Raw genomic sequence first — 72,089 nt, 5'->3', positions numbered from 1 at the left:
TACCTGCTAAGGGGCATGAATACACCCACCCTGCCCCTAACTCCCTGGTGGTCAAGTTGGTCAACCACTTTGTGCCTGCCAAGGGGCATGAATACACCCATCCTGCCCCTAACTCCCTGGTGATTGAGTTGGTCAACCACAGGGAGTAACAGGGCCAACCAGCCCCTACTGTGAAAAATAAAGCTTCAAGGAGGCTGGACTCATTTAGAAGGAAAATTTATTCGTCCTTGAGCTTCCAGTAACGGGTGGCAAACCATCAGGCTCTCCTCGGCCAGTAATGAGTTCAGCCTGTGAGGCTTTTTGTCCAGGTTTGCGGACTTCCTCCAGGAGCATGACAGGATTGAATTAAAAGTGCTGGTGGAGGAGGGTATAGCGGCTGCCAGGGCAACCCTGCAGGGAGCATCGGATGCAGTGGACATGACCGCGTGGTCCATGAGAAGGGCGTCGTGGCTCCTGCTTTCTGGGCTGTCCAATGAGGTGCAGACCTCCCTGCAGGAACTCCCATTTGATAGCAAAGCTCTGTTTATAATAATAGTTAATAATTGGAGCTATATCTATTTCCTAGAACTGGAAGGGACCTCGAAAGGTCATTGAGTCCAGCCCCCTGCCTTCACTAGCAGGACCAACTACTGATTTTTGCCCCAGATCCCTAAGTGGCCCCCTCAAGGATTGAACTGCACTCAGCTGCTCTCCAACTGGATCACATTGTGCATCCATACCTGTTACAGCCTGGTGGGAATCCCCCCGCTGTCAATTGTGAGGGTGCACTCGACTCGGGCGCAGGCCTTGTCGGCTGCCTTTTTGACCCACTTGCCCATCCAGGACATTTGTAGGGCTGCTACATGGTCTTCAGTTCATACTTTCACCTTCCATTATACAATTGTCTCCCAGACCAGGGATGACACCGAGTTTGGCAGGGCTGTACTCTGTCCCGAGAATTTTTGAACTCCTACCCACCTCCAACAGATATAGCTTGGAATCACCTATTGCACAATACACTCAAAGAAGAAGAGACAGTTACCTTTTCCGTAACTGGTGTTCTTTGAGATGTGTTGCTCAGGTGTATTCCACATCCCGCCCTCCTTCCCCTCTGTTGGAGTTGTCTGGTAAGAAGGAACTGAGGGTTGGGGAAGCAAGCAGCACCCCTTATACTGCGCCATGGCAGTACCACTCCAGGGATTGCTAGGGGTGCACCCCATGGGTACTGCTAGGGGAAAAACTTCTGACATCGATGCACGTGGCGAGCACTCACACCCTACTGTGGAATAGGCATTAGCAACACATCTTGAAGAACCCCAGTTATGGAAAAGGTAACTGTCTTTTCCCAGATCAGGTAGTTGTATACACATTAGCTCTGCTAACGCTAGTGCTCTAAAATAGCAGCATGGCTGTGATGGCACAGGCGCCAGCTCAGCCTAGCTGCCTTAGTATAAGTCCATCTGAGATCCTAGGTACATAGTCAGGTGGCTAGTCTGAAACTGCTGCCTGTGCGTCCATGGTCCTACTGCCATGTTAGCACACTAGCTCAAGCAGAGAAGTGCAGGTATGTTTACCCGAGTTGGGAATTACACCTTTCAGCTGCAGTATAGACATAGATCTCTTGTTGCAATTGATTCTTAAGACTGTCTTTTGTTTGTACAGTATTGTAACTGGGCGCAGACTCACCCAGCGGCACCTCCTACTGGTCATCTCAGGGAATTAGCTTCCAGGCTCTGGAGCAGCCCCTGTCAGCAGATGTTACACTACCGCTGGCCCTCATGTCCCTCCCAGACCCCAGGTGACCCTTACACTGGGTGCTGCCCCCTGGCAGTACCCCCACTGTTTCTCCGGGTCTCCCCACTCAGGGGAACCCCCACCCACTACCCCCACCTCACCTCAGTCGTAGGCTACTGCCAGTCACCAACTCACCCCCGCACACTGGGGCAGACTGCAGCGTTAGCCACTCATACTAGGCAAGGTTGGGTCTGGACCTGCTGCCTCTACCTATTGCTGGGCTGCCCTTTTGCAACCCCAGTACTTGTCTTAGGCCCTCAGCTAGGCCCGCAGCCTGGGGGTTTTCCAGGCTGGAGCTCCCCAGCTCCTCTACCCTTCCGCAGCCCTGCTCCGCTCCCAGTACCCTACTCTGCTCCCTAGCAGCCAAGCCCTTCTCTCTCTACAAGCAGAAAGAAACTGTTTGGGCTTCTGGCTCGCAGCCTCTTATAGGGACCAGCTGGGCCTGACTGGGGCGTGGTCCCAGCTGTTACTGCCTTCCCCAGTCAGCCCAGGCTTTCCTTCCCAGCCTCAGCCCTCTCCCAGGGCTGGCTTTAACCCTTCCAGGGCTGGAGCGGGTGACTACCCAGCTACAAGTACCTAGAACTACGGGGCCCTATTTGGAACTTTTAGGTGCTATCATAATCCAAATAACAAATAATGCTAATAGGAGAATTGGGAAAGGAATATAGACAAGCTATAAATTCTACAATGCTATCCCCAAATACACTCCATGCATACATAATAAAGACATGTTAATAACCTTGATGCCTACTGTAGAAGTGCAAAGTGTTGTTGGTATAAGCACAAGATATAAAGTGACAAGCAGGGCGATCAGCACAGTGGAATTTGATCCTGCATGAATGAAAGCACTGCTGAAGGACTGCCAGGTTATTCCTGCCCAAACATGGAGTAAGGCCTAATATAGAAATACATAGCTAAGTGTATGTCATTTGCATGATATGTATAACACGATCTAATTGATAGGCAGACTACTCCCTTACACACTAGACCCACAATTTGTAATGAGAAAGACAGTGTCAGAAACTGAGAAGTGGATGGTCAGGCCCAGTGCTTGGAGCAGCAGCAGTGAGGCGTAGTGGTCAGGCCAGGGACTGGAGCCAGGGGTCAGAGCAGGAACCAAGAACAGGGTTGAAAAAGGGCTGGGGCAGGAAGTCTGTCAGAACCACCAAATGGCAGAGGATACTTCCAGCCAGGTATCAATGTTGAGCAGGCAGGAGTGGCTGCTCTCTTTGGGAGCCTGTATCCCTGACCTTGAGGTGACCTGGTTAGACCCACCCCTGTGGATTGGCTAATCCTTGGTTGATAACCTGGGGGCTCCATGTCACTCAGGCTCAGGGTTGACTCTTCAGGCTCAGTGATGACATTACAGAGAGCTTCAGGGAACCTTACAAGATTATACATCTAGTTTACCATTCCCAAAAATACACTGCTGGCACTTGTTTCATCTCCAAAGAGGCAGCCAAGGTATTCACTCATGCTGAATGGCCATTCCTAATCCATGGAATAGAAAGATACAGATTTAAGGAAGACTTTACTGCTAAATGAGTTTGGATTGCTCTAAGTCAATCCATTTATAGGCGCTGTGGTCAGCTGGGCACCCTCAGTCACGGGCCAAGGCTGGAATGCCTGCTTTCACCTTTCCCTCCCAAGCTAGCTATAGCTGCAGCAAATTGCTCTATACAAGTGTCATGAAAGGTAAAGGGAATAATGGTGGTAGGAGAGGAACATTATATACCTGTGGCTTACTAGCCTTTCTGACTAACCCTACCACATCTCTACCAGCTCTTATGAAAATAAGTGGCCACTTCAAATCATGTTTCAGGCTAGCATAAGTTACACTGAGGGTACACTGGCACCACAGCTGGGAGGGCGCTTCCTCTTATTGCAGCTCGACAGTCACATGTTAAAGCAGTGTCACTGGGGGTAGCAAGCTGCCTGACTACATGCACCCAGGGGGTCCGGGCAGTTTTGTACTTAGGCAGCTAGCCCAAGCTGCTGCCCTTCCTATCCTCAGCTACATGGCTATTTTTAACAAGCTAGCATGAGCAGAACAAGTGCCCATCTGTCTGCTTGTGCTAGGTAGCACGCTCCCATCTGCAGTGTATGTACCCTCGAGCAGAAGTTATGGCCTGCGGTTTTGTTTTGCTGTGGGTCTCTCACTCCTTCCAAATGGCCCTTAGATCAGAACAAATAACCTGGTGTAATAGTCTCCTTAGACTTACCTAAGGATTTCAAATTGAATACTGTCCCAATTTGGACAGCTATAAAGGTGGACATGGAAAGATGGACTTATTTACCCTTCTCCCTTTTTGGCTATGTGCCATTTGTTAAAATAAATATCCCTCCCTCTCATTCTTTTATACCTATTTAGTCAAAAATCTAATTTTTTCAGTCCACTTATTGGAAAAAATCCATGAATTTATTAGTTTCCCTGAGGCCTTGTTTTTCACCTAAAAGGTTTCAGACATCTGGGTCAAAGGAAGGCATTAAATTTCAAAATTGTACATATTTTTGTTCAGCCCAGTTGGGTTTCATACCTGATTGCGTAGAGGAGACTGCATGTGGCACGTGGTGTCATTGACACTAACTGCTGGCTCGCTCTCCCTTAATATTCTTCTGTATAACAACTTCCGCGGTCCAGTACCTGGTGCCTATTTGGAGCCATCTTCCTTCTTAGGTAACCCTGAGTTCTCAGGCAGGTGACTAGATAGTTTAGAAACATTGGATTTATAGGGAGCTATGGCTATGTCCAGATTTTCATCTCTCAAAACCCATTTGCAGAGCTACCCAGTCATAATGCCAACAGTATACATAGGTCAGCTGCTATATGAAATGGTTCTTGTGGTGTGAAAGGACACTGCTCTCCTTCAGCCTGAAGAGCATATATTACATAGATTTCTTAGGGGAGAGTGATATTTCTATTATAATCAATTAGTGGTGTGTTTCCATCAGCTCCTGTGCCCTGATGGTGCTCTGCTGATTTGTTTCAACACAGTTTTCCTCACAATTTAAATGTCACCTCCTCTGTGTGGTAAATGCTTAGAAGAAGGGATATCAACCCATTTGGGTCTGATCATTCCCCTTCCCTTCCTTCCCCATTAAGTTTTTAATACATAATACGAATTTGCCATATGGCCTTTTGTTTACAATGAAATTAAATCTGTCCCGACTCCCCACCCTTCTGTAATAACAGTGGTTAAATGTCAAGCCTACATAAGCCCTATTCCACTAGATGGTGCTAGCTGATATATATCAGGGACCTGGGTTTCTTGATGGGGCTGGTATTTATAATAAGGTTGCAATACATAGGAGTGTTGGTAAGAGATTGAACTTTAATCCTGGGCTCCAGTCATTTGACCTGAGTCTGAATTACAAAGGTTAATACCCCGTCATATGACAGTAGTGGCTACTGTTACAGGATTGATCATATTGTGGGGTCAGTGGCAACAGGGTTTTGAGTAATCAACTAGTGGGGTTTGTTTGTTTGTTTTCACAGTGCCTCCAGCTGTCATCATCATCTGTGTGCAATGTGTATCACCCTGTTTCTAAGAATGATTTCACTGAAGAGAGTGTAGTTTATGCAGCACTGTAAATGTTTCGTAAATTAGGATACATATGAACACTTGTCCAAAAAAACATTAAAGGCAAAAAATAATTATGATCAATAAAGCAAACATAACATTAAAGAAATTAGCAAGCAAACAAGAGGAAGGCAGTCCCCACATATCCCACAACTCCCAGCAGGTTGGCCTAATTCCCTGTGTCCCAGAGCATAACCCAAGTGTTCTTGCTAATAAGTGCAAGCAAAGCTAACAGTTCTTACAGGTCTACATATTTCAGCACTAGTTTTCAGAGTAACATAACCAGATGTGTGGTCAATGCAAGAGCAATAATCTTAAATAAACAATAGCAGAATGTCAAAGCATAATGTGAGATGCTTATAAACCTGCAAATATTATGTAACAGAAAATGAGATTGATATTTGCATAATTAAGGCACAAGCCATCACAAGCAGTTGCTTTCACATTTTACAGTTATGCTGTAACAAAACCCATATATGTTGTATTATTTTAGATGGAATATGGAGGTGCCTGCAATTGTGGCAATCCTAGAGAGTTTGATAGATTTCATATACACACACACACAAAGAAAGAAAGAAACGAATGTAAACTTCCAGATCTTAAAATGCATTGTGGCAATATGCTTTTATTACTTCCAATGTTTAACTTAGTTAACCTACGAAGTGCTAGAGAGAGGCATAAGTATTTAATAAATATTTCTGTTCTGTATTCAGAAAGAAACAGGATGATGTAGTCATATCTTACAGTGGTAATGAGATACTTTCTATTCCATCAGTAACTAGGGAAGATGTTAAACAGCAACCATTAATATTAAAAAAACATATTTACTCAGCAGGACTGGATAACTTGCATCCAAGAGTATTAAAATAATTGGCTGAAGAGCTCTCTGAACCATTAATGTTGAAATCTTATTACACTGGGGGAGTTCCAGAAGAGTGGAAAATAACTAGTGTTGTGCCAATATGTAAAAAAGGTAAACTGGGTGACCTGGGAAAATATAGTCCAGTTAGCCTGGCGTTGATCCCAGGTAAATCATGGGACACAATCAATAAAGAATTAAAAGTTTGGTAGCATACTCAATATCAATCAGCATGGGTTTATGGAATAAAGGCCTTGTCAAACAAACTTTATATCATTTTCTGATGAGGTTTCAAGTTTGGTTGAGAAAGGTAATTGTGTTGACATAATATACTTAGGCTTCTGTAGAGGAATTTGACTTTGTCCTTCATGACATTCTGATTAAAAATAGAACTATACAAATTCAATGCAGCCTATAGAAAATGGATTAAAAACTGGTTAACTGATTGATAACAAAAAATAACCGTATATAGGGAATAATCCTCCGATGGCGGTGTTTCTAGTGGGGTCTCACAAAGATCTGTCATTGGTCCAGTGCTACTCGATATCTTTATCAATGAACTGGAATAAAATATAAAGTCATTGCTGGTAACATTTGCAGACGACACAAGAATTGATTGAGTGGTAAATAAGGATGATGAGACAGGTCAGTTATAGAGAGCAATCTGAAGTGCTGTATCATTTGAACAACATTCATTTTAATACAGCTAAGTGCAAGGTCCTTCATTTAGGAACAAAGGATGGATGTCACACAAGATGGGGACTGGATCTTGGAAAGTAGTGACTCTGAAAAGGACTTTAGGGTCACAGCAGAGAACCCAGTTCAATATGGGCTTCCAGGGCAATGCTGTAGCCAAGGGTATGTGTACACCACAGTTGGGAGTTGCACTTCCTAGCACAGGTAGACAGACATGCATTAACTCTGCTTGAGCTAGCACACTAAAAATAGCAGCATGGCCACGGAAGCTTAGGCAGAGGCTCAGGTAGCCACCTGAGTACATGCCCAGGAGGTCAGGTGGTTTTGTTTTCAGGTGGCTAACCCAAGCCGCTGCCTGTGCCACTGCAGCCACACTGCCATTTTTTGTGTGCTCAAGCACAGTTAGCGTGCATCTGTCTGCCCATGCCAGGAAGCATGCTCCCAGCTGCTGTGTAGCCATACCTTACGAGGGTGAACGTAATCCTTGGATGTCTAAGTTGGAGTAGGGAAGTGTACTTCCTCTATATATAGCATTAGTGACATCATTATTGGAATACTCTGCCCGCTTATGGCATCCCCCATTGCAAAAAGGGTGTTGACACATTAGAGGCAGTTCAGAAAAGAGCTAAAAAATTGGTTGGAGGTCTGGAAAACACGCCTTATGGTGAGAGACTAAACAAGCTCAGTCTATTTAATTTATCCAAGACTATGTTAGGAGGTGACCTGCGTGTGATCTACAAGTACCTACAAGAAGAGGAAATTTCTGATAATATGTGGCTATTTTAGTCTAACAGAAGGAGGTAGAATAAGATCCAATGTTAGGATGCTGAAATTAGTGGGCGAGGTTCTATGTAATACAGGTCAGACTAGATGATCAGGATGGTTCCTTCTGGCTTTAAAATCTATGAATAGGAAATGCAGAATGTCAAGCAATCCTCAACAGCATTGTACTTGTGTTCAAAGCCAAAATTGTAATAGTATCTTATCTGTACAATGGAAAAGGGAAGAATCCAAAAGATCCATTCTCTTTTTGTTTTGTTTTATTTTTTACAAAAGCTTTTCTCTCTGATCTCAGGGAATCTGAATAGTGAGGTGTAGGCCCAAGAAATTCTGATAGAATTTTTCAAACTTGAAAGGGATTCAATGAGAATTCTGAAAAATGTGGACATTTAATAAGAGGGGGATGGAGAGAATATTTGTTTAGATTTCTCTCTGTGTGATTGTCCAGTGAATCTAGATTTGGTTAAGCTAAATTATGAGAAAAGTGAAAGGAACAGATGATGACTTGGATGCACATTAGTGCCAGGGCTATTTCCTAGATCACTCTCTGATTTCAAATGAATTCCACACACACAAAACGCCTGAGCCTGGCATGAGAAAAACCAGTAGATTGCTTCAGTTTCCCTGAAGACATGTAAGAAAGCCCAAAGATCTGTTACCTACAAAAAAAATCAAGAGACTTAGCAGATTTACAGGTGGTTCTGTTGTATTATTTTAGATGGAATATAGGCTAAAGGGACATAACTCAATTACTGTCCAACATTAAAAAGTGTTAAACTAAGTTTGGAGTTTGGTGCACAGAGACCTTAGCCTGCTTAGTACCATGGCAAACACACTATTAAAGATCCTTTTAACCTTCTATTAAAGACAAAGAAAATAACTTTTGCATACTTTTTAGACTTGCACTCCCAATTAGAGAAAATTTGTAGGCCCAATTATTACAACATACTCCCTTTTATGAATTATTACAACAGTTCCCACAAAGTAATGCCAGTGTGCTTGCACACATCAGAGATTTGCATACACATTCACCCATCAAGCATTTTGCATGCAGAGCTTTTAAAAACGGGTACCTTGTTAGCTTCAGGGGGAGCAGTATCTTGCCTTTAGTCTAAATGGTTTTTCATCCTGTAGGTGTGATCAGGTGCAGATATGGTAGAACCAGAGGACTGTTACTGCAATGCATTTCTCTTTTTATTTTTCTGGAACAGAAGCCACATAAAAAGATTAAACTTTCCATAGTTTCACCATTATACTCATTGATTCCCATAAAAGCAGACTTGGACCTGCCCAGTCCCCATAGTCCTTTGTCCCAACTTAGGAAACAAATGCTCTCCTCAAACTCTTCTTCTTCACTGTGACCTCCTCGGCAAATCTGATTATTCACAATGATGTAATATCTATATTAATTACTTGAATGGATCCAAGGCCTCTCAGTACAGCCTTTTCAATAGGTCTTTGTCCTTTCCCAAACTAGGAAACTATGATTGCATGCAATGAAAGTGGTGAGAGGGAATACAGATCTGTCACAGGAAGGCCACAAGTTAAAGCTGAAACTGCTGTTCCTATCACAGAAATAGTTAGAAGATGATGTGTCACTTGTCTTGCTATAAGATTCATTTGGCCTCTCCAGAGAAAGCCCCTCTAGATAACAAATCTCCCCTTGTAGGCATACTCCCAGTTGAGAGTAAGAGGTTCCTGCACCTTTTGCTTTTATATGCTTGAACTTCTCTGCTGATGAAATCCTCTTCCATGTTTTCATCTCCTCTCACCTTGACACTGGAGCTCCATGGCCTCTTCTTGTCCCTCCTCAAGACACCAACATGCACAGAAGATTTCAGTACGTCATCCCCTCACACCTTCAAAGAAGCACGGTTGCACTGCCCCCGTTTCAAACAACGTCACTGACTCCCCATTCATTTTATGATCCAATTCAAAATTATCGTCTTGGTTTTAAAATTCTCCATGGACTTGCTCCAGCCCACCTCTAGCACCTTGTTTCTTTTGCCTCACTTCATACTTACTCTACTTCATCTTTGTTTCTTCATACGATCTCACCACTGCTGGTGTGAGAGGTTTCTCTGTGTATCCTGCCATCTGGAATATCTTTCCTCTAGTTCTCAACATGACTGACACTACGTTTTTTCAAATCTCTGCAGAAAATGTCTCCCCCTTTTCCTTGGCTACTATTTAGCATTTAAAGGAAAAACAGAATGGAATAGTAAATCATTTACAATCTCCTGATTCAATGTAAAACATGACTAAACCAAAACCATTTATTTTAAATGTTCTGAATATTAATAGTTTTAAATATGAAATAATGAAGTAGGAAGCAGCTAAATTGCTGGTTTAATTGCATGTATCAAGACAGGAAGATCAGAGTTGCAGTAAATGATATAGAAAGCTGTAGCATTAAATGCATGTAATAGTAGGTTTCCAAACCTCTTTTGAGATATGTTCTGTATTTTTTTTGTTTTTCCTACTTCAGTCTTCTAGGGCTCAAGCGGCCACACCACTGCAGCTTCCCAGCATTCTGGGTTTTCAGATATTTGCAAATACACCATTATAACTTCCTTGCTTACCTGGTATATTCAGGGCCAGCCACACTGGCCGCTACTCGGGAAGCTGGCCCAAGGGACTGCCCAAGCAGCGGCCGGTGCAGCTGGACCCAGGAACAGTCTGAGCAGCAGTCCTGGGGGCAGCAGGAGCAACTGCAGCTTGGCAGACCATGAGTGCCGCTAGCCTCAGGCTCCCCCCCCCCCAGAGCAACATCCCCCCAAAGGCACCCCAGAGCAGTTTCCCTCTGGGAGTCCTCCAGAGCAGCACCCTGCCCCCCAGCTAAGATTTAGTCAGGGGTATATTTAGTACAAGTCATGGACAGGTCACGGGCCGTGAATTTTTGTTTATTGCCCATGACTTGTCCATGACTTTTATTAAAAATACCCATGATTAAATCTTAGCCTTACTTATTACCAATGACAACTAATGGAAATTCCCATTAAATACAAGTGGTAGAAACCTGCACTTTAGGAACTGAAGTTCTTGGATTCTATCCTCGATGCTGCACATGTATGGTCTTCTAGCTGATGACTATAATGTCTGCATATATGCAGCACTTACACTGGTCACTTTGGTCAGAGACTTTGCAAGCAGAAATGACTAGTGATGCATAGAAGAGATCAGTAGCGCATCAGTGAGTATCTAATGGCACAGGAGAGTTAGAGAGCATTGGAGAAGGGCCAGAAGTGAATGTAATTTGCAAGAGGGACTTTGGGGAGCATAACACTCACTGAAGGATGGCACAGGGGAATATTGAAACAGGCCAATAGAAAGTCAGGAATGTTATAGGAGCATCAAGGAAGACTGGGGAGCTCTGGGTGACTGAGGAAATCATGGAAAAGAATCTTGAGGCAGCAGCAGGGAGAAATGTAGAGGCCTCAGATAAGGCTCAAAAGCCAGAACTGCAATAAAAAGCTTCCAGTTGACAGGAAACCTTCCTTTCCTGAGCTGTGAAGTTCTAGGACCCAGGGCTCAGAAATTCCTTCCTTCCCAGGGCTCAGAAATTCTCTTGGCAGCTCCAGCGATGGATTCTTCTGCACTTTCAGCTTTATGCTGCACTCAGAGAACTAAAGCTATAATGGCTGTTATTCACATTTTCCTTGGGGCATTGCTGTAATTTAGGCCATGCTTAATAGTGTACAGAAAAAGAAATACATTTTAAAAACAAAATTGTAGTGCAGTGTGTTGTAGAAATTATTGAACAAAACTAATGTTCCATAATACAATCTACAGAAGGGCTTGCTTAGATATTGGTAATAATCCACAGGTTGAACTCCATTTACGTACAGCATCCCACTATCAAATTAAGACCTTCAAATGTAGGTAGGCTTTTACAAACCAAGGGTAAACACATTAGAATTTCTCTTCTCTCTGCAGGATTCAGCAATGTTGTTTCTTTACGTAAGATTCACTTAGATTCCTGGCATACATAACATTATATTCTTATCAGGCTGGGTTGGCCAACATCCATCACTGCAGTGCCTTGGGAGGGGAGGCCTGAGCTGAAAAGCTGCTCAGATTCGGAACAGAATCATTTTTGCAACAAAAGAACAAGGCTCAGAGTGTTGTTTGTGCATTCCAGGGCTTTTGCTATAAGGATAAGGCTCAGATGGCAAGCTTGCAATCACACCACCTTGAGCAGCAAGCTCACCAGACCTCATAAGGTTGGATCTGGTCAAACATTGGATTGGAGGGCCTTAGGAAACCCAGTGTGGTGCAAGAAGAGTTGTGTTGGCAATACAGTAGGCAGTGCTCTTCCTTCTGAGCTTGGGCTCACTGTCCCTAGTTTTTTTTCTCTTATCAACAAAAAATTTGCATTTAGAATTCTCCTAATACATGCACATGATCATAAAGATCTTAAATTTATACCACACCTTTCATACAAATGGATCTCAAAGCATTTACAAACTTTACTGCTTGTTCAAGCTATCTATAGGAATTACTTCACTCTAAGTGGAGCCATCTCTAGGGTGAAATATGGCATCTGTTTAGTGGTGTACTGCACCATCCCTCCTCACTTTAGGATGATAAGTGAGGATAAATACCATATCTGACTGAAAATGCAACGGGAATGCACCTAAATTCAAATATGACCAGGACACTGGGGCTTACACCTCTAATATTGCAAAACAATGACAGGGGTTCCTTAATGGTCAGAAGCGTTAAGAATGTGAGGCCTTGTTACACTACCACTTATGTTAGCAACACTTATGTCACTCAGGAGTGTGAAAAAACACTCCAGGGCGACATAAAGTTTCACCAGCATAAGTGGTAATCTGCACAGAGCTAAGTCGGTAGCATAACTTCTCCTGCTGACATAGTTACCACCACTCATTAGGGGTGGTTTAATTATGTTGACAGGAGGGCTGCCTCCCATCAGTATAGAGTGGCTACACAAGAGATCTTACAGTGGTACAGGTCTGTCACTGTAAGGTCTCTAGTGCAGACATAGGGCTTGGCTACACTTGCGAGCTATAGCCCAATAAAGGAGCCCTGGGCACCCTAGCTCACTACCCGTCCTCACTGGCAAGGCAAATAGAGTGCTCTGACTCTGTGGCTACAGCGCTGCTGGTACTCCATCTCATTTGCTGTGCCCCTGCTGGAGCGCCACAGTGCCAGTGTGAACTAGGTGTTCCATTACTGCGCTCTGATCAGCCTCTGGAAACGTCCCATAAGCCCCTTAAATCAAGTGGCCACTCTTGTCATTGTTTTGAATCACTGTAGGAATGCAGATATGCCCTTTGAAAGCTCCGTTTCTGACAGCTGGGAATGCTGTGTGTGAGAGAGAGAGAGGCGGGGGGAAGGGGAGGTCTGCTGCTGTCTGAACTTACAAGACAGCATGCTGACATGCTCTCAGCCCCCCCAAAACCCACTCTCTCTCCCTCCACATACACACAACACACTCCCTGTCACACTGCACCCACCTCCTATTTGAAAAGCATGTTGCAGTCACTTGCATGCAGGGATAGCTGCCCATAATACACCACTCCCAATGCTGCTGCAAGTGCCGCAAATGTGGTCATGCCAGTGCGCAAACAGCTGTCAGTGTGGACAGACTGCAGTGCTTTCCCTACTGGGCTCTCCAAAGGTGCGTTTAACGCACAGTGCTCTACATCTGCAAGCGCAGCCATGCCCATAGTCTCGGTCTTATCTCTCTTCCAAGAGATGGCATCTCTAGCTGCACACTCTTTTCACACACTGCAGAGCAATTACCACAATCTCCTCTTCATGCTCAGTCTGGATAAAGTGCAAGATTCTACCCAGAATACAGAGTTGGTTAGACAAATTATAACTGCAGCCTGCAGATGGACTGTGTCAACAACAGGTCTTAGAGATTACAAGTATTTGTCAAACTTCATTTGTCAGCACTCCAGTTCTTCCTCTGTTTGACTGACTCTTTCTGCTGAAGCAAGCACTGATTTTAATTAAAAGTGCCAAAGAGAAAAACTGTAAGCTTAATCAACTGCCGCTGTGTTGGCCTATTGTTGCTCTGTTAGTCTTCTCAGCTAAGTACAGTGTTTAGCACTTTGCCATCATTTTTGAGAAAGAAAGAAAGAAATTGATCAAATATTGTAAAGCCAGTATTTGGGAGCATTTATTTGAATTCTGAACAGCTGTTTTGTTTGTCCATGCATCTCTTATTATTCTTGATCTACAAACATTTCTGTGAATAACATTTTGGTCACACAAATGTTTGTGGTATGGCTGTCACATAAATACCTATATTTGCCTGAAAACAATGACAATCACTGTTCATGGTTGATTATTCACCATTCCTGTGTTACTTGTTATTCTTCAGTTTCAACATTTTCAGTCATCCAACCAGGAAGCATTAAACAATGCTACACAACCTAATAACCAATCCCAAACACAAACAATGAATAGTCAAAGTGAACAATTTGCAAGCGCAACATAGGCTGAAGCTTGTTTGCTCTTTGGTCCACAGTCAAATTAATCTTGCACGTTATCAGAAACCACCCCTTGAAAAAATTATCTTGAAAAATAAAATTATTTTGTATTAAATGTGGTAACACTTTCCTGCTTCTCATTTCACCTTCATTCCCTCTCCTTCCCCAATTACAACCACACACAAGTAAAATGCAGACCAGGAATTTCAGAGAGGCTTCTCTGCATTTCTTTCCGTAAGCCTGTCTCTTGCCTTGATCACAAATTCCACCTCTTCTTTTTCCTTTTCCTTTTTGTGGAGAGAGGGGAAGGTAATCTGAGGCGCAGACCTTGATGAAAGATTCAGAAATAAATAATGGATGATTTACTAGACTGGTGACAGATCGTAGCGATTCATAAAGCACTTAATCAACGCTTCCATGCACACCCAAAACTTCCCTCAGAATCAATGAACTTTGAGTGCACCAAGAATGCAGGATTGAGAACACAGGCTATATGCTGCAGTCATAAAAATTTCCATTTTAAAAAACGTACATAAACGTGAGGCATCCTGACTAGCCTTAAAATTAGTCAGTAAATACACAATACACTCAGAAAAATCCATCTCCAGCCAGAAATCACAGCACCAAACCCATTCAAAATCTCATATCTGCTGCCCTCCTCAGAAGCCCTTTCAAATGCTTTTGCAGCATGTTCTGAAATTCAACGTCTATGCTATTTCTGACTATATTAATAATCATACAGTCTAGAAAGAGAGATACAATCATAGAAAAAAGGATGACTGAAGATACATCACTAATATTTCTTCAATATCTTTCAAATTATTTCAAGAGTTTTGCCCAGCAGCACACTTCCCAACTGCAAACAGTTCAAAACTTTATGACTCTTGGTTAAAAAGAAGTTAATTTGTTCAGGTAAATTGTGAGAGCAGAACATTAAGACACAATAAAAGGAGATCCCAAAATAACATTACCATGCATGTGATCCAGAGCTCCATATACATATCTCAGTAAGTGAGCAATGCAAATGTACACTTTTTGTCATATGCTGAAGGAGGAAAGACAGGCACACCCAGGGGCAACCAGACAAGCAGGAAGGCACACCCAGGCTGATACAAAGACAGATAGAAAAATTACTCACAAATGAAGGGACAGACTCAACAGCCAACATTAGACTGCACTGGGGCACTGTGGTGGCATTCAAGATAGGAACTAAACTTAATTGATGTGAATGGTGCTTTGTTTCCCAGCCCAGAGTATCAGCCCAACATCTTATTGATGCTTTTGACTTCTGTCAGGTTTTGAAATACACTGGATAAAATCACAGCTGTGGCCAGGGGCGACTCCAGGCACCAGCGCTCCAAGCGCATGCCTGGGGCAGCAAGCTGCGGGGGGCGCTCTGCCGGCGCCGCAAGGGCGGCAGGCAGGGTGCCTTCGGCGGCGTGCCTGCAGAGGGTCCACTGGTCCTGCGGCTTCAGCGGACCCTCCGTGCTTGGGGCGGCAAAATGTCTAGAGCCGCCCTTGGCTGTGGCAAGTCTTATAAGCTTGCGAGTAATTTAATTTTGATCATTGGAATTTCTGCTGGACCCTCATACAGCTGAAACACCTACATACCCGGATATCTAGTCAGCACCCATAAATACATCTTTCCTGATTTGAGAAGGTGACAGACTCTCACATTTTTCAATAGAAGCCATATATACTGTCTTTAACATGAATGTTTTGCCATAGTGTTTCTGCACCTAACATTTCCCAAGGCCCTTTGTTTTCAGGTTTTATTTTATTTCAAATTTCCTGGGAACTTTTCAGTGTTTATTGCAAAAATTTGAAAACAGGTGAAAACCAATGCAAAAAATTAACTTCAGAGTTTTCTGGGTAAATATCAAGGTTAATACTGGGGGTGGGAGGACAGAAAAAAGCAACAAATAGCGAAATGTAAGAATATTGAAAGTAAAAACAGTTTACTGCTGTGGTTTATCTAATGAACTGTACCTTAATGGTAAGTACGCATATGCAGGTGGATGCATGTGTGTGTATATTCCATACATTGCCTTACTTTAACAGACTCCCTCCTATTAACATTTAAACTAATTAATATAATGTATTAGATTTTCTTAACATAATCAGTATTTTCATGTATTTGACTAGCCCAAAATTCACTTGCAAATCAGTAAAAACCATAATAAAGCTTTTGTAAAATTCAGGAATTTCTCAGTAAAAATCCATAAAAACTGAAAACGAAGGGCCTCATAGATTTCACATGTTCTATCTTCCCTAAATATTTTGCTAAAAATCAACAGAATATTTAGCTGTGTGTAGGACAATTTAGCAAAGGAATATTGTCCTTTGCTAAATTGTCCAACACATATCTAATAGCAGATTTAGTGTCTCTATCCCAGAGGCATATTAGCAAGCTTTCACATTGAGGCATACGGTATTGTACCATTCCCAGCTTAAGGTGCCCATAGAATGGAAAATCATTCAGGCACTTCTCTTGCTAGATATAGTGGGCTCCATATTGTACTGATCAGCAATGTATAGTATTAGGAGAATATGGACCAATCTAGCAGAACTCAAAAATGTAAATCTCTATTGCATGCTGAGGCAATACTCTGAGATAACTCATATTTTCTTGTAAGGGTCATGGCTGTGGAAGAGAAATCCTTTGGATCTTTTACAGATCTTAGTATATCAATAATTTGCAGAAACCCTGGTTTTGGCACTATCTGTGGCCATGCACTAGCTTCTTTTGGACCAGCCTTGACAGCAGCCACCTCTCTATTAACATTTCTAAAGGAAATGGGTCCTTTATGAGACAAACCTCAGATATCTATACCTTTCTTCAGTCCTCCATGAGGCCAAGTTAGGATTATTAAAGGCCATTCATAGGGCACAGGTTTCAAAGTTAAAATATTCTCTGGTCAGTGGTACAGAATCTGCCTTAAAAGATCCGCATTAGTACAGCTGGTCAAAAATCTGGAAACTAAATCAATTTAAAAAATTGACACTTGGAAGTGGTTTCTTTTTAAGGGTTTCAGATGTTCCATTTTTCATGAAATTTTCCATGATATTTTCCACTAAAGTTTTTATCAAAATGTTTTTCACAATCACTATTGAAATTGTACTGGTTTTCAACAAATGATTATTTAAATTTAAAATATTGATTTAAATGTTGCATTTTTTTCTTCCAAAAATTGGAGAAATGTCAAAATAATTGTTGACAGTTTTTCATGAAAAGTTTTGTTTTCAAACAAAGGTAATTTTTGACAATAACATTTTTCGTGCCAGAAATTTCTACCAGTTCTACTCATTAGAACTTTGCCACTGACTCATCTTATTATTTAGTACTTACATTAACACCCAAAGGCCCCAGTAGAAACTGGGACACCATTGTGCTAGATGCTGCACAACCATACAGAAAGACAATGTCTCTGCCTCTGCACAAGGTTGGGATTAAAAATATTGATCCTTGTTGAAGATTTCAGACCCTGTGTTCTTTGGTATGTGTTCTGGGGATGCATCTGGTTACTAATGGGTTCTGGAAGGATACACATGCTAGCATTACTTTTCAAGTGACATTTACAACTATTTCTCTTTTATCAGGAGAAATACCTAAATCATTCAGATTCACAGGATCAGCAAAGAGCTGATGCCTACAGGCTACTTTAATGTCAAGAAACATGGTATCACAATTCTGGAAAGCATTAATAGCTCCATGGATGGAGCTGTAGTCTATCCATACTCATGCCTCTGGGGAGAGTGGCTTATAAAAGACCCAACAAACTGGCGGGGGGGGGGGGGGGTAGAGGACTTACGGTCGTTATTTTGGTGATTATACAGAATAACTGTTGAGCATAGTTGATCTACCCTACTGGGATACAAACGTTGATAACATTACGAATGCTGACATGCTAGTGTCTTGAATTTATATATTTTAAATGTGTCTAGGGTCTTCCCTTCCACTTTATCCTCCTTTCCTGGCAAACTGGTTGAAACTATAGTAAAGAACAAAATTGTCAGACATGTAGATGAGCATAATTTGTTGAGGAAGAGTCAACCTGTTTTTTCTAAAGGGAAATCATGCCTCATCAATCTACTAGAATTCTTTGAGGGGGTCAACAAGCATTTGGACAAGGGGGATGTAATGGATATAGTGTACTTAGATTTTCAGAAAGCCTTTAGCAAGGTCCCTCACCAAAGGCTCTTAAGCAAAGTAAGCTGTTATTGGATAAGAGAGAAGGCACTCTCATGGACTGGTAACTGGTTAAAAGATAGGAAACAAAGGGAAGGAATAAATGGTCAGTTTTCAGAATGGAGAGAGGTAAATAGTGGTGTCCCCCAGGGGTCTATACTGGGAACAGTTCTATTCAACATATTCATAAATGATCTGGAAAAAGGGGTAAACAGTGAGGTGGCAAAATTTGAAGATGATACAAAACTTCTCAAGATAGTTAAGTCCCAGGCAGACTGCAAAGAGTTGCAAAAGGATCTCTCAAAACTGGGTGATGGGGCAACAAAATGATAGATGAACATGATAGATGAAATGATAGATGCACATTGGAAAACATAATCCCAACTATACATATAAAATGATGGGGTCTAAATTAGCTGTTACCACTCAAGAAAGAGATCTTGGAGTCATTGTAGATAGTTCTCTGAAAGCATCCACTCAATGTGCTGCAGCAGTCAAAAAAGCGAACAGAATGTTGGGAATCATTAAGAAAGGGATAGATAATAAGACAGAAAATATCGTATTGCCCCTCTATAAATCCACATCTTAAATACTGCATGCAGATCTGGTTGCACCATCTCAAAAAAGATATATTGGAATTGGAAAATGTTCAGAAAAGGGCAACAAAAATGATAAGTGGTATGGCATGACTTCCATATAAGAAGTGATTAATAAGACTGGGACTTTTCAGCTTGGAAAAGAGACAACTAAGGGGAGATATGAGTGAGGTCTATATAATCACGACTGGTGTGGAGAAAGTAAGGAAGGAAGTGTTATTTACTCCTTCTTATAACACAAGAACTAGGGGTCACTAAATGAAATTAATATGTAGCAGGTTTAAAACAAACAAAAGGAAGTATTTTTTCACACAACGCACAGTCAGTCTGTGGAACTCTTTGCCAGATGTTGTGAAGGTCAAGACTATAACAGGGTTCAAAAAAGAACTAGATAAGTTCATGGAAGATAGGTCCATCAATGGCTATTAGCCAGGATGAGCAGGGATGGTGTCCCTAGCCTGTTTGCCAGAAGCTGGGAATGGGTGATGACAGTGGATGGATCTCTTGATAATTGTCTGTTCTGTTCATTCCCTCGGGGGCACCTGGCACTGGCCAGTGTCGAAAGACAAGATACTGAGCTAGATGGACCTTTGGTCTGACCTGCCAATATGGCCGCTCTTATGTTCTTTTCCATCTAGCTTTTCCTATACTAGTAAATCCTGCTGTGTTTGACAAAGTGTGTCATACACAGCCTTTCTTCCCTCAGGCATTGTTGGAAATGGCTGTCTTGCTGATGTGGACCGTGTCCAATGTGTTCAACACCTATTGCAAAGAAAGTACGGTTGACATGCTAAGACTATCTTTTTCTTTCCCCAGCAAGGAAATATTCTAAATTCAGTGGCATACACTGGTTTGGTTTAAATCAAACTACAATCAAATGTATCTAAAAGGAGATTATGTGAGTCATTTGAATTGACAGTGAACAGTATTGCCATTGGATGGCTAAATATGACTCAACAGGAATTTTCCATCCTTAATTTGTGTTTTTCACACACACATTTCACCTCTGACTTCTATGAGTAAGACACACACTGTCCATCTCCAGTTTCCAAGTTACACAAAAACAGGTCCTCCATGTCTGATTTCTAAATCAGAAAGTATTTTTAAATCAATTATGCGGTGCCTAATTTGAGACAACAGAAAGTGCTGAACACCTGCCTCTGCAAGTCAGGCTCCTTGAAGATGTTTCAGGGGGAGTACTGTGATTTTTGAATGCTTAGGGTTAGCAATACTAAATTACACACACGCACTGTCTCATTTCTACATGATACATCATGCAAACATCATATCTGACTGAGAAAAATGAGGTCTAACACTAAGCTCAATGGCATTTCTCTGTTTACCTAATGCAATAATTTTGACATGCCACATCCAATCAATTCCAAAATGTCCTGAAATGGTCTAAGCATAATAGGAGCTAGTGGACTTGGTGATGGGGCAAAGTAGAGACTTGGAGTGGGGAGAGTGGATGTGTGCAGGGCAAAGCTGGGAATCACAAATGGGGGAGGGAACGCAGGGACTCAGTGGGGGGAGTGGAGACGGGGAGGGGAAAACGGGGTCTCTGGGGACGGGGAAGAGACAGTGGAAATGGGGAGGGGGAAATAGGAATGGGGGGAACACAGAGCCCTTGGCACGAGTCCCTGAAATGGGAGGATGGGAAGGAGGCACACAGGCAGTTGGGGAGGGGGGGGGAGAGAAATGGCGGAATACCGGGAGGCCCTGATAGGTGTCGAGCACTTGGCCTGGAGAAGCTACGGAGTGTGAGCCCCTCCAGTAAAATTAGCGACCCCCCCCCCCCCCCCCGCAGGAGGGCCAGGAAATTGGAGCTTGCGCCTTTAAGAGCCTGGCTGCAGAAAGCAACAAGGTGGCTTTTTGTCTGATATTTTTAAGGGGGGGGGCGCCAGGCTGCAGCCTCCCCCCGGCTGCTCCGGACCCTCCCATCCCCATCCTGGGCTCCTGCCCGGCTGCGGGCTCCTTCCGGCTTAGCTGGCGCTCGCTCTCCCCGTGCGCGGGGGCGGCAGGCCCAGCACCAGCCGGTCCGGCCCGCAGCGCGCGGGCGGGGGAGCGGCGCCCGGCCGGCGGCGGGAGGATGGGAGCGGGAGGCGGCGCGGCGCAGCGCGGCGCTGGGGCGTTCGGCTGCTCGGAGGCTTGAAGCCCGTTTCCCGCCCGGCGGCAGCGGCAGCGGCAGCGGGGATGGAGGGGCAGAGCCCCGCTGCAGGGCGCTGCGCCGCGGGAGCCCAGGCTGGTGCGGAGGCCGGCGAGCTCCTCCAGCGAGCCCTGGAGTTCAAGAGCCAAGGGGCGCAGTGCTACAAGGACAAGAAATTCCGCGAGGCCATCGGCAAGTACCACCGGGCGCTGCTGGAGCTGAAGGGGCTGCAGCCGCCGGAGCCCAGCTCCTCCGCCAGCTGCGCCGCCAGCCCGCGGGGCCAGCTCACCGCGGAGCAGAGCCAGAGCGCGGAGAGCATCGAGATCGATTGTTACAACAGCCTGGCAGGTCAGCGGGGGCTGGGCGCCACGGCAGGGGCGTGTGGTCCCCCTCTGCTCTGGGGATCCTCGCCCCCGGCCCATCAATAACTTTGGGCGGGGTTGGGGGTGTCTGATCATGCCCCTGCTGGGGCTTTAGCCTGACTTTCCAGCGCCGCTTGCAAAGCAAGGGCGCAATGACAAGGTTGCTGTGCCCTTCCCCCCGCCTCCCCCCGTCTTTCCTGCCCATCACCCAGGAGCACTACAGCAGAGCAGCAGTATTGACTCAGGGAGCTCTAGGGGCCTCCTTCCTGTGCAATTTTTTACCCATTTTTTGCTGGAAAATTCTCGGGTTTTACAACTGCTAGTATTCGGGTTTTAGCCATTTTACCCGAATTTTGGACCCCTCCAATAAGTGAAAATACTAGTTCTGTTAAGAAAATCCAGTACGTTGCATTAGGAAGAGTGTTTCTGTTAATCCATTAGTTTAAGTGTAAAGGGGAGGCTGTTTAAAGTGAAGCAGTGTTGTGGAAGATACACGCACAGGCATGTGTGGGCATATGTGTAGGTGCTGTTAATGTACTTTTCATGCACTACACCGCAGCCTTAGACTACTTTTACATTAAAAACTATTATTTTTCTTTAGTTGGTGCTTTTTTCTACCCTCTCATCTCCCATATTAACCCCTCTATTCACCCAGAAAACAGGACAGTTAATTTTTTCATAATGATTTTCACCCATTTAATTTTTTTTATTATAAACACTGAAATTTCCAGGAAATATTAAAGAAAATATAACCAAAAACAAAGGGCTTTTGGTATTTCTTAGGGGGAACTATGGGTCTGCTTTATAGTCTTCTCCCTTCTCCTTCCCCTCCTCATCCTTTCTTATTATTAACTAGGAATCACATAGTCCACTCTACAAAATAAGGCCCTATATATTGTACCCTCAGTGATTCCTTTTGGGCATATAAAATAATATTTTCATATGTTTGAGAGAAGTATTTTTACTTTTCTAGTTGGGAGGGGTGAAGCATTCTGCCAGTCCTTCCTTGGCAAATATAGAGAACACATCAAAATCTCATCTCTCTTTAGGGTTCATCTGCATTTTTACTACTACTCAACATATGTGCACACAAGCACTTTAATGTTTGTACAGCTGTTTAAAAATATAACTAATCCCTCATACCCCCTGGGAGATAGAGAGGTAACAGAATAGATGTTTGTATAAAGTGCTCAGATACATAAAAAGTACAATTCAGGAATTCTCTAAGATTATACAGCATTCTCTTCTTCAACCTGAGATTGCCTTCAATCCTTTTACCATAGCTTGCCTGTAATTTAGAATGGAGGGGTCCTACAACCTCTGGTGTAAGAAAGGAAATGTCTGGAAATCATTTTGACAACCACAAATGATACTAGTTTTTGTATATATGTATATAATCTCTTAGCTGTAAAAGTGAAAGGAAAATGTAGTTCTAGCTAGTTGCTAGATACTAGTTGCCACACTAGCCAATAGATGCTTGATCATCATTGCATTTGACTTGGCTTCCTCCCATCTGATTTGAATGAATACTCTATGGAGGAGTTAAACTACTTTATAGTTTGATCCTGCAGTCCTTACTCAGACTTGTGTTGACTTCAACAGGAGCTTTGCCTGGGTAAGAACTGCAAGATCGGAGCTTATTTTAATATCAAAACCCTTATTTATTATACTTACTAGGAACCTCCAAAATCAAAAAAGAATCTTGTTTGCGTGTACATGGGAGAGAGTTAATAAAAAAGCACAATTTTAGATTCTCCCCTCTTTCCCCTTAAATCCTACTGCTTTCCAAAATGATGCTTCCTCGTTACCTTGGCAAAAATTTGGCCACTGCCAGGACATTAGCATGTCAGCGATTACCTTCATTTTGCACTTGGCTTGTCTAGGCAGAGCTGGTTAGCTTTGCTTCTTGTGTTGTGCAGTGCTGAAAAAAATGGGGAATAAAGTAGATTAATTTTCTACCCTCACTTACACTCCTGCACATACACTGAAATCAATGGGGTTGTTTGAATGTAACTGAGGGCAGAATCTAGGTCCTTTTTAGAACACATTTTCTAATTGGATATATTTTGGTTCCTTCAATTATTATTTACACTGCATATGGGGAGAGAGAAGGTGTCACTATAATATAGTAATTACTAAGTGTAATTTTGTCTCTCTTTTAAAAAAAAATCTGTGTTTATAGATGTTTGTTCAAATCAAACATCTTACTCTGGTTGTAAGGCTTGTTTAGATTGACAGTGTTATATAAAGAACCCATAATACCATTAATAGCTTAATGCAGTTTAATGTGTTCCTAGTCTTAAAACATTTCTAACAAGAAATATCTTCACTCTTAGTCCTGAGGTATAAACTAGGCATATATCTAGAAGGTGAATGGGTTTGGAAGGGATAGATGCTGTTTGCTTTTTGTTAATATTTCTGCTGAGTATACAAATTGGCCTTGCTGGAAATGTTTACAATCCCATTTTTGCTGACATAATAATAGCCCCATTTCATTTATTTATTGTTTCTGGTTTGGTTTGGGATTTTTTTTAACCATTGCTGATTGCCACTGTATATGAGATTTTAATACAATCAGACAACAGGAAAATGTGCTTATGGTTTAACCTAGATTTAAACATATTTTACTTAGCTTTAAATTGTTTCAACACATAAGAGCATAATTAACCCTAGAATCATCTGCAGTGTTTCCTTTGTGAAGACACCGCAGTAGGACAAATTCTACTCTGTTACACTTGGACAGTTGTTATACTCGTGTTTTCAGTACACTTGGACAGTTGTTATACTCGTGTTTTCAGTGGGATTGCACATATGTAGCAGAGAGCAGAATTTGGCTGCAAAGTATATGATTTCATGTTTGCCCAATGTAATGTCTTAAAATGTAAACATTGAAAAAATACACAACATATTAAAGTAGAGTCTCTCCACTCAGAAAACTGCAGTGTCGCTACAAATTCTAGCAGGATTCTCTTTGAACTGGTGTCCAAAAGGAAACGGAGTGAGGTAAAGGGGAACTGGTCCTGAACTGCCATAAGGATTAGGATGTGTTACTAAAAGAATCTTCGTTGAAAAGAGCAAAAGGTGTAGCAGTAGGACTTTATCGTATAACACTGAGGTTCAACAGAAGCCACTGAATTATTTACCCAGAGGGCTCTAGCAAGGAGATATCAACATAATACATATCATTAGGGCAGAAATCAGTATATTTGGTGTGGGGAAGTAAGGAGGTGGTACAGGATACTATGCTGCTGAGCACTAGAATTGTATTTAAAAAAAAATTAGAATAAATAAGTATCTGCATAGTGCTTGGACTATGCTAGCAGTATGCACCTAAGAGGAGTATGCATCAATTCTGAGTAAGGCAGTTTTGTTGGTATAATTCAGTGTTATCACCTGAGTGTCCTTATTATCAGTTTTTTTAGTGCTTCCAATCTCTCCATTAAGCTTAGCATTTTGCAAGTCCTTCTTTGCTTTTGCAATGTCATTTTTTGTGTGCCCACTACATTCTCCCGTTTTAGAGATGCATTGCATTGTATATTGTACTTTCTGGGAAACTGTACCAGTCATGGAAGCACATAGGCTAGGTTAAGTATTCACCGTAATACAGTATTCCCAACTCTTTCAGTTTTATTGTATCTTATGATATTTGGTGGTTTTCTTAAGCCCAAGCACCTGGAGTCATGCAATCCAATTACTTTTTCTTCTTCTTTTTTTTTTTTTTTAAGTCTCTATGTCTACACTACTTGCCAGATTGGCGGGTAGTGATCAATCTGTCAGGAATCGATGTATCGCATCTTGTCTAGCCGCAATACATCGATCCCCAAACGCGCTCCCCGTCAACTCCAGAACTCCACTAGGGCGAGAGGCAGAAGCGGAGTTGACGGGGGAGCAGCGGCTGTCGATCCTGCTCCGCAAGGATGCGAAGTAAGTGATTCTAAGTCGATCTAAGATATGCTATTCTCATAGCTGAAGTTGCGTATCTTAGATTGATTCCTCCCCCCCAAGTGTAGATCAGGCCAAAGTCTCGTTGAAGGTGGAGGGAGGGGGGGCGGGCGGGAAAGCTGGAAAACATTAACCTTAAAGGCTCAAAAACCAGATAATAAATATAAAAATAATAAATTGTCCTAAAAAAAAAATCAGATATAAAAAACTCCAATCTCATGATTTGGGGCAGGAGAAACCTTATGATTTTTGAATGTGTGGAGTTGGCAATACTGCTAATATCTCTTGCACTAAGCTACTAGCAATACTACGGTTTTTAAGATACAACAGTATGATGGCCTTAAAGGACTCATCACATTTGTGAAGTCTAGTGTTGCAATGTTTTATACAGGCCTGCCAAAAAACCTCCTTTTATCATGAATCTTACTGATCAGTTTCACCAAAAAACAAGATTGGCAGCATAGTTTAAGTTCCTTGAAATTGCTAGGATAAAAAAAAAATCTACCAACAACATAAAGCCCTGTAGAATAAACATATGATTACAAGGGAAACATAGCTTTAAGAAAACATTTCATTATGACTCATTGACAGTCTGCAACCTTGAGCAAGTCACTTGACCTCTTTTTTGCCTCAGTCAGCCCAAATGAAAATAGAGTAAAGAACAGAAACATCAGGGAAATCCTGATGCTGCACTAGAGCTGAGCAAAAGGTTATTTTTAAAAAATAAAATAAATGTACGAGGAATGCATGCAGCAAATCCGAACTCACCAAATCTCATTAATACATTAGTGACTGTCCCTTCCATTTATACTACACCTTTCATCTAGAAGGCTCTTAAGTACTTTATGAACTGCATACAAATAGGGATCACTCACTCACCATAAATTGAACCGCCTCTGAGGTAGAACGTAATAGCCATTCTGTGCCAGCAACACTGCATAACAGTTTTCAATGGTGGAAAGGGCTGTTTCTGCTCGGGAGGGGTGAACAGGTCTTAGTCCTTCCGAACACAGCAAAATGCTAAGAGTAGCATAATTTTTAATGTTTGTCACAAGTGAATGTGAAACAATGATAGGGAAACTGACAAGTGTTTGCTTACAATAGCAGACACGCTAGACCAGGAGTTCTCACAAGAAATTTTTTGGTGACCTTTGAGTGCGTCCACCAACTCTTGCTGGTGGCCGCTCTGACAGATTTTGCTAAAATTATTAATTAACTTTAGGAAAAACAAATGTGCAAAAACACATGTCCAAATCATTGTAATTTATTGCAGACTCAGTAATAAAAATAATGTATAGTTTTGTCTGTTCTTTACTGGACCTAAACAGAATAGAAACAAAATAAGGTACTTTTCACATTCTCATATTTTGTTGTTGTTTGTTTTCCTTTTTTGACTTTTGTTTGTTTTTTTAGACTTGCTAGTTAGTAAGGCTGCTGCTCTGGAAACTATTATTTGTATGTATCACTTTTCAGAGCAGACTTACTAGCTAACTGGGAGGCAGTGAAAAGTGATATTAACAAACATACAAATACTGGTTTTCACAGCAGACTTTTACACAGCCCTGGCAAGCCAGGATTAAGCCATGGATAGAGAGGTGGGCAAGGAGGCAGTGGGGGCTAGGGGTGATAGGGATGGGAAGTGAGCCCAGGATTGGAGCCCGAAGCCCTGTAGCCAGAGCCTAGCACCCCAGGGCTGAAGCTGGAAGCCTGAGCCCCATCACCCCTGGGAAGGTGGGGAACTCACACCAGCTGTCTGCTTCTCTGGCATTTGTGGCTCCAGAGGAGGGCTGGGCCCAATCCCTGCTGGCAGCCCCAGGGGAGGAGCTACTGCTCCTTGCCTCCGCCAGAGGCTGTGGCTGCAAGAAAAGCCTCTGGTGGCCACACGGGAGAAACACTGCAATCCAGCCATGGCAGGGGGAGGAGAACTTCTCCAGTTGAGTCAAGGGATAGCCATGTAGATTAGGCCTAGTACTGGGAGTCAGGAGATCTGTATTTTATGTCTGGCTCTGACACTAGATGGCTATTTCATCTTTAATAAGTCACTTCACTTCCTTAAACCTCAGTTTCCCATCTGTAAAATGAAAATACTACTACTTGCTTATCTCTTAGAGGTATTGGGAGGCTTAATTAATTACATGAATGAAAATTATAAGGGTTTATATCTTAATTAAAATGTTGGTAAAGCACTTTAGGATCCTCAACTGGAAGGCACAATGTAGCTGCAAAGTATTACAGAATGTAATGATCTAAGATACAATTTAGCCAGTAGCATCCCTACTCTTGCAAAAAATGCCATGTAGTCTTTTATAACTATGAATGCATCAGATCCTCCCTTTTCATCCGATCCAAAAGATGGCACCTCTGACAGTATAGCAACCCCTAGAACTACACTGGGGTATTGGCTCGTTGATGACGTAAGGCTGGATTCTGCCACCTGTATTCATCATGAGTAGTACGTTGCTCTGGAAGGAGTCGCACTGAAATAAAAAAAACTCTAATCACCAAGGAAGTTACTGTTCATCATGAATAGGGGTGGCAGAATTTGGCTGCTGGATTGCAATGAGCTAGTAGCTCAAACACCACTATCACTTCCTCGGTTTTCCTTGGAAGGAGTTCCTTCTGAATGGTGAGCAGACCCAACCCTTTTAGATTATAACTGTGGTCTGTAGAGCACCAGTGTCCTAGCTGATGATCAGAGAAGACTTGGCTAGTTGCCTAATGTTAACTCTTTTGGTCCACATGATGAGAATCTGAGAACCTCTGATTTATAGGGTATGATATGATCACAGCCCAAGGTGTTACAGGTGCAGGCAGGGAGTGAGTGTTGGATGTATTTAGATGATGGTCTCAAACATTGTAATATCGATCTTGGGAAAGGCAATGTTGTGAGCTATTACTGTAAAATACTTCTGCCATTTTGTTTGGGGTGCCAGGGCCAGCCTGTTCAGGCAGATGGAGTTACATATGTAACATATGCATGAAAAGGATGGGATGAAAGTTCCTCCAAATCTGGGTGGAGGTAAGCTGCTCTCTGGCCCCTTGCTAACTTTCTAATAAAGTACCTGTCACTGATAGCTTAGGAAGGGAAAGACACCTGTGCATAGTACAGTGTGTGTATTCCTTGGCTCCCAAAAATCCATTTGAAAATGGAGATTCTTTTGCAAGCCGAAGTGACATCCTCATCCCCAGTTGTTTTTATATTTGAGAAAAGCCTATTAATGCTGATGTGCCACCTATTCACTATACAGCTGCCTGCGATGTGCTGCATTTGCTCTGCATGCACAGGACATCCTGTCCGACTCCCCTCTGGAGGAATTAACTCAGCTAGCTGGTGACTGAGGAATGGGCAGACAGATTTAGTGGTAAGGCAGCAGCATGAAACTTTCAAAATAAAGTCAAGCAGGGGATGGCAAGAATCAGAAGGTCCATCCAAAACCGCTGGGCAGTGATGAACTTTTCTGCTCAAGATTTATTCATTGCTCACCTGCTTTGAGATGTGCATTGATATATTTAATGAAAGGGATTCACAATAGCTTTTCTTGTCAATGTCACCATATTCTCCTCTGAAATTCTGTTCATGAATTTCCTCCAGCAATTGTCCCCCAGTGAGTCACAACAAATACTCTTGCAAGTCCTCATATCCTAATAAAGAGCCTATGAAGGGTGGGGCCAGACTGGACTGTATTAAGATTCTACACCCAAGTCCAGTAAGCTCTGCACTTAAAATGCAACTCTAGTGAGGGAGAATGATAGGAGGAGAGGAAGAGCAAAGGATGCGTGAGATGAGGTATAATTAAAAAGGTGAGGGCAAATTTTGCCACCCTACCACCTTCTTCTTTTATGTGCAACTGAATAATAATGTGGAAAGGAGGAAGCAGCAGCAATAACCAACGATTTTAAAAAGTTACAATTGTTTTAAACCGCACACTGTGTTCTTGTTCATTTTAAATGTGGATGCTAAGGTTTTGATAGTGCTGGAACCCATAAAGCAAAGTCCATCTACAAAGTAGCTGAGCTGTCCCTGGAATAACATTGAGCACTTCCCATCTTCAGAGCACTTAACATTCATGAGATAATTATTCCTCATAAGCCCTCTGAGGCAGGAAGTATTATCCCCATTTTAGAGATGAGAAACTGAGGCACAGGGAGGTTCAGTGACTTACCCAAGGATACACAGCAAGGCAGTGACTGAAGTGGATTTAGAACTCAGGAAATCCTGACTCCTAGCCTTGTGCTTAGATCACACCTCTGAGTGCCAAACTTCTCCTGACTGTCCTGACACAATGTTCACCAAATATAATAAAGCCTCCCTCTACGAATAGCCTCTTTATTCACGCGTGAGTTGATCCTACCCTAAAACATGCCAGCTGGTGCCAATAATGTATTGAATACATTGAACAGAGCTATTATATTCTAAATCAGTGGTCCCCAAACTTTTTGTGTTATTCCCTTCCTCCCCTGTAATGTAATCTGTCCGTGTCCCCCTGGGGGTGGGGCTGGGAACTGGGCCAGGAGCCAAAGCCAGGGCCTCGGCTGGGGGTGGGGATGGGGCCGGAGCCAGAGTGTAGCTGGGGGAAGAGCAGGGATGGGTGGTACTCCCTTCCTGCCCCCTTTGGGGCCTGGTCCATGTCTCCCTGAACATTCCTCTGCACTCCCCACACTTTGGGGACCATTGTTCTAAACAGTGGCATAGAGTTTAGAAAACAAGAAATCTAATAGAGGGAGGAACTTTATAATGAAGCAAGCCTGTTGTGACGGATTGGGTCACAGAAACCCCCGTGGGACTGTCACTTTGTGTGCTGAGACTACCTCTGAGCCCCTTTTGGGACTTCAATACCCTGTCTTATTGAGCCAGACACACTAGCCTGCTGCAAACACCGACCCAGGTCTGAACCACATCCCCCAAAAGCTGAAGAACTGCTCCTGTCTCAAGCACCCAGACACCCAGCATCCAATGGGATTCAAACCCCAAAAACATCTGTTTTACTCTGTATAAAGCTTATACAGTGTAAACTCATAAATTGCCCACCCTCTATGAAACTCAGAGATATGCACAGCTGTTTGCTCCTCCAGGTATTGATTACTTACTCTGGGTTAATTAATAAGCAAAAAGTGATTTTATTAAGTATAAAAAGTAGGATTTAAGTGGTTCCAAGTAATAATAGACAGGACAAAGTAAGTTGCCAAGCAAAATAAAACAACAACATGCAAGTCTAAACCTAATACATTAAGAAACTGATTACATATAAATCTCACCCTCAGAGAGGTTTCAATGAGCTTCTTTTACAGACTAGACGACTTCTTAGTCTGGGCCCAATCTTTTCCCCGATGCAGTCCTTGGTAGTTGCAGCTCAGGTGGTAGCAAGGGGATTTCTCATGACTGGCAACTCCCTTTGTTCTGTTCCACTGTCTTTTATAGCTTTGGCACAAGGCAGGAATCTTTTGTCTTTCTTGGTCCCCACCCCTCCTAAAAGGAAAAGCACCAGGTTTAAGATGGATTCCAGTACCAGGTGACATGGTCACATGTCCTGGGAGAACCCAAGCCTTCATTCTTCCTAGTCTGACTCACAGGAAGGCTTGCAAATAAATAGAGCCAGCTACAGTCAATTGTCCTGGTTAATGGGAGCCATCAAGATTCTAAACCACCATTAATGGCCCACACTTTGCATAATTACAGTAGGACCTCAGAGTTAATTTCATATTTTTAGTTTCAGATAGAAGAATGATACATTCATACAAATAGGATGAACACTCAGTAGATAAGCTTTGTAATGATACCTTACAAGAGACCTTTTGCATGAAGCATATTCCAGTTACATTATATTCACACTCATTAGCACTCATTTTTCATAAAATCATATGGAGTGCAACATCACACCTATAACATGAAAACCATCTATACCAAAAGGTTACCTAGCTAGTCATTTTCTTCGTTCTCTTTGGTGATATTTCATAACTTCACAGGTGAAGAACAATCAGAGATGGAAGACACCTACGTCTGCATTTGTATTCAGTTTCAACTCACTCACTTCCTCTCACCACATCACCCTGCTGTAAAGAGCTTGTGAGACTAGAACCTGATACCAGTAGGATTTCAGATTACTGACACCTCTGCATTGCCACCAGAAACTCGGCAAGGCTTCTGCTGTTGGACCATGTGAAGCTAGACACTGCAGGAAGTACTGCGTGCCGGAGCTTGAGTGTCAGCTCCCCCTGCAGTCCACTGACTGGCCTATGCTGGTATGTAAACCATGAAGCCATCACAGAGAACTGTCTGAGCAAAGATGTAGACAGTCCAGGGCCGGCTCCAGGGGTTTTGCTGCCCCAAGCAGCCAATAAAAAAAGTCACGATCTGCGGCAATTCAGCAGGAGGTCCTTTGCTCCAAGCGGGAGTGAGGGACCCTCCGCTGAATTGGCGCCGAATACCTGAAAGTGCCACCCCGCTCCAGAGTTGCCGCCCCAAGCACCTGCTTGATAATCTGGTGCCTGGAGCCAGCCATGAGACCACCTGCTTCCTTCCACTCCAGACCATGCTTTGCTCTGAACCCCAGATTCCAACTCTGGACCCTGGCTCAACCTCAGCTTCGCTACTTGGCTTCTGTCTGCAGCTCGGCACCCAACCCTGACTCCCTTGCATCCTGACCTGGCTTAACCCCAACTTCCCTGCTCATCTCATGACCACAACTTGGTAACTGACTCGTGCACATAAGCCACCCATGGCCCGGCCCAGACAGTTATTTTCAGACCCTCTTCAGCCCCTTCCCCCCAGTCCAACCCTCCTAGAAGATGGAAGGGGCAGACCGCCCACTGACCAGCAGTTTCCCTGAGGCTGAGACACCTGCAGGACCGAGTCACCCATCTGTGAGCAGAACCTCACACTAAAGACCTAAGCCTGCAGTTTGCAACCAGAGCATAGACCTTGTGCAAACTGTCACAGGCCCAGGGACACAGCTCACTGCCAAAGCCCAGACCCTATATGAGCAGCTAGCATGTTCACAGAGAAGCAGCTATACTACATGCCTGAGTAGACCATCCATTGCCTGAACAAGGCTGCGGTGGTGCCACGGCCCAAATGGGTTGACAGGGACCATCAGGAACACTGGGAGTTCCTGAAACAATACAGGCTGCTCTTCCTGCTCCACCCCTGAATGTACCCCACAGACCAGAGAAAGATGGGGCAAGTAGTCAGCCTTCTGGTGACTGGTGAATCATGTGACTGGTCTTCCACAGGTTGGAGCAGAACAGCCCAGTGCTCTTCAACTACGACATCTTCCTGCCAGCCTTCCCAACCATCTTTGATGACACAGCATCACGTCCGCTTCGCAGAGGCTGCCCTCCGGAAGCTGCGTGAGAGGCAGGGGCTGGCCGTCTCCCACACCACTCATTTCCAGTGTTTTGCAGATGATGTTGAACGGAATGAGGCAGCCTAGACTCAGTGAGGATGCAAAAGATGAGCTAGCATACACGGAAAATGCCACCTGCCTAGAGGCCTTTATTGATATTACCCTGTGCATCAACTCTTGGCTGCAAGAGCTGTAGGAGAAAAGAAGGGTTAGCCAGATGCCCCCACGTCTGCCCGCTATGTCAATGCCTGTAGAACCAAGTCCTGAATCCATCCATGATGCATGACCCCAGAGGAGAGAGAATGTCAGTGGCACATTCTATGGGATGCCAGGATATGTCCTTGCCTCCTGTCCAGCTCGAAAGAGCTTAGGAAACAGACTAGCCCAGGCCCTTGCCCTAGCAGGGTACAGCCTGGGCAACACCAGAGTACTATGTTCTGGAACCATTCCCTAACCCTAAGATGGAACCTGTTCTGGTGACCATGGGGTCTCCCTGCATTTCCAGGTGGTGCAGTGATTAGAGGTCTTGAGGGAGGCAAGGAAATTCCTCTACCACTGTGAATGACAGATAATGGGGCAGCTACCAACTTTATAGACACTAAGGCAGCCCAAACCTTCCAGATCCCTTTTTGGCTAAAACTCACACCAGATCTGGTGGAAACAACTGATGGATCACTCCTGTCACCAGAACCAGTGACCCAGAAGACTGTTCCCTTATCTGCCACAGTGGTAGGATACCAGGAAATAAGTTTTGATGTGATCCACTCTCTATTCTTCCCGGTAATTCTTGGCATGACTCATGTATCTCCCAGCAGCGGAGCAGCATTAGCGTCCCCTGTGAATATTGCTGGAAAGCTTGTCTTCAACAAATTGACCAACACCTCCCTCACCAGGTGACCTGCACTCTGGCCCCCGGATTGGTTAAGACCCTCAAAAGCAAAACCCTGGACAGCAGTGAGCTAACCAGAATGGGGGTGGCTCTAGACTAGAACCCCAGCCTCCCTGACAAGTACTGAGACCACATGGATATATTTGAAAGGAAAAACAGATTTACTACCCTCACATAGGGACTATGACTGTCCAATAGACCTACAACCAGGGACAAAGATGCCCTATGGACAGTTATACACCATATCTGAACCAGAGCTGGAGCCCTATGCATGTAAATACAGGAAAACTTCATAATGTTTCATTCAGAGTCCTTGCTGTGTGAAAAAAGGATGGGTCACTGTGCCTCTGCATAGACTATCGCACACTGAGCTAGGTGTCTATTCATAACTGGTACCCTCTGCCCCTCATCCTGGAATTGCTGGACCACCTGAGGACTGCCAAGATCTTCAGTAAACTAGATTTTCGGGGGGCACACAATCAAGTGTGCATAAGGCCTTGGGATGAATGAAAGATCACTTTTTGTACCCAATATGGGCATTTTGAATATCTAGTAATACTGTTTGGCTTAACCAGTGCCCCCACAACATTCCATCATTTCTTAAATGACGTGTTTCGGGACATCCTGGATCAATTCCTGATCGTCTGCCTTGATGATATACTAGTGTTTTTGAGTGCCCTGAGCAGCACTACCATTCATGTCTGGTCCACCCTGGAGAAGCTGTGGATGCATACAACCATATGCCAAACTAGAGAAGTGCACCTTGGACCAGGCCACAGCCAAATTTTTAGGTTACGTTATTTCCCCAGACAAAGGGCATTCAGATGGAGTCACAGAAGGTTGAGGTCATCCACAGCTGGACAGCACCCTGGACCCTCAGAGAACTTCAGTGCTTCCTGGGCTTTGTGAATTTTTCTAGCTGATTCATCACCAACTTCTCTGAACAAATAACCCTCTGATAAGTCTCTGGGAACTGAGTTTAGGTGAGAAGTCTGCTTAGGCAAAGATCGTAACTTGTTGAAAATAAGTTTTAGTCTTAGAAGCAAATTTTTACTTATTTGTTTAACTCTTTATCTTGTATTAATTCTATATCCCTTTTTAAAAATAAACTTATTTTACTTTAAATTAATGAACTTTGGTGTGGTTGTCTCTTTAAAGGAACAACAAACTTCATAACTTCTCTGAGTATTCCAGGAGAGGACTAGAGACTGCAAGGAGACAGTTTTGCGAAAATTTGGGATGTGGGGGGAGGGTTGGGGTTGGATCATTCTGCAGCCAGTAACTGGGTAATGGAAGCAAGAGTCTGACTTGCATGCCATCTATGCTGGCTGTTGTTGCAAGGCTGTGAGTCACAGCAGCATAGCATTGCAGGCACACAGACAGGCAGGGCAGATGGTGACAACTCCTCACTGGTCTGGTTTGAACCTAATGCCAACAGGAAATCAGTCAATTTACATGTATTTCCTCTGTTTTAAAAAATTTTTAAAAGCAAATGTCTATACAAATTGTACATGTCCGATGAAATCCCTCACCTATGTCAGTTGTATTGGTAGTTTGTAAATTCTTGAGATTAAGGACTCATGTTGTAGTATGTAATTGTACAGCATGCAGCACAATGGGGCCCTGAAGACTATTGTGGCATCTAGGATTAAATAATCATCCTGATTAACTCCATTTGTACAGACCAACTTCCTATCATAGTATCCCAAAGCTGTTCACTACTGTGCACCATTCCCGTGTCAATAACTGCAACTGATTAGATGCTGCTAGATGGAGATCTGTTATATAGCAGCACCTATGGACCACTGGGGAGCTAGTTGTTGACCTGGTGCTGGCTCCTCCTTGTTGTTTCCACCTGTTTGGATAGGCATCCAGGCTCTTCCTTGCAGTGAAGATCATGGATGCCCGTTAAGAAGTTCTCATCCCTACCTTGCACAGCCTCAGCTTTCCCTTTTTTTCATCGTTAAAGTGTAGTCAAAATCCTGTCTTTGTGACTGCTCAATCTGTTGCCATGGAGGTCATTGTAACATCATAGATTCAGCATTCTATGACTTACTTACCTGCAGGCACAGATGAAGCAGCAGGAACCTTTTGTGTAAAACAAAACACCTTTGAAGATGAGCAAACATGCTTATGTTTTCATTTGCCAGGCATATTAGGGTTGGATGTGTTACAGCTCTGCCCTGCTAAGGCTGATGCTTTATTAACCGCTGCTCACAAATCCCCTCCCCCTTTTCTGTGCCATCCGATTGCATAATACCGGCATGCATTTGCCCGCAGCCAGTTGGTAGCAGGCTTTCACTTGGAAAGTTCTGCACCACTGACAACAGCAACTACTCTTGCTTCTGAACTGCAGGCTGCAGAAATCCACTAATCATGTCCATTGATCTAGTTCCCTAAGACCTATCTCTATATAGGTTTTTATAAATGCTTATCACCTCAGTATCCGAGCACCTTCCAGTAGTGCATTTATTGTTTGTTCTTGCCTTCTCTCCCCAGAGGGAGAAAGGTGCAGTGATGTCTTGTGGTAGGGTGTGTCTTTATATTTTAAATATACCTGTTACTATGTGTTTATATTAAAGAAGGCAGTGCCAAAGTAATGCACCCTGCACTTACAGCGGAAAGTGGTGAGGGTGGTGGTGGTCCTTTGTTCCTGGTGGAATTCATTCCATAGTCTCAGACCACCACTGGAGAAAGTTCTGTCTCCTGCATAGATGAGCTGTACTCTTTGATTGTTGAGAGTTCCATTGTACCAGAGGAACAGAATTGTCAATGACAACCTTTATGGAGCTTCAGACAATTTTTTGGATAGCCTTGGCTAGTCCACGGAGCACTTTGAAGATAAGGAGCGAGACCTTGAACTTGATTTGAAATTCTGTGGGAAGCCAGTGTAGGGAGCAGGGGACAAGCTTGATATGTTTGCAGTAGCCTGTGTTGCTCAGGTGTGCTGCAGTGTTTTGAACTAGTTGGAGTTTCCTCAGTGCTGAAGGTTTCATACCCAGGTGTATCTCATTGCCATAGTCCAGCCGAGAGGTAATGAAGGCATGAATAATTGAAGCCAGGTCTTCATTCACCAGGATAGGATGGAGTCTTCTAGCCAAGCAGAGCTGGTAGAAAGCGCGTTACTCACAGATACTGCTCTGCGAGAGTTTAGCATCAATAAGAAATCAGAGCGCTAGTAGACTATGGACTGAATTGACCTATTGTGGGTGTGTATCTTCAACCAATGAAGATTGCTCGTGGTTGCAAGCTCTTCAAAATACTTTCCTGTATCCACCAGTATCACTGCTATCACCTATCCTCTTGTTAAGATTCAGCTTCAGCTAGCTGTTAATCTATGAGCTGATATTATCCATGCACTGGGCCAACGTGGTGGTGGTGGTGTGGTCCTGTGCGGCAAAGGATAGGTAGAGCTGTGTCTCATCTGCATATTGCATGTTTGAAGGAGGAAGGGAAGATTCCTTCACTCAGTGAAGCATGGCTCTTTCTGTCCGGAGTGGCACCATTTGGTCATGACTTGTTCACAAGCTAGGAAGTAGTCAGCATGTTTCCCTCAGAGTTTAACTCTTGACGGTTTGGAGTGCATTGCATCTCTGAGGGATTGACTGAGCCATCAGCTCTCAGTCCTGCTTTACTATTCCACCTTGGCCATCTGTGTGTGATCTAAGCCAACAGGTAACTCCCTGCTTTCAGGAAATCAAGTTAAGTGTCTGTCTTGCCATGTTCCCCTTGCTCCTTAAAGCAAGGGCTTCAATCCTACTCAATGTAACCTAATCAGGCAGTGGAGGGAGTTCTCCACTCATTTGCTGCAATCTTGAGACTCTGTGTAGCCTGTTGTGGCTGTGACTTCACATCTGCCCACTGGTTCACTCAAGGTCTTTGCCAATCTGAAATAGTCAGCTGTTGGGTCCAGGCAGCAGGCTACTCACCCATTTACTGCCTCCCAGCAAAGATGGGCAGGAGGGACAGAGAATAGGTGCACTGCAGCCTTGCCTTGGATCCATCCCCCATATTCACTGACCAGAGTTGCTGAGCTGGAGTGGTATGGACCCCCTACTCTGAGAAGCAAGGAACACGGAGGTATATCCCAGAGTCACAGTGCCTCCTGGGGCTACTCCTGCACTGATTCCCGCGGGCCCCCCCCCCCCTTGTTCTGGGCTATGCCCAAAGTCACAGTCTAGCCCACAGTTTTCAGTTCTCGGAGATGAAGTGTGCTCAAAGCAGTGATTTCTGCCGTAGTCCGCAAACAGCCTAAAGCAACAGCTCTGTGAGGTGAACTGCTCCATGTGTCACAATGGGATGTTAAGACCTACAACTCTAGGTGCCCTGCCAACACCACTGCAGCAGAAGATTGTGTACGTGGCCGCAGGAGAAGCGTGCACTGAGCCCTGCCTAACCACCGAAGCAGTACATCCTGGGGAGGTTTCCCTTCCTGCTACCCTGGTCTCTCTAGGACGATAACCATTCCAGCTACTTATGAGGGGGGCACCCCACTGCTGCTCCTGCAGGGAGGAATGGGGTCCATGCTACTGCCCCTGCCTCTACAGGGAGACAGCCCCTACTCCGCCACTACAGGGTTGGGTCTGCAGGAGTGAAGCCATGGAAAGGAGTGGGCCTCTATCATGGTGTCCCCAGGGTCTTGCATTGCCTTGACCTGTCCGTAGCCCTGAAAAGAGACTCTGGCCACTCTTTTTTGGAACTTCAAAACAAAAAATTAAATTGGAACCCACTCCATATCCCAGGCCATGATTCTTGTGTCAAAGGGTGTAGCAGAGAGTTACACTTCAACTCCTACTTCAGACACCAATTTTTATTTTTTTTAAACACAACTGTAATTCAAATCCCTGGCAACTATCCTCTTAAATTATTTGCAGCGATTAAGGGCTCAAGCCTTGACAGTGTGTTCATGCTCCAAGAAAACAAAAGCAGCATAATATCCAAAGCCATGTAGGAATCACAGAGAAGAAATATCAGAATTCTTTTATGTGTATATTACTACATTCCTATCCCCAACTGCTCTGGTATAACTGGAAGCAAGGAGGGAGCCATGCCAGTTCCTGTGGTTAATAGATTTTTTTTTAAAAGAAAGAATTAAAGTGTAGTAGTAAAAGGAAACACTTTAACCGAATGCATAATTTATCTGTGGAACTGCTTGTCGCAAGGTGTCATTGAGGGAAATAACCTAATAGGATTTAGAAAAGGATTAGACACTTACAACTAATAAGAACTTTCACAGCTACATTAGGCAGGATCAGAGTTTTACAATGGATATTAAACTTTGTTTCAGGGCCAAACTAACTTGCTTGGGATTATGTTGGATGCGCAAAGACTCAAGCTGAGGGCAGGTGTCCATGGCCAGGTGATTCCATAGTGGTTAATTATTGGGTTTCTTGTACCTTCCTTTGAACAACATAACTAGTCACTGTCAGAGACAGGATATTATACTGGATGACCTGTTGGTCTGATCCATTACAGCAGTTCCTATGTTCCTAGCTTCTGCAGATAAACTTTCTACTTGGGATAAAAACTTTACCAATATAACTGCATCTAAGGTAGGGGCTTCAGCTAGTACAAGTATGTTGGTCAAGAATCAGACCTCTTCACATCCCTGACCACCACAACTGTGGTGACAGAAGTCTGCAGTGCAGATTTGGCCTTAATGTGGGAAGTCAGAGTACTAAAATGACCATTGGTACAGAATTTGAATGGCTTGGCGTTTAAATAAGAGGAGCACCTCTCCCTGTTTGTTCCTTGCTTAACACTGAGTTACATTTTAAACAAGGTGGAGTGTAGTTCAAGTCCTGGACCCTAGGTCAGAGCAAATAAATAAGCCGGCCAGAGTGACAGGCTTTACATTTTCTATCCTTCATGTACACTGTACCTAAAGTGTGTGAGAATTTGAAGGTCCTGGAGTCAGGAGAGGATAGGACCTAATGCTCTTTAGGGAAGGTCAGCAATCCATTGCTGTCCTGGCATCCATAGAGGGATGTCTAGGAGGTATGTCAATAATACAAAGGTAACTCTGTATCTGGTAGTAAAGAACAGGAGAGAAATTACAGCTGAACTGGACGAGGGACTGGTTGCAATCACAAAGGTACATTCCAGAAAAGTAACAGATTGTCAGGTGAAAGTGTTACTGCACTCCTGATCAGGACAAGGATGCTGAGTACACAATGCTCAAACTTGAGAATAGATGGTGAGAGCATTCCAGTTCCAATAGTAAATGCCATGATGAGGCATGGATGAGAGGAGGTCTTGAAGATAACCTGCTCTCAATCTCTACAGAACCTTATAGATAATCATGAACACCTTCAGCTGTACCAGAAAGTGAACAACATCCAGGGCAGGCAGGCCATGGAGCCCAGGTGTTGTGTGCCCATGTTAGCTTACTTGGTTTACTGGGCAGGATAATGCACTAGCTTTTAGCCTCTGAGTGATCATCAAGGGCAGCTCCAAATTGAACCCATTGGCAGAAATCCAGCGTGCAGGAAATAATGGCATGGATGACTGTCAATGACTTCATCTGAGGAGAATGGTCATAGTCTTCAAGCCAGCTTTAGATTCTTTTCTCTCTACTGCTGTCACTTCCTCCAGATGCTTCTCCCTTCCTACCAACATCCCCCTATCTGGTCTTGAGCATGTTTAAGCTGACCATCATTCATTCAGGACCCCTCTTTGGCCATGTAGCTATTCCAGCTATGTAGCACCTTTCATTGGAAAGGATCCCCAATAACTTTACACACAATATATGCTTGTAGAAGCTATTTGCCCAATAGATAGGTGTCCAAGACCTTGCTACCAAGGATCTGTTTTGTGGCCCAACTAAACTAGAAATTCAGAGAACTTTGGCCTCTGCAGCAAGCCTCTTGTTGTACTCTAAACACCAGCCTTATGGCCATACTCTCTGCCTAAAACGCCTTCCTGGTCTCTGGAGTCATGGTACATCTAATGAATTTGCTGATCCCTCTTCAGATATTATCTGCTATTGCTCTACAGAAATGACAAGAGACTAGTTCTACCAAAGCCAACCATGGGGCTCCAATGGGAGAAAGAAGCATTTTAATGGCACTGACAGGAGGATAAAGCAACAGGGAAGGAGGATGTGACATGGAACTGGGGCTCTGGGGAGAGAAAGATTCAGTATGGGTGGAAAAAGCTTGACAGAAATAAACAATAACAAAGGGACTCTGGAATAGATTCAAAAGGCAAAACACAGGCAGCTGGGCTAGATGAGTATTGACTTTAAAAGATAAAGCTAGGTCAGGAATTACTGGGATCATTCTAAGTGAGGTCAGAAAGAAGGAAACCTCTAGAGGATTTAACCTACCAGAACAACAGCAGCAACCGTGACCAAAAGAGAGAGAGAGAGAGACAGACAGACAGACAGACTGGCTGCAGGGGAGAGAAATGTTTATGGAATCAACATGACCTACTGGTTATTGCAGGGAACCAGGCTTTGTTCTTGGCTCTGCTATTTGACTCATTGTGTGACTATCACTGAGAACACAGAGCTCCTGAATCCCCTTTCCATGAAATTCAAAGGGGCTTGAATTAGAGGATCTTGTTTGGGGCCTCTTTCTACTGTCACCTTTTTATTTTGTTGGAACGAGGACTTATTGTTGCACATTTTGAGACGGAGTTTGCCACAAAGTCTAACTCGTCTGCCTGCCATCATTTGACCATTCCTTTTGCTGTGTCCCAGCGGAAATTCTGTTAGGCTACTTTGGTTGGTCTGTGTTGGTTTCATTTGGAGGGCAGTAACTATAGGAAGCTGTAGCCCAATATACTCATTGCTGTGCTCCAAGACTTACCAAGCCAACTGGAAGCCATGAGAACCAGTTGAAAACTTAGATTGTAATTCCACTAGGGTTATCTTTGCCATAGAAATTTAGTTTTGTTATAAAGGAAAACTGCAACTTCATATAACTGAGATTCTTGTCACTGCAGCAAATGAAAAAGAAGCATAAAACGTCTTACTGTCTAAAAAGATAACTTTTAAAAAAGAATAATTAGCATTCAAACAGGCCACTGCCCCCTTGTAAGTCTGATGAAAGTTTGAGACACAGAAGATCAAGTACAGCATTTGAATGCATGGGAAAGGCAAGAAACTTTCATAGCTGTTGTAAGTTAAGTGTTTACACATTCAAATGATGAGCTCCGTTTCCTGTATCTCAAACTATATCCTGATGCAAGACTTCCTGATAGCCACCATTTTACAGCTAATTCCTAGCAGGGAGACATAAGCACCATTCATAATTGTGGTGATAGGGAGAGGGTGACGTTTCTGAAAAGAGTTTAGAAAACTTATTTTTACAAATAGGTGAACTTTACCAATAAGGATTGCGCACCTGTGCCAGCCAGACTCTTACAGACAGCAGCACAATGACCCTTTGTATCACATGGCAGGAATATCCAGAACTCAAGCAGCAGAGAAATGGCCCATCCTAGAAGGTTAGGAAAGAATCTGTCCAGGAAGGTTTAGCTGAGAGGAACTGTCAGAACTGGGAATGGAGAACTAGGCTGAAAGGAAAGGGATGGAGGCTTGGAAGAAGAGGCTACCTGGGACCCTCAGTGTTGGTATATCCACACCTCATTTAGCATTAATCAGCCCCTGCAGAGAGGGTGCCAGCATGTCATGCAATCTGGATTTTAAATTCATATACAGTCTCCTGCATGTAGTAACAAGCAGGCATATTTACACAGCCTTGGTAGGTGTAGAGGAGTAAATGAGAGCTGCTTCTTATTAGAAAATTGTACTGTCACTTTAATTTTCCCTGCTCATCCCATTAAGGCAGTCCAGGAACTAGTCATCAACTAATCAGATTATTGCTAGACGTTATCAAGATGGCTATAATTAGCATCTTATTGGTGCGGAGCCAGAAAATCCCCTTTGTTTTCAGGCTTGGGATATGGAATATTACAAGGTCTGGAAACTCTTCAGATCCTAATGATTCGCTCAGATCTGGAGCGTTAAAGGATGTGGCATTTCTCTAACAAAGAATACTTCTAATCTTCACTCTTTGAGGGTATGTTGGGAACTCTGGCTAACATCTTTGAAAAGTGCAGCCCACTTGTGTGTAGAGGAAGAGAAGGATCTGATACAGCCTCTGTTCTGCCCCCATATTATAAAGCTGTCTCAAGTTCCTTTTCATCCCTTGTGGCGCTTTTTTCCCTTGCCAGTTTGGAATCTTGTCATAGAATTTAGCAGAGGTTAAAAAGTGAGGTTTACACGTAAGCAGTGCCCTCTGAAGACTAGAGATGGGCCTAGAACAAAACCCTGATTCCAGATACCGCGAACCTGAGGTTAGTTTGGATTCTCAGCTGGCCTGCTTGCCTCCCTCCCCTTCCATTTCTCTCTCTTGATATAGATATAAATTAGATAACAGACACAAATTATACCTTAAAAACAACACTATTAAGGTTGCAAAATCAGACACTCAAGTTAGGAGATACCAAAATTAAAGTTTCTGTGCAAGCTTAACTCATTCATTATGATATACACTTTCATTACATGGTCACATACTAGTTCTTCCTCAGGAACCCTCAGCCACATCCCCACTGGCTTTAAAGCCTCCTCTCCCTTCCTGGGCTCCTCATCCAATCTCAATGGCCCTCTCCCAGGCTCTATGGCCTAGTTTCTCTGCCCAGCCAGTCCCAGTTCTCTACCTGCACCCCAGCTCCTCCTCAGATTTGTTTCCCCTCCCCTCTCACATCCTTCACTTCATCCCCCTGGTTCTCAGTCCCAGTCCCCTTTCCCAGCCAGTCCCTGTCTCCCCCAGCACCTCATCCAGTCTTGGTCCATCCCTCCAAATACCTACTGGCTCCCACTCCCCCCACAACCTATTTCTTTTCCCAGATCCTAGTCCTAGTCTCCTTGCTCACCCAGTCACAGGCTATTTGTCCACCATAACTTCCGGTCCCAGTTTTCCTCTGCCCCCTCCAGCCTCTGTTCCAGTTTCTGCTCTCCATCTCCCTCACCCCAAGTTCCTTGTCCCAATTTACTCCCCACCATGAGCCAGCTCTTGTCCCATCTCCATTCGACTCAGGCAACTTCCTAATCCATAAAGCCTGGGTCCAGGAAGGTGTCACGGAGCGCACAAGAGACAGTCTCCCTGCTCTCAGTTCTGGTGCCTGGACCCTGACCCAGACCTGGACCCAACATGAGCAATAGTGCAGAGCAGGAATTGCAGGGAAAGTCCTGCTTAACCTCAGGCTGGAGCATGTCCAGCCTGGACAGAATTTTCAAGGAATGTAGCAACTAAAATCTAAATTTTCTACTCAATGTGTATGAAGCATGTATTTTTCCCGGGCTTGTTCTCTGAAATAGATGAACCATTATGGGTGGGGGCAGGGGGAGGGAAATCAGCCTGAGGCGAACACCCATTATGGAAAAATTCAGATGAAACTGTTAAAGTTTGGCAGTTATAACAACTGAAAACAAAAATGTTATAATGGGAAGTGCCTGGCAACATTAATAATAGGTAGTGGTACCAGCCCTGCCTGTAATAATGAACTGCCCTGAAACCACAGATCCAAACACCCCTGAACTGTGTGAAATATAAATTTGTGACTCAAGACATTCTCTCTGGCAAAGCATTTTTTTTAATCCTATAGGGAGAATAGCGAATGGAATCTGTGATAATGACTAACACCATGCACGACACCTGAGGAACATGCCAGGTGCATTGGTCCAGAAGGATAGGGATATACTAATCTGGTTTCCATAGTAATTTGGCTCACTCCGTTTACTGTTTCATAAAGGTGGATAGATCTTAGATCTGGTCTGCGGTGCGATTTTAGACATTGGTATAAATTGTGTCTATACTAGAGGGTTTGCTCTGGTGCAGCTACACCAGTGGCAAAAATCACAGCATAGTCCAGACCTTAAACTTCTTTACCAAAACCCAGTATCAGAGGGGTAGCCGTGTTAGTCTGGATCTGTAAAAGCAGCAAAGAATCCTGTGGCACCTTATAGACTAACAGACGTTTTGGAGCATGAGCTTTCGTGGGTGAATACCCACTTCCTCAGATGCATGCAGAGGAAATGTCCAGGGGCAGGTATATATATGCAGGCAAGCTAGAGATAATGCGGTTAGTTCAATCAGGGAGGATGAGGCCCTGTTCTAGCAGTTGAAGTGTGAAAACCAAGGGAGGAGAAACTGGTTTTGTAGTTGGCAAACCATTCACAGTCTTTGTTTAATCCTGAGCTGATGGTGTCAAATTTGCAGATGAACTGAAGCTCAGCAGTTTCTCTTTACCAAAACCCAAATACCCTTATTTTAGATTTCATTACAAACTCCTAACACCCAAAAATTTACAACATTTTGGGTTAAGCTGGGCTGTTTTGGTAAACTGGCTGGTTCCCCAAGGCTGCTGGGGAGATTTCTGTTGAAAAACAGGTGAAACATGACAGTTTCAGATGTGCTTTGCTTTGAATTTTTGGGGTTCCTCAAAATGAAACTAGTGTAGCTAAGGTCCTGGCCATTTTTCCTTTAAACTTCCTACCATTGCCAAGAGGGCCCAACAATGGTGCAAGCTGTAGATCTGGGGCAGCTCTGCTAGCATTTTAACCACTGTGGTGTTTAGTCCTACGCTGTGCAGAATTAGACAAATGAACCAAAGTGGCCACATTCCACACATCTCTACTTAGACAGTAACATTCAGTTGCAAAATTAGGTGGCCAGAGACCTCCCTCAGAGCTTTTGCTAGCAAGAATACCTTGCCCTCCTGTAGCATGTTTTACTTGATGATCTCAAAGCACTTTATGGACCATAGGTGCCGACTTTTCATTGTGCTGGGGGTGCTCAACCTCTGGCTCTGTCCCAGGACCTGCCCCACTCCACTCCTTCCCTCAATGCCACACCCCCACCCTGCTCCACCCCTGCCCCACCTCATCTCCTCCCCCAAGCGCACCGCATTCTCATTCCTCCCCTCCCCCCAAGCCTCCCGCATGCCCCGAAACAGCACAGGGAGGGAGGCGCTGATCGGGGGGCTGCCAGTGGGTGCTCAGCAGCCACCATTTTTCTCCCATGGGTGCTTCAGCCCCAGAGCACCCACGGAGTCGGTACCTATAGACAATAATGTAGAAGCTCAACCACCCTGTGAGCCATGGGTGCTGCTGCACCCCCGGCTTAAAGTGGTTGTCATTATAAACAGGGTTTACAGTTTGCTTCAATGGCTCTCAGCACCCCCACTATAAAAATAGTTCCAGCACCTCTGCTGTGAGGTGTGTAATTTTATAGATGAGTAAAACAGAAGCAAAGAGGTTATGTTTCCCCAAGTTCACATAGTCACTAGCAGAGCTGAGAATAAAACTCAGCCACAATAGGCTAACCATTAAACAACACTGCTACTGGAAAAGATTCCCTACATGCGAAGTTGGAAAGAAAAGTACTTCTTCAAGAATGGCACATTCTTCCAAGCATTTAAAACGTATTGTAAAGGTTGTTGTGTAGGGCAGCACCAGTTTTATATCAAGGGAGAGGGAGGAAGGGCTGTATAAACCACAGTCTCTTTTGGTCTCCTCGAGAACAGCCTGTACCTGAAAAGGCCTCACCGGAGACCTATTCCCAAGAGAGCCAGGGTGATGAAATGTTTGATACCATAAAGAAACATTGCCAGCCTCAGATATACAAGTCTATTTAGGAATAACAACTTTTTAAAAACAATCCTTCCCTGACCGACTTAGGAAGAAAGTTTTAAAAAGATGTTTTATTAACAGCTTCAAGATTTACATTATAAAGTAATATCCACAATCATCTCTAATACTATGGAGAAAGGAGATGGTTCTCACTGAAGCAAAATGAGTATAAGAATACATGTTACTAAATATTTGTAAGGGACACTCCCTTGAGAGAGTTAGAAAAGTAACAGAATGACCTCTTCTCACTCACCATAGTTATTTCCTGCACTTTCCTGTTAAATCTGCTCACTTTGCTGAGACAAACAAGTGTTCAGTATGTTAGCCCCATAGAATCAACTCCACTATGTCTTGTGCATCAGCAAAGACAGCAGCAGTAGCTAAATTATGTTTGCAGAATCTTTATTGCTAATGTCACAAGAAGGAGCCCAGCTAGGTTTTCAGAACACGGGTTGAGTTTGTGGAACTGCCAGTTTAAAAAAAAAAAAAAATCAGTAGAGCAAGTTTTACTATGGAATATTTGAGGTAGTCTGAGTAAATCTGTCATTTTTACAGAGACATTTCTATTACTATAACTGGAGAGATCAAGGAGCGAAAGAACCAGGGACAATAAACTCCCCTTCCACTCACTCCAAGAGCTGGTCTCTCCAGAACAGGATAGGGCATGTTGGATGGGCAGCATGTGGGAAGCTACTCTCGGTGCTATACCTGTTCAGTGGATAAATAGAGGACTCCAGTCTCCAGGACTGTCAAGCCAGTACTGAAGTCACACAACCATTTTTATAAGAAGCTTTAAAAAAAGAAAGAAAAACAAGGCACATTCATTTCAAGCTGCATTAGAGAAACAGCAAGAAATCAATGATGGACAAATAGAAAAAGACAAAACTGGACCAGGAAATACCTTTGCGCAATAATTTTACTACTCAAATAGTCGGTGAGTAGGTGTTTTGAAATACACTATGTTCTCTACTGACAGCAGCTATCTGTGAGGAACACATGATTAGGAGTTTCTGCTTAGAGCCATGAGGCTCTACCAGAATATAGTGTTTAAATCAAAACTAACATACACAGGTGGTCCATGGTCCTGCCAGGTTTTTTCTGCATGTAGAATCAATTTTTCATCCTGTTTCGGGTGGAACCCAAATGTTGAAATACCGGAATTTCTCATGAGATGGAAATTCTGTTTGTTGAACAGTGCTCGTTCCTTCCCCTTACCCAGAGTACAGGTGGCACCGGGACAACATAGGAACAGGGAGCTCTGGAGCCCCTTTCATCCTCCTGTGCTTGCAGCTGGAAATGGTTGGAGTGGGGAAAGGAAGAGCGCTGAAGCTTCTGCCACTAGAGGGAGTGAGCTCAACACAGCTAGGGAGCGGAGGGGCAGCTTGAGAGCCCCATCACGGGTTGAACAGGAGGTGGGGCTGTCTCCTCCAGCTGAGCAGCCAGTCTTCATTGTCTGTGCCCAGTGCCTGCCAACAGGGCACACAGCAATGCAAGCCTCCAGTTTAGGGGAACTGATGTTGATGACTAGAGTAAGAGGCTGTTCCTGGTTCCTATTCCCAGCTCTCTACTGATTCACCCCGATCATTGCATGTCCTGTATCATCTCTGTGCCTCATTTTGCCCATCGGTTAAGATGGGTATTAAACATTCCAGTGCCCGGTAGGAGTTTATATTTAATAATATGAGGCTTAATTATCTAACAGGCCAGATCGTACAATCCTTATTTATGTATTCAGTAAGCAATCAGTGGGACTTTTGGAATAAGGAAGGGTTGCAGGATCAGCTCCACTGTTTGGGCTTTCAGATCTTCAGTTGAAAGGTGCCCTCACAGGGATCAGTTCAAAGATTTCCATGCCATTAGCTTTGCTGCCTGACTCCTAATCCACTGGATCAGAGGCAGTTAAAGGTCACTGTCAATCATCATATTTATAAAATAGAGTCCTTACTTGTATTTTGATAACCTTGGATTATTAAAGCTAAAAAAAATTAATCTAGTTTATTTTCTACTTTTATGAAGCAGGGTAATCAATTTTTGTACTTTATTGTGATTGGATACTGTGTTTCTTTTTGTTTTAGTCAGCTTCACTTCTTGTTTCTCAGCCACTAGCACAAAGCTATTGGACTTGGACTTCCAACTCTGTAGGGGGAGGAGTTTAAATCCCTGCTCCCCTTGCAAAAACAGCCTATCCTCACTGAAATTGCAAAAGTAAAACCTTTATATTCAGTTTGAGAAGTTGGATTTGATGTTTAAACTATTTGACTGCGTACCTTTTGGAGCCATACCCCTAGCTCAACCTTTATCTTCCTCCCAGTGGCTGTGGGGAGGTGACAGAATAAGAGTCTAACAGACCCTGTTCATTTCTCTCTCCCTGTTCTCATGTCCTGCAGCATGTCTGCTCCAGGCCGAGCTGGTGAATTATGAGCGAGTCAAGGAGTATTGTCTCAAAGTGCTTAAGAAGGAAGGCGAGAACTTCAAGGCACTCTATCGATCAGGCGTAGCTTTCTACCACCTTGGTGACTTCAACAAGGCACTGGATTATTTGAAAGAAGCAAGGTCCCGACAGCCAACAGGTACTGGTAGCCACAAGATTTTCACACTCACAGCCTTTGCTCTTCCTTTCATTGAGCCAAATCCATCTCCGGTTTAGCTGCATCAGTTTTACCAGGGATGAACATGGCCTACTATGTCTAGTTATATTTCCTTTCAAGAATTCATTGATAGCACAGCAGCTTTGCAGTGACATTGCCTGAAAGGTATTCGCTTTTGACCACTGCTGAGGCTGCAGCAGAGCCTGGAAGATGGTATTGTGAGAACCTCTTTTATGGGGCGGGGAAAGAAGAAGAGAAGCATGTGGAGATGTCTATCTCCCCACTGCTCCCCTCCCCCAGGCCCAGGGATTCCTGCATCTCTGAAAGTGACCATCAGGAGGACACACCTGCATCTTCTCCATAGGGAAATTAGGAGGCCATTGGTCATTGCTAACATCCACACCTTCCATCATCTCAGTGGAGGCAGGTCTCTGTGCCCCACCAGACAGGCACCCTCATCTCCCCCACTCACCAGTCCACGTTCTTTAACTTTTACCATGGAATCAGTTAGGTCCCTGTTTAGGAACCCACCACCTATTTGCCCAGTAACAACAAAAACGTTTTTATTTTCTGCCAGCACGATGGCTGCATGATTAAACTGGCCTATAAGGTTTCTTGGCCCTTGTAGTAACGTACTCCAAACAAAAGTACGGGCTGTTGAGCACATGCCCAGGGCTGTTCGCTTCAGTAACACAGGGCAGCTTTGTCTTTCTGGCTCTATTATTCATGACTTGCTGGTGCCAGCTTTGACTGCCCTTTGACACAGATATTTGAAGAGTTTGTCACGTCTCTACATAGGCATGGAGATTAAACCCACCAAAGTATTTTTTTTAAAACAGTTCTGAGAAAATAAGGGAAAAGTTATAAGGATCGAAGGAAAACTTAAATGGAAATGGAAATAGATGCCATACACAAACATAAGCCAAGAGTGATTTCTCCAGCTTGTGTGGGAAAGGGAGTTGGACTGGGCCCTGAGGCCTGGTAGAATGCTGCAGCTAGTGCTCTCTGAGCAGAAGGGGGAGCAGGGAGGCTGGCTAACACAGCTGCCAGTGCTTGATGCCCCAGAGGAGTTGTGTCCAGCTGGAGTGAGGACATGGTCACTGCAGGAAAATGCAAGCATGAGTGTACAGTTGTAAAAATGAATAGGTGTAGTGAGTGCTGGAATCTTTCATGAGGCATTCTGCTTCCATCTGCCATGGTATGGACAGAGTGCCTCAAGCCTTTGGCCAGTACAGCTGTGCATGTTTCCCTTGCTCAGTTAATGTGCTTAAAGGCACAGTTTAGCCCATTTAATGTACAGTTTTCACCTCCTGCTTTCAGTTCCAGCCAGAGCCAGGAAATGCAGAGACTCATAAAAAAAAAAAGAGGGAGGGGGCAGGCTGGGGGTCAAATAAAAAGCTATCCTGTTCTTTTTTAGGTTCAGCATAGTTTCAAATTTCAGTCAAAGTTTCCAGTCCTTATATTATCTGAATTGGCTTCTCCCTAGTTTTACTGCATGCTTATCTGCTGTTTATTCCCTGCAATATTACATGGTCTGGTTGCTCTCATCTCTTTATAAGATAAATACCTAAGTCTTCAAAAGCAATGACCTCAGGCACCACAACAGGCTACAATGATACTTAGGTGATGGCCCAGGCTGCCCTTAATTCAGGGGAAGGATAGCTCTGGACCTGCACTCTACAGCCCAGATCCCTCTCTAGTATTATTTACCATTACTATGACATTTCAGGCCCTTATTCTGTTTTATTTATGGCTATTTATTGAAAGTTGGGGGATACAGTAGGGGAAAGGTAAGTAATCCAGAGCATTCATAGAAAGGAAGGAGGATGGGGTTGTTGAACCACAGTAATGGGAGTCAGATGACTTCAGTGCCAATCCTGACTTTGCCACACTCTCACTATATGATCTTGGATAAGTCACTTAATGTCTCTTGTCCGAGTTCCCCCTCTGTGAAATGGAGATGGCACTCTTCCCTATGTCTGAAGGGTCAGTTCATTAGTAGTGGGAAAGCACTTTGAGTATTAGTATGATCTTGTTCTGTGCAATGTCTCTGTCTAATAAGAGTGGTTTAGAGATCAATCACTGGAAAACTACTCTGCCTGAGAGAGGGAATTTTTAAATGGCAAGCAGGAATTCACTCAGAGGGCTTCTCTGTTCTAAAGGCTTGTCAGTACAGCAAATCCCTTAAGGCTGTTTGTTCCCCATCAAAGGTTAGCAGAGCTGGGATTGGCCTTTTCTCTACCTTCCCACCTCAATCACAAGCAGAGCTGAAAAGAATAAAATAGAATTGTGTAACTCCCCTCATTAGAGGAGACAATTTGGAAAGGGAAAGGGGAGGCTACTTTAATTATGTAAAACTTATCTGCAGCTTTTCATAAACTCTGTGATCAGAAGTTGGAAGGGAGCTCAGGAGGTCATTTAGTCCAACCCCCTGCTCAAAGGAGGACCAATCCCCAGACAGATTTTTACCCCACTTCCCTAAATGGCCCCCTCAAGGACTGAATTCACAACCCTGGGTTTAGCAGGTGCAATGCTCAAACCACTGAGCTATCCACATAGCAGAGTTCAAAGTGGTTTGAACTTTGAAGCAGCCAAATATCAGTTTTACTTACAAGCCTCTTTGTTTTCAGAGGAACCTTGGCCTTACCATACATGTTGTTCCACCTCACCCTGTCCATCACTCTTACTAGTCACGGCATATAGAAATTGGGAGCAAAGAAGGAACTTGAGTTGACCTTCTGGTAACATCAAATGCCAGCAGTTAGGCTACATGGGCCCAGCCCCTTCTATTTGTTTCGTAGCAGGGAAATACAAAAGACGGGGAATAAAACCCAGTTTTCCAGCAGAGTGGAGTAGCACTCTAGCCACAGAGTCTGCCTTCTGTGTCCTTCTATCTCTGTGATCTACAAGGACTGGGAATCAAAACAGGTCACAGTCATGATACCAGAGAGTATTAAGCACTAGGCTCTATCTAGTCACTAAACCAAAACCACAAGGAAAGCAATAGACTTTCCCTTAGAAGGTAGCTTTATATACTAGCATGAGCACAGTCCTAAGAATCAAGAAGCCTGGGTTTTATACCCATCTCTCCTAATGACTTGTTGTAAGACTTTGGCCAAGGCACTTAAGTTCTCTCTGCCGCAGGCTTTGCCACTGTAAAGTCATCATTCGCTCTCTCACAGAGGCTTAATTGATTGGTGTTTATGCAATGCATTGAAATGTTGCAAAACAAGGAGGTAAAATGTGCAGAGAATTATTAGTTAGTACAGAGGTGGCCAACCTGAGCCTGAGAAGGAGCCAGAATTTACTGATGTATATTGCCAAAGAGCCACATTAATACTTCAGCAACCCCCCGCCCACCAGGCCCTGCTGATCAGCATTTCCCCCTCCCCCCTGATCAGCTGTTTTGGGGCCTGCAGGAGGCTCAGAGGGAAAGGAGCAAGGGCATAGCAGGCTCAGGAGAGGGGGCAGGAAGGGGTAGAGGTGGGGCAGGGCCTGTGGCAGAGCCAGGGGTTAAGCAGTGAGCACCCTCCCCAGCACACTGGAGAGTTGGCACCTATAGCTCCATCCCCAGAGTCAGTACCTATACAAGGAGACTCATATTAATTTCTGAAGAGCCACATGAGACTTCAGAACCACAGGCTGGCCACTCCTGAATTAGTAACAAAGGAAAGGCAGCGAGAGAAAGGGTTCCATTTGCTCTGTAACCAACTGCTGTGTATATTTTTCTGACAAAAGTGTGAGCTTGAGAGAAGATGTCATGACTTGCCTGGGAGATTCCTAGGTAACCTGCAGTAAGAATGTCTCCTGCCACATATCCTGCTACATCCTGTTCTGCCCCTGGCTCCTGAGATATAGGAGAAAGCATTTGAGAAATTTTCCATGTGGGTGAATTTGTGCCATGGGTCAGTGGCTCCCTTACCCATGAGGTTGGAGGGAGATGTGGCCTCTGATTGCCCAATCATGCACTGAACTCTGCCTCTTCCCCTCTGTCAGGCATCCAGCTGGTCCTTCGAGCCGTGTGTGTGTGTGTGTGTGTGTGTGTGTGTGTGTGTGTGTGTGTGTGTGTGTGTGTGTGTGTGTGTGTGTGTGTTGGTCCTTCGAGCCCGGGGTGTGTGTGTGTGTGATTTCCTAGCATGCTTACTCAATTATCACTTATCACCTTCACGGGGCAGACATTCAAGATGCAAGATATGTGCAGTAGGGAAGCTCATACAGGCTGTAACCCATCAGCTCCTGGAGCAGCAGAGGATATGGATATTTGAATGAGGGTGCAGAGGACAGAGAGAGTGTTTGAGCTGGTATTATCCTCCCCCCTCTATTTGGGGTCACATACCTTGCACATTCACTGCTTTTCTTTTTTAGAAAGGTGGGTCAAAGCTGCAAAATTCAGATCCAGGTCCTCATCTGAATTTCCCAGTGTCTGGGGCTTTTAGATTCCAGGGTTTTAGTTCAGGACCAGCTCTAAATTTCTTAAAAGGGTCACTCAGCAAGTGTGAAATATTCTGAATTAGTAGCCCAGGATATGGAAGTGCTTTATCCACAGAACAGATATAACATAGACAGCTTCCTCATGCTGCCCTCTGAATGTACCTTAGACCTGACCTGGAAGGGCCACTGTATAAGGTGAGGAAATAGTTTACTCTCCATGACCACTGAATCCTTGGCCTCCACACCAGATCAGACAAACTGCTAGACTTGCAGCTGAAGATGACTCTTGGAAGGGGGAACCAATCCCACCTAGAAGAGCTTGAGAACCTCCCAGTGGGGCTCAGGTGCTGACTCCTACTCACCGGGAACTCCTTGGGGTATCTGGATGTGTCTTGTTTTTCTCAATAGGCCTAGCTTCCCCTTCTTGTTTTTACAGGAAACCTGTCACTATAATGTTCTCAGTGCACACAACAATCTCACCCACCAGTGTTGGACATGTTACCTGTTTCTCTTTTCTCCCTTTGCAGGTTCCCTCCCCAGCTGATGTAGTAGAGCAGTCTGGGCAATTCATGAGGAGAGGAGAGGAGGTTGCACATGGAATCTTGGGCCTGGCGCACAGAGTAGCCTAATTGACTGATTTCACAGGGCCTCAAATTTACTTAAACTGGCCTTGGTTGGCCTTACAAGGAAGACGGGCAGCAAGGAGCCATTTCTGAATGACAATATCAATGAAAATTGTCTCTTTTTGCATTCTTATTTCTCAGCCAACTTTGTCCTTGGTTGCTGTGTAGGTGAAAACATCCTCCCTCTCCTTCCACTAAGCCATTGGTTCCCCAGTGTGGAGGAACAGTGGGAGGCATGGCTGGAGCCCAGGCCAGCTCCCATGGGGGGCAAGTAGGAAGCACCACCCAGCTCCGCTTCTGGCCCCAGTGCCTGCTGCTGGCTCTGGGCCCAGAGCTCCACACTGGTTGCTCTGGCTGCCAACCCCACACCTGCTGGCCTCAGTTCCTGGCCAAGGTTTCGTTCGCGGCCCCGCCCCTGCCCCTAGCTGTGGGCCCCAGCCTCAGCCCGCTTACCCTTGTCCACATCCCCTGCTCCCAGCTCTGGGAGGTGGGAGGTGTGGACAGGGAAAAGGGGGCGGGGGCACTGCACTAGGAAAGGCCAGCTGGCTACACGGCTGTAGGGCTTCACTGAGGCAAGTACTTCTAGAGGATTCAAGAAAAGATTAGCTACATATGAACCAGAATATTGTGTGTACTGAAACCATCTAGAGAAGTAATCGCACAGGATAGCAGTCCTCATGCTTCAGAGCAAGCAGATCTTCTTCTCACAGCTGGGGTCAGAGATTAGTAACCACACACTTTATACATGCTGTAGCAGTGCACAATTATCCAGGAAATAGGCTTTCAGTTTCTCACCTATACAGCACTGTAGCCTCACACAGCACTCTGCACATGGAGGTCAGGACACATTCCTTCCCCCAAGAACTTACTGTCCAAAATAGACATGGCAGCAGAAAGAACAATAGTGCAAGTGTGGGGATTATTGCGGGGGAGAAGGTAGGAAGGATTCCCAGAGTGGGTTTGAAGGAGAAGAGAGGTAACTTGGTCAGCCAAAAGAGAGAGACTTTCTAGGCATAGTGGCAGCCTGGCAGAAAGTGAGCAACCAGAAGCTGAAGATAAACTGAACATGGGAGTTGAAAGTAGTAAGAGAAGAGATGTAGGTGGGCAGGAATGTATAAAGCTGTGTAAATGAAGATGAGCCTGAATATGATGCATTGAGAGACAGGAAGCCAGTAGAAAAAACTTGATCAGAAAGCAAGAGGAGATGATGACTTAACATATTGAATAGAGTGGATTGGGGAGAAGGCAGGTGGGAGAGGAGAAGGTTACAATAGTCAGGGCAAAAGCTCACCAAGGTCTGGACAAAGATTTTAGAGCAGGGATAGTGAGCAAAGAGCAGATTTCTGTTCCATAGAGGTGACAGGGTACTGGCCCAGAGGGCCTTTCTTGGGAGTGGGGAGGGCAGTTCCTACGGCCCAGTAACTTCAGGTGCAGTATTTATAAAAAGGAGACATGACGAACAGCAACAGGAGAGTGTGTAGCTGTTAAGTTTTTCACTGGAAGTTGTAATCATGGTGAGTGCTTGTGTCCTCTTTCCCTGCAGATACCAATGTCATACGGTATATCCAGCTGACCGAGATGAAGCTTAGCAGATGTTCCCAGAGGGAGAAAGAAGCCTTGTAAACAGGAACCTGCTTCAGTGACAAGGGGGACGTTTCCTTCCCAGTTCTCATTGGGTGGATTTGTCCATTTGCTTCACTCTGTCCCCATCTCTCCATCCTCCCTCAAGCGCTCTTAATTTAATTCCAGTTTTAGAAGAGACTTGGACTCTGGGTTTGGCTGCTTGGCAGCACAGTGGTCATAACCCAGTCCCCTCAGTGGGAGAGCACAGTGGCTGCAGCCTGCCTGATTCCAGGACAGTGGCAGAAGGTTGGAGGAAGAGATGAGAGGCACATCTTTAGCCTTGGACTGAGTGCTTTCTGCAGTTCTGCACTGAAGAAAACATCTGAGGCTATGATTTACCAATCAACAAACTGGACACAAGCATTTCTTACTGGTAGCGATCACTGGAATTCTACAGAGCCAGAAAACTAAGAGAGCTGTTGGCCACTTCAGGAGGGGAAGCAGATTCCCCTTTCACCAGTTTCCTTGTGCCTTCCTCTCCGGCTCTGTATTTTGAGGCCCTGTAGGAGTTCACATACTCCAGAACCAATGCCAATTAAACCCAGTCTAAACATCTTTTTAATAAAAGCACAGAGCATCCTGTGATACTCCTAAACAGCAGTCCCAATGCTGGGAGAGTGAGTTCTGGGAGTGCTGTGGAACTCTGAAGGGTATGAGGTGCACTGCATAGGACAGGGATTAAACTGTGGAATAATTATCTGTCAGTAAAAATTGTGAATGGTCAACAATTCCACACATTACTTTTAGAAGGGGTTCCTGGGTTCCTAATCTCCAGAGAGGCAGCACGGTCTAGAGAAATAAGCATGGGGCTGGGAGCCAGGAACACCAAAATTCTTATGAGCTCTGCCAATGCCTTGCTGTGTGGGCTTGGGCAAGTCACTTTTCCTCTCTGTGCCTCATTTTCCCCATCTGTACAATGGGGACAATAGCACTTCCCTACCTCACAGGGGTGTTGTGAGGATTTATTAGTTAATGTTGTAAGTAAAATTATAGTAATGTACAGTGCTAAGTATTATTAGTACACTGGATTGAGGTTGCAATCTGTCTGGCTTGTGTTGGTGCTTCCTGTGTTATTTCCTTTTAGGAAAATTAATGCTGGTGAAAGGGGCAGGTTTGACCACCCTGGAGCCTGAAGACCTGTTTCTTCACTGAACAGGTACCATCTATCCAAACTTCCCCAAATTCCCCCTCAGATCACCTCGGGGGGTCAGCAGGGAGTTCAGTCTCCATGGCCCATCAGCTCTTAGTCTTTTTGCTGAAACTGCCAACGAGGGAGTCCTTTAGTGATGTGAACACACATCCACTGGGAAACAACCCTTCTCCCCTCCCTACAAGTGATTCCAGATGGTGGACTGAGCACCCCTCATACAGTCAGGGCTTTCACTCAGCGTGTGAACTGGCTGTTGTCCTGCAGCTGTCAGTATGGAAATGAGCCGTGTACAGCACAACTGATGGGTTTGATGAGGAAAATGGGCTCCAGTATCCCACACCCGTCAAGGGATACATTGCATCTTCTGGGCAAAGGGCTTGGAGGATCAGGGTAGATAAATATCTAGACCAGCTGAAATGTATCCCTCAGGAAAACGCCCAATAGAACAGCACGATGGTGCCACCTTAAAGTCAGCACGCAGGATGCCCGCCCTACATGCCCACCCCTAGGCCTGGCCCTGCCTCCACTCAGCATGGCTGGGATGTAAGGCGGTAAAGAGGCTGGAGCTACTGCCACCATCATCATAAGTCCAGGGTGAGGATAGACTAAGGAGAGAAGTTCTTTAGATGACCCTGCACTGAACCTCAGCGAATATAGAGCAATATAAAGAGAGCTAGAAGGCTGGCTGGCTAATGTGCTGGAAGGACGTACAGTGCTTTAGAAGACAAGGTCCCTGCTCCCAGGAGCTTATACTAAATCCTCCATAGGTCTGGGGCTGCTGGGGGGGGCAAAGGGGACAATGGCACCCACAGACAACCTTCAGGAGGCCCCAAATTATTGTCAGAAAGATCAAAATATGTACCATATCTACAGTGCTCATCCTTTATGTAAACTATATTAGCAAAATACTGACCCACTAGCCACATTTTCCTTTCTTAAAATTCTTAACATCCAAGGTTTCCCTGGACTCCTGGAAGGTTGTCTGTTTTTTAAATAGGGTTGCCAAAATACCCACTTGTCACCCTAATAATGGGACCTGACAACCAGCTCTGACCCTCAGTGAAACCTGTATGATACACCAGTTCACTATGCAAATGCAATATGACTGGGACAGAGATGGCAATCAGTTATTTATCCACTTATTTCACACAATGCCGTGGCTTGACTACAGCTCACTGCCCAGAGCTTCAGAGGGCACAGCAATCAGGAACAATCCTGCAGTGTGGATGAACATCCCCTCACTGCCACCTGATAGGGGCTGCAGGAAAGCACCGAAAGGGTGTCTGTGTGAAGTGGGGTGGTGGACTTGCCAGTTTTAATGAGTAAGACACCTACTTTTGGTCCCTTCTGACACACTCAAGCCCTGAACTTGAACTAATGGGGTGGGGTACGTGCATTCACCCCTCCACACACTCTCAGCCCCAACTCTTGAGAGGTGAGCCTATTTGCAGGCAGTATATGAATACTGTAACTCAGTCACATTACCTGGTGGGAGGCAAGGGCCAGACAGAGAGAGATGGAAGCCAAACAGTGGACCAAGCTATTTGGGGGAAGGAGTAGGACCAGAGAATGAGGTCCAAGCTGGTGATGGGGAACAAATGAAGAAGCCAGCCTGTGGACTTAGAACAAGAGCTAAGCTGGAAGGAGACCAGACCCAGGTCTAGTCAGATTATTTGCAGCTAAATAAAACCCAGTTTAATTGGCAAGATACACAACAGGGGAAAAGGACAATGAGATTAGAGGGGACTTTCCAGCTGTGGGGCAGAAGAGACTTCCTCCCTTTGTCACAGAAGCCTTTTTAAGTATGTGTGAGAAAATATTAACACAACAGGCTGCAAAATTTTTCTGAGCACATGAGGACCCTTACAATGGAGGAGAGGGGCCCAGCAGTGGAACAATCCTTCACTTAAAAATAAGAGGTTGCTGCTTTTCAGAAGAGAAAAAGTTGAGGTCTTGGCCACTCATGCTCATAGAAGATCTTGATGACTCTTTTCATTAGTCTGAGGGCATTAACCCAAGAGTTTTGACCAAATTCCAAGCAGAGCACTTATATGCTAACCCCGCAGAATTTCCCCACCTGTTCCAGTTGTATACAACGTGCTTCACATCCGCTCCTAAACTGTAGCATAGTGTCACTGTACACTATTAGACAGCTGAGGCATTCCACCCCAGAGGTGGCTGCATTTTGGTGGTGGGTAAAGTGACATACCAAGAGTCTATGTTTTGTTCCACATTTAAGATTTCAGTTCACTCTGTTGGTTGTTCCCTTTTCTTTGGGCTCAATGCAATCTTTCATGGGAGTGGCTGACCACATGGCCCTTCTGCCTCTACTCTCACTTGCCCCTGTGCAGACACACATACACAGAGGAATGTGGACATGCTTACTGAATTCCTGTGTGTAACTACATACTTAGTGCTGTGATTTGAAGGATTGGGCAGGGCTATTTCCACTGACAGGAGGTGTTGTGGGAGGGCGGCGAGTGGTCCCATGTGGGATGCCTTGGGGGGTGCTCCCTGTCATCAAGAGCCCGTTAATTGTGCCACACTTAATTAGCAAAGCTATTAGTATCACTACAGGCTTAATGTTACGCTATGAGGCTCATATTTGTGTCACTGCAACCAACATTCGATCTTAGAGAAATGCCTGTTTGGATTCTCATTCGGTTCCTAGGTTTCTAAATGCTATGGGTTAGGTCAGTTCTGACACATTAGGTTCTGTATGCTTGTCCTTACCTGGGTGATGGTGGTGAAAAGAGAGAGCATCTTCCTGTCTGCATGAATCCCTGCAAATCTACAACATAAGCCAGGTGAATTCATAGCAGCTTGATGGGGATATAGTACCATGGTGGGGCCACTCAGGACCCTGCAGAGGCAGTGGGGAAAGACCTCAGAACCAAAACACTTCCAGAACCAGAGGCTCTTGCCACTTGAGCTAAAAGACTATTCTTCAGTTGTTGCAGTAATGGGCCCACCCAGCTGAGTATTTCAGATTCAATCCAGCTGAAGGCAGTGGTACATACAAACATCAGTTCATTACAGTGATGGTTGTGGGGAGAGGATTCCTTTGGCGGGGAAGCAAGATACAACTGTGTACCAACAAGGAAATTAACTGGTTGGCCTAGTTTGTCTCATCCTCTTGGTTGCCTGCATTCCCTAGCTTAGGGAAAATTTTTGCCCTGCATTGCATGGATGTGCTGGAGGGCAAAAGGATATGGCAAACCTTGCCCCGCGCCTTGCACAGCTGTGTGGGAGCAGAAACTGATACACTGAACACTCCCAAGCACTGACTGCTAGACTGGGGACCCAGCCAATAGGTTAGCTGGTCTTCCACAAACCAGAGCAAGGAGGCAGGGCCTCCAGGTTCCCTACATCCATACCACAAGGAGTAGCAGGCACTGGGGCTGGTTGGTTGATGGAGCAGTGCTCACTGCAGAGTGCCTCGCCTCAGGACCCCTCTGCCATCCTAGCAGGATGTCTACTGGAGCTAAAGCCAGGCTACTACAGCTCTGCTACCCTTGTCCCCTGAGCATGCCTTTGGTGAGTTGGGGCAGGATCTAGCAAAGGGTTCTAAGGAAGAGTGCTCCAGTCCACACTCAGAGGCCAGTGCAAGGCTGCATGTTTTTCATGCAGCAAAGTGGTTCTGCTGAATGCAAGTTAGACGGGAACAAAGAAAAGTAGCAGGCAGCTGCCTGCTCTATGGGCTGTAGCCTATTCAGTGTTCTGACCACTGTGCTAGGGAGTGAGGTTGCATTACAGGAAGGGAGGACTTCATAAGAATGATCCCCAGCCTTCCTTGTTCCCTGGGCATCAGCCAAGCGTTACAGATGGTGGCAACTCTGTAATAACCAATTTTCACAGCCTGCTGCTTCCCCACTGCCCCTACTGATTCTCACTATCTTCCTGAGTCTCCCTGGGAAGGGCTGAATCTCTGCCAGCTACCCAGCCCTTCTGACAGCAACCACTGTAGGGGAGGGGGAATGAAGCATACCATTGGAGCTGCACAGGGTAGTTTGGGAGGCAGAATGGGATACTTGAATTTGAACTTGTCCAGGACATTGGGCTTAGCAACCATCCTCATGTAAAAGTACCAATGGACTTTCAATGACCATAAGTGGCCAGGACCTTGGTTTTATATCTCATCTGAAACACAGTGCCCCCCAACGGCTCAGTGCCCCCCAGCACTTTGCTCATGCACTGGTGCAAGACTGACAAAGAGGGAATCACCAGTGTCACTCCCTGTATTCTCCTTGGAAGCTGAGTGTAACCCAAATGTATGTTGCCTTGTGTCTTGTCAGCTCCACAAATTCACAATCATGCCTCATGACAAGTTGGCCGTTACTCACGTTAGACCCAAATTTACCTCAGGCCATGCAGATTGGTATTTATTACTGTGAAATCTCAACATCAGAAATGCAAAATCTGGACACTAGGATTCTGTCAAGATAAAACTCCTATAGTTAATAAACCTGGTCTAGATTATGAAAGCATAAACTGGAATTAAAACAGAAACCACTTTAACTGGCTGCTCTGTTTTCATCATTTAAGACAGCGTTCCCCACCTTGTGTGTGCATGTGCGCCAAACAATTCCATGAGGATACGGGTGAGGAGAAGGGAACGGGGCAGAGAATTTGCCCATCCTCCACAGCTGCAGGTGACTCTGACTCCTATCTTCCCTCCCTGCTTCTGCAGGGGCCCTCAAATGCAGCTAACACTCAGGCAGTATCCTGCTGACCCAGGCATCTTTCTGCTCCTGCAGCAGAGAGCCCCCATGCTCCCCGTCAGCTGTGAAAGCATCTGCCAATTCCTTGTCGGGGGATGCTCAGACAAAAGAAGTGTTAGTAGTTGATTTATGCTGTTGGTTTAATTTTCTGCATTTCACTCAGCTTGGACAGTGAAATTAGCCTGGTCAGTTCACTTTGCATTTATGGGCAATTTCAGTTTTCATGCATTAGTCAGTGCTCTAGTGTTCTGAGTTTTTGAAATAGCAGGACTACATTTACATCCAGTAACCCAACAGTTTGCACTGAAATTAGCTGAGAGAAACTATATGAACCCATTTCTATTCATACTGAGTTTTGTTTAAAAAACACACACCACACATCTTTGGAGGTGGGGCCTAAACTACTTGATCATGTCCCTTTATAGGAAAGAGCTCACCCCCTCTTCAAAATGACTTGAGCTGTCTGATATTAAACATGCCCATTTGTTTGCCTGTCCCTGTCCCACCTTAAAAAGGCCAATATTACACATTTGAATCTTGGGAATTTGTGAGTCATGATGCAATCTCAGTAGCTTGATCATAGCAGCTTTGCTTTCACTGTCTGTCTCACTCACACACACATTCTTGACATGAACAGATCTCAGAAGAGTGGAACAGGCCTCCTCTTGCTCTACCTGGCATGACAACATTTTAGACATGAAAAGCAGCAAGAAGAAAAATCCCACACTCTAACTGGAAGGATATTGAATGTATTAAAAACCTCAACACCACCATGCTTTTGCTATAAGTATTTACTGCCTATAGAGAAGAAAGAGCACCTGCCAACATTAAATGATTTAATCTACTTCAGCAGAACTGATAGGCAGATTAAAAATTCCTATCTAGGAACCTTCAGTTTGTGTGTTTGCACATACAGCAAGCTGGAAACTTAGCCTCACTGGCTTGCCAGAGGAAAATGGAAATTCAGTTTTGCTGAGAAAAGGAAGGGAGCTACCTCTGAAGGATAGGAGAGCCCGTTTAGCACTTAGCCAGTGTAGCATCAGACCCTGCAATTTGAGGAGCACCCACAATTGCCATTGATTTGAATGAAATTAAGGGCACTTCATGCTGGATTTGCACTGCTTCAACAGGGTTTCTATCTAGAACAAGAGTTACAGGTCCCACTGCAGAAGAGGAAGAATAGAACTATAATGTGGGTTTGAACGGCTGCTGAAACTACATCAGGTCACTGACACTGCTTCATGCAGAGGGAGCTGAAGGGGAAGAGTGCACAGGACAAGACCGGCCCGTTAGTAAGAACGAGTGAAGATGATACACTGAAAATTAGGGCTGGGGCAAATCTCTAGTTACTGATATACTGGGTCTCCCAAGGATTTAATTTTTGTATGGCAATCAATCTGCATTGGGCACAAGTGTGCTATTTAAATTGGGCTTTGTTTGTTTGGGCTTTTTGTGGGGGTTTTTTTTTTGGTTTAGTGTTAAAATGTTTTCGAACTGTATATTGAAGTTTCTATCTGCTCATCAATAAAACAAGGAGAAAACCACAGGAGTATCGAAGAACCTGAAAACCAGCATCTCTGCCTGGTTCAGGTGAAGGAGATACAATGGGCATGGGGCTTGCTGAACATCTGTGAGAGACTTGGAGGAGGAGGTGCCACCACAGGCTGGAGAAAGAAGTCTTAGGGAGCCAATCCTTGGAGGGAGGGCAGGGAGATAAAGAGTGATGTTTGCTGCCCTGAAAGCTGGGGAGAGGCTGATGGGAGTGTCATGAGAGCCCTTGTGGGAAAAGGGAGAGTTGGTCTGGGAGGTATTGAGCAAAGAAGCACATGAGAGAAAAATCAGGGTAAAGAAGATGTGGTAGGAGGGTAAGAAAGATGGAGGAGCCACCACCTGACCTGTCTCTGGGACCCAACTTCTAGCTCTTTCTGGATGACTCAGCCATCTAGGGCATTTGTGCTACAGCTAAGGGTCTGTCCCCTGAAAACGTTGGAGGGAGTAGTCAGACAGACAGCTGCCTCCTTAGGGTAATGCAGGGGGAGGTCAGCTGGAGGAGGTAGCAGTCTGCTAGGTTTCTGCTCCAGGAGGAATTGCTAAAGCAAGTAAATACAGGTTGAGGTAGAGGAACAGTTTGGTCCTGGCCATCTCCTCCTGAAGTGAAGGGTTGTGAGGTTAGGTATGTAACAAAGCTGAACTAAATTTTGACAAGACATTTCTGATCTGCCACTCGTGATGAGTGACTGTTTAGGGTGGGGGGGGTGACCTGTAACATTTTTGGAGCTGACTTTCCCCTTCCTAGTCTGGATAAGTAGCTAAGCTTGGTTTACTTTATCTGAAACAAACCTTTGAGTATAGTCTTTTTCTGTGCTTATGCATCCCTTTGCCTATTTTGCTGCTTTTTATTTCTGCCAACACACACACAAACTAGCATACCTGACTATTACCTGACCAGCCAGCTGCAGGAGATCACCAATAGGGATATAGAGCCTTTGCCTGTACTGTAGGCAAATTTGAATCCAGGGCAGGCTGGGAAGTGAGGGGGAGCATTTAGCATCTGTTTTTCAGGTAGCTGTTTAGGGGGTGTACAGGAACTGAGCTGCTGGGTCTCAGTCCAGTTCCCAGGAGTGAGAAGGGAGTTTAGTCTCTTTGATCAATTCAAATTGCCACCACAGGGAGCAATTAGTGCCAATTGTGGGGGTTGGTTTTGGCAATGGGGATGCTTATCCTCAAGGAAGTGACCTGATGCAGTTTGAGCAGCTGTTCAAACCCACATTATAGTTCTACTCTTCCTCTTCTGCAGTGGGATCTGTAACTCTGGTTCTAGATAGAAACCCTGTTGATGTTTCCATGTATGCTTCTGGGGAGAGGTATGAGACTACGCTTATACATGCAGTTTGATTGCTGGTAGATTTTTGGTTTTATCCGGCTTACCCAGAAAGAAACATATAGACAAAGCAAAGGCAGCTGTGGGATTTGCAGTTGGGAAGTAGCTCCTGAGCACACAGATTCTCATCTTTCAAGCAATGTTGGCTGGACTGCAACTGATTTGTCAGCCAGTCTTACTCCTCGCTGGGTTCTGATAACCTGAGCCAGGCATCTGGCTGGATAAATTGTAGCAATCAGCTCAGGAAACCCTCATGGAAGTAAAGATTTAGCATTTCTTTACTCAGCACATAGCATTGGGTTACAGTGACACTTGCTGCAGATTATAAAAACATTATTACATCACAAAGTACTTTACCTTCCAACCCACCTGAGTGGCTCCACGTGATGTTCACAGGAATGTAAGCACTTCCATGCTAAATTAGTCCAGTAATCCATCTAGTCAATATCCATCCGCCATGTTGTCAAATCAGCAAGCTGTATGTGTTTGAGCCAGGGAGTTCACAGAGGCCCATGCCTTGAAAACAGCCCAGCAAGCTACAGCTGCTGGGCCATTTCCCAGGATCCTGCCCCATGTCATCAGCTCAGCAGCGATGCTGAGCCAGTGCCATGGCAAAGGCCAGTGCCTTGGCACCAGCAGAGCAAGCAGGGAATGGTGACTCACAGAGACAGGTATGTTGATTTCAGCCAAACATGTCAGCATTGCCACCTCTCCCAGAGGCATCACATTGTGATGGTGCTTTGCTTAAAGCCTCAGCTGCTGGAATCTGGTTGTTTCCCCCCCTAAAAGTGAGTGTTTAGCCCTCACGGAATGTGAAGGAAAGCTTTAAAAATGTGACCCCTAAACACACCAGCATCAGAAAGCCAATGGCAAGAAGGTCAAATGTGTTTTTAAAAGTCTTCTGATTTTTGGAATGGGGGAGTTTGCTGGTGATTTTTGAATGTTTGGGGCTGGCAACGCTGCATATTGAAGCATTTGAGCTAGTGATCTCAGAGGTCTGTGCCTTGCATCTACCCTGAAAACTGGAGTACTGAGCCAGTAAACTGCTGCGCCCTGGTTTCAGCCCAACAAGCTAGAGGCTCTGAGCAAGAGACTGCACAGAAGCCTGTGCTCAGACCTCATCACACCAACATAAAGGTGCTGAGGCAACAACATCAAAGGCCCATCCTTGAAATTGTCCTAGCAAGCTGGAGGTGCTCAGCAAGTGATCTCACAGCGGACGACCCTCTATCAGACCAACAAACTTCAGTCACTGAGCCAATAAACTCATAAGGCTCGTCTCTTGACATCAGATCAGCAAGCTGAGCTAGTGAGATCACAAGACCTGTAGCTAGGCATCACCCCACAGCATTGCTACTTTTTACCTTTGCTAGCCCTGCCAGCTCATCATAGCTTTGGGAGAGCGAAATCTATTTTATTTTGACCTGGCATCAATATAATTGTTTCCAAGACAAGAGAATGGGGTTTCCCACTGTAAATGAGGGTAGACAATCAATCAGTGGTGGCTCCAGGGACCAGTGCAGCAAGCACATGTCTGGGGTGGCAAGCTGTAGGGGCAGCCTGCCCTGCTTCGGCAGTGGGTAGCCAAAGGCGCAGTGCCGCCAGATCACCCGCAGAAATTCTGCCGAATCCCCATGACCAGTGGACCGCTGTGCTTGGGGTGGGGGAAGGCTGCCCCTGCAAACAATAATGCAGCTTGACTCAGCTCTGAAGTTGAGTTTGTGACGCTGTCAGTTCGAAACATCATCTTTTCATTTGGAGTATGAGCACATCTGAATGGGAATCAATTAGAAAATAAACAAAGAGTCCTACAATGCCATTTTTATAGAGTCCCTTTGCAAAGCAGAATCTTGGTTTGCTTGCTCAAGAAAGGGAGCTCTCTCCAACTAGGATGCAGGCAGTCCTAGGCAAAATGTGTCTCATTTTCGGTTATCAGGGACACGGCCACCCTCTCTAGTTTCACCAGTGACTCACAGGGTGCCTTTAGCATGTCACTGAATCTCTGAGGCTCAGTTTCCGCCGCTGTGCTTGGGCATAATAATAGTAGCATACTTCACAGGTGCATTGAAGAATTTAGTAACAATGTTTGCAGAGCACTTTTGAAGGATTATATGAACATAAGGTATTAGTATTGTCAAAGACAAGAAAGCAATCTGTTGCTGAATAATTCATCTGATGTGAGAAACAACCAAGTTGTTGAACAAAATTGCTGTACAGTGAAACATAATTGCAAAGTGGCTACAAAGAGTAGGATACAGATGGAGCTTTCAGATTTGCTGATGATGATGTCATAGCCAAAAACAATAATGCCAAGTGAATGCACGTCCGTTTTCATACTTTGTATTCAGTATAATTATAATAATGCTTTGCCCTTCACTAGCCTTTCATCTCAGAATCTTAGTGCACTTTACAGATGTTAATTACACTTCATAATACACCTGCAAAATTGATATTATAATCCCCATTTTACAGATAGGTAAACTGATTAATAGAGAAATTAGGTGATTGGCCCAAGGCCGCATAGGTGAGTCAGTGGCTGGGAAAAGAACCCCAGATTCTGGCTTCTAGTATCTTGGTCTAACTAGAGACCACACCTTCCTCCCTTCCATGGCAGCAGTTAGATCATCTTAAGCCACTATGAACTTCTAGAAGATGACAGCACATTGTAATCATTTGCCCTCTGCCTCGGGTCTTACAACACATGGCAGGTTATAGTAATCCAAAAGCTGCTATACCCTGCTGCTTCAGCGTGCAGTGAATTTATACTTCTGAATGATAGCTGATTGAAAGCCATAAAATCTGGAGTCCTCTATTTATGTACCAAAGTAGTACAGCTTGGGCAGCAGCAATGTCCACTTCCCCTTCTCAGTTCCGCTGGTATGACTCAGTCCTGACCTAGACGGGCCATCTCTCAGGATGATGGAGGATTTCAGACTCCATGGTCTGTTTAGTCCTTAACCTCTCTGCTTTGCCTGCCAAGAGAGGAACTAATTAGTGCTGACTGTGGTGTGATGTTACTTCGGTTGTAACCTCTTTGAGGCAGGGACTGTGCTAATGCTGTATCTAAAGTTGCTAATTTTGTTGAAATATGCTGGTTCGTTGAAAGGGAAACATTTCATGGAGACACAGGAGCAAGTTAGAGAAACTCCATTGCCTGGTGCCTAGACAGAGCACTGCCCTGTGATGTGGGAAACTCAGGTTCAAGTTCCTTCTCTTCCTGATTTAGTGTGATCTGGGATAAAAAATTAACTCTGGATAAGGCAAAAGCATTGTCTTGAACCTGGAGCTCTCTCAGGCCATCCTGGTGCCATATTCACAGGTTTCAGCCTAAAAATGGACAATACTAGTGACCTGAACCAGAGACCAAAGGGTGAAAGGCTCCTTAGTTCATCACCAACCCTGTTTCTCTGATACTGGGCACAGTCAGTCACATCAGAGGGGGGACGGGTGGAGGCAGCATATAGCACACCCATACAGTGAAGGTGGAGGTCTGTATATTAGTAGAAGTACCTCTCTGCAATCTTACTGTACACAGAGCACAGCTGAAATGCTTAGGGCTGTGTAACGGCTTTGGTAATGGTATTGATCTCCTATCCTTTTAAAAAGGGATTGGAAGATTAATCTGATCTGTAAGAGTGTCTCTTATTATTTACTTTGCCAAAGAAGAGGATTAGATATCAAAGAGGAGCAGAAGAGACTATAGATTGGAAGTATGCATTTGCACTGCAAGATAAATGCACATCCACTTACAGTTCGCCATAAATGTGTTTAAAAGAACAATTCCCAAGAACTTTCTAGGAGGTTTTGGTTTAAAGAAATAAGACAACAGCAATAAATAGAGGGGAACTCAGTGATACAGTGAACTGGCTTTTAACCTGTTGAGACCCTAGTTCAGATCATCAACAATATTCACCTGAACTCCACCTGCAGAATCTTTATTACATGTTATAGCATATGAGGCAGATTGAACAAAATTTTCACAGCCTAGGTTGGATCTGTGGGGCTAGAAGAAAAATGAATTTTGACTTATGAGCTGGAAAAGTCACTGAGAAAAAATAAATTGAGAAACTCCATGATGGCATTTTGACCGTCACTTTTCAGAGCACAGAAACTGTTGGTCAGTGCTGCTTAGTCTGCAACGCCCTTTTAGAAATATTCAGGTTTCTTTTTCTTGCCACTTTGAGCCATAGTTTTCTCACCCATATTTCAAATGGCTCACAAGGCATGCAACCTGTTTGTGCATCAGCACTTTTGAAGCAATGTTGGCACAACTCAGGAGTTGGAGAGTTTGTATGCTGGCTCTGCAATAGGAGTGAACAAAACATTGCAGGCTGACCACAAACAGTGACTTTTCTGTTTTTTTGTTGTTTTTTAATGTTTCAGCGTCTCTTACAAATCAGCAATACCTTCAAGGCTAGATATACACACACACAGAATCGATGCAATGAATAACCTGTGTGTATTCAACTTGCATGAAATACCTAAAATGGCCACTGTAATTCCATTCAAACTGCATTCTAAAACTGCCCCAAAGTCCCACCACAGTACAAAAAGAAAGATCCAGAAACCACTGACCTCCACATGTCCCAGTCACCAGGTGCCTCCTTCCCATTGCTCCTTCCAATAATGGTTTGTTAAAAATATATATATATATATTTTTTGAAGTCAGTCTTTCTTGAATTAATAGTTATCCATGTCAGACAGTACTTCCATCCTCTCTGTCAACCCTGATCTGGAGCTGCAGTTGGCCAGAGGTTTGCAATTGTCCTGCTAGTTGTGCAGAGATAATTATGGTATATTATCTTGGGTCTGGAGATTTCTGGTCAGCACCTCCTCAAATGCCCTGTTCTGAAATGAAGAAGGCTAATTAACCCAAAGTATCTAAGAAGGGGTTAATCCTTCCCTTTTCTCTCTTTAAATACTCTTCCCCTAACATGCCAGATGGGCAGCAGGGTGAAACTCATGTGGGAAATTTTCATTTTGGATTTCAAATTATGTGCATCTGGGTTGGTGTGACAGAGCTCAGAGATACAAGGTGGGTGAGGTAATAGCTTTTATTGGACCCACTCTTGCTGGTGAGAGAGACAGGCTTTTGAGCTTACCCAGACCTGAAGAAGAGATCTGGGAAAGCTCGTCTCTCTGACCAATAGAGGTGGGGCCAATAAAAGCTATGACCTCACCCACCTTGTCTCTCTAATAGCCTGGGACCAGACGAGCTACAACAACACTGCAGCCAGCGCTCAGTAAATTAGAGAGCCCCTTAGACTGTTTAGAAAGCTACAGTGCAGTTGTCAGAGAAGCCTGAGAACAGCTGTTGTGGCTGTAGCTTGTGGATTTACAGAATTGCTATTGCTGGTGATGGTGCATGAAAAAGAGTGACCCCAGCCGGACTCCAAGACCAGCAGTTGGGGAGGGGGGGAATATCCCAACTTGTAAAACAATCAGATTTCACCCAGAAATCATTGGAAGACAATAAACATAGCACCCTGCAATGCCATGTCTACAGTTCCTATTAAGCAGGGGACAGCAGTGAAGGGATGTTATTTATTAGTGGTACACTGCAGTGTAAGTATTGCAGTTTTGTGTTAGAGGCTGGGTACTGAGAAATAACTGAGTATTCATAAAGAGACGAAAGTAAGGGATTCACCTACAATCCTGGGCTAGCGAAGTGCCTATGGGTGTATTCAAGAAGTTTCTACCTTTGATGTTCTGATGCAGATGCTGAAGGCAAATGGCAAACAGAAGCAGGCAGCCACTCTGAATATATCTGCTGGTTGCAAAAGTCCCCAGTGAAGAGCAGCTTGATCTAATAAGCGAATTTTCCTCTGACATTCAGCCACCGATTTAATAAAATAAATGAGTGGCTGCCGAGAAAGTGGCTTGTCATCAGTTACAATAAAAAGAATCTATAGTTGATTGTAACTTAGCCACTCTTGCTGTGACTGCCGCCCACAGGCCCAAGAGCAGAGAACAAAACAGCTCCTTTCCCATGCTGCTGTTGGTTTGCCCACAGATATTTTGATCATCCAATATATTTTTTTCCTTCAAGGTCAGAATCCTTTTCTTCCTATAAGGCAAAACCTGCCAGGACTTTTTCTGGAATTCCCCTTGCAGAGTTGAAGGCATTTCTTAAAAAGAGCTCCATCAGCTTTATACAGTGTTTGTAAGCCCTCATAGTAGTTAGTATCATCGATGTTGCTAACGCTTTTGACTATGAAAACAGAAAGCAATTTATAAGTCTAGTTTTCACTATCCTTGTTATTTTCCTAACTGCGGAGGGTGGGGCTGGTTACTTGTTCTCAGCTCTGGAGCAAGCTCTCCCAGGTAAGCAGTAAACCCATCACTTTTTGTTCTGATCTTGGTGACTAATGAGAATAATGGATCCCTGTTCTCTTTCTAGCATCCCTTTCTTCATTTGCAGACAGGTACATCTCCCCCTCAGACATCTTTTCTCCTCACCAACCCTTCCCAGCTCCTCTGGCTATACTCCTTGGTTTCAAACTCTTTATCATTTTCTCTCTCTCTGCTGTACTCTCTACTTTGTCCATGTCTCGGAGTGAAGCCCAGAATGACGATGGAATTGAAACTAGGATCTAAGCCCCCTCAAGCAGGGTGGAATAGCACTTCCCTTGCTTACTGTGGATAGTCCTGTCAGTGCCACGTGACATAGTAAATCCCCTTTTTTTTGCATTAGCATTGCTCTGTTAATTCATATTCTTCACTCACTTTAGCCCTAGATCCTTCATTGCAGTTCAGCTGCCCACCCAGTATTCCACCAGTCTCTAACATGCTTTTGCTTATTTGTTCCAGTATGAATCAATCCAGCTTTATTAAACATGGCATCTTTCATAGCAACTGAATCCCCAAGTGTCTAATAGCAGACCATGAACATTATCTGGGATAAATGACTGCAAAGAGTAAATACACTGCAGAGTGAATGCATTCAGTTACTTTATATTTATCTTTACTAAAGCTCATGTCATTCCAGTTTCCAGAGCTCATACTGCATATCCTTCTCCTCCTCCACAGTATCACTGATTCCTTCCACCTTTCTCTCAGCTGCAGCTCTGATTAACACAGTCTCCTCTGCATCCTCTTGATCTGCTCATGAAAATATTATATAGGCTGCACTTGTGACAGATACTCTGAGAGGCCCCACTAGACAGCTCTATACATGACAGTGCATCCATCTCATTAGTTCCACCTAATTATTATTTGTCCTGCAGTAGTGCCCAGTGACAACACGCCAGGTGCTGCACAGACACAGAACCAAGATCCCTTCCCAAAAGTGTCCAGATTTCGCTAGCTTTTCTACACAAGTATCATGTGGAGAAGGGTCAAATGGTCCTCTTTTTTTCTGTGCATGGAGGGAGGGGATGAGAAGCCTGTGGTTGCACTACTGGGGAGCAGAAAAGGGAGGAAGAATGTTTCTATAGCATTCTTTTACAGAAATCCCTCCTTGAGCAACGGTTCCATGCATGGGGGAGATATACATCCTCTCCCTACCACCCCTGGGAATAAACACTGCTACAGTGTCAGTATTAACTTTTCCACAGAGAGATTCTTGGTACTATTGAACCTTCCTCTGAAGGCAGGGCTGAGGGAGAGAAGGTGGTGAGGGGAGTAGTTGGCAGGGGAGTGTGTTGCATGAGGATTCAGTTGGATCTGTACTGCCAGGAAACCTTAAACAGTGGATTGCAGGGGCTAAAGGGGGAATGTGGAGGATCCAGCTTTCCTCCCCTCTCCTTGCAAAGAGCAGAGGGAGAGATCCCCTCCTTGTCCCTCTCCCTGGCTTGTGGAAAGCAAAGC

General features: G+C 44.5%; 1 protein-coding gene across 1 annotated transcript; it reads left to right on the top strand.

Moving 5' to 3' along the window:
• The first annotated feature begins 21,089 nt into the window (after positions 1 to 21,089).
• On the top strand, positions 21,090 to 57,417 carry TTC9 (tetratricopeptide repeat domain 9). The gene is made up of 3 exons (XM_030559673.1): positions 21,090 to 21,435; positions 48,651 to 48,833; positions 55,449 to 57,417. The coding sequence occupies exons 1-3, from the start codon at positions 21,135 to 21,137 to the stop codon at positions 55,526 to 55,528; spliced, it is 564 nt and encodes a 187-aa protein (XP_030415533.1). The 5' UTR covers positions 21,090 to 21,134; the 3' UTR covers positions 55,529 to 57,417.
• The last annotated feature ends 14,672 nt before the right edge of the window (positions 57,418 to 72,089 follow it).

This window comes from Gopherus evgoodei, chromosome 4 (assembly GCF_007399415.2).
Source record: "Gopherus evgoodei ecotype Sinaloan lineage chromosome 4, rGopEvg1_v1.p, whole genome shotgun sequence".
Taxonomy (NCBI): Eukaryota; Metazoa; Chordata; order Testudines; family Testudinidae; genus Gopherus; species Gopherus evgoodei.
The sequence above is the reverse complement of the archived record's forward strand: the minus strand, read 5'-3'. Positions and strand labels throughout refer to the sequence as shown.

Excerpts from the sequence above, each read along its gene's own strand:
- TTC9 (XM_030559673.1), top strand. The coding sequence starts at position 21,135 with ATGGAGGGGCAGAGCCCCGCTGCAGGGCGCTGCGCCGCGGGAGCCCAG. Across the intron at positions 21,436-48,650 it reads TTGTTACAACAGCCTGGCAG|CATGTCTGCTCCAGGCCGAG; the intron begins GTCAGCGGGGGC and ends CATGTCCTGCAG. Across the intron at positions 48,834-55,448 it reads AAGGTCCCGACAGCCAACAG|ATACCAATGTCATACGGTAT; the intron begins GTACTGGTAGCC and ends CTTTCCCTGCAG.